General features: G+C 44.1%; 2 protein-coding genes across 2 annotated transcripts; both read left to right on the top strand.

Moving 5' to 3' along the window:
• Positions 1-19,913: 19,913 nt before the first annotated feature.
• On the top strand, positions 19,914-23,530 carry LOC306970057 (olfactory receptor 6X1-like; the record flags this gene model as incomplete). Its single annotated transcript, XM_079565883.1, has 2 exons — positions 19,914-20,388; positions 23,076-23,530. 2 exons carry the CDS (start codon positions 19,914-19,916, stop codon positions 23,528-23,530), a joined length of 930 nt encoding a protein of 309 aa, XP_079422009.1.
• A 25,731-nt stretch (positions 23,531-49,261) lies between these two features.
• LOC306970058 (olfactory receptor 4B13-like) lies at positions 49,262-50,038 on the top strand (the record flags this gene model as incomplete). Its single annotated transcript, XM_079565884.1, has 1 exon — positions 49,262-50,038. The coding sequence occupies one exon, from the start codon at positions 49,262-49,264 to the stop codon at positions 50,036-50,038; it is 777 nt and encodes a 258-aa protein (XP_079422010.1).
• Between the last annotated feature and the right edge of the window lie 22,051 nt (positions 50,039-72,089).

Below are 72,089 nucleotides of genomic sequence, written 5' to 3' on the forward strand. Positions count from 1 at the left end.
CGTTTCACTACGGTTTACTACGGTTCACTACGGTTTACTACGGTTCACTATGGTTCACTACGGTTCACTATGGTTTACCATGGTTTACTATGGTCTACTATGGTTCACTATGGTCCACTATGGTTCACTATGGTTTACTATGGTTCACTATGGTTCACTATGGTTCACTATGGTTTACTATGGTTTACTATGGTTTACTATGGTTTACTATGGTCCAATATGGTTCACTATGGTTCACTATGGTTCACTATGGTTTACTATGGTTTACTATGGTTCACTATGGTCCACTATGGTCCACTATGGTCCACTATGGTTCACTATGGTTCACTATGGTTTACTATGGTTTACTATGGTTTACTATGATTCACTATGGTCCACTATGGTTCACTACGGTTTACTACGGTTCACTACGGTTTACTATGGTTTACTATGGTTCACTATGGTTCACTATGGTTCACTATGGTTTACTATGGGTCACTATGGTTCACTATGGTCCACTATGGTCCACTACGGTTTACTATGGTCCACTATGGTTTACTATGGTTTACTATGGTTCACTATGGTTCACTATGGTTTACTATGGGTCACTATGGTCCACTATGGTTCACTACGGTTTACTATGGTCCACTATGGTTCACTATGGTTCACTATGGTTCACTATGGTCCACTATGGTCCACTATGGTCCACTATGGTTTACTATGGTTCACTATGGTCCACTATGGTTCACTATGGTTCACTATGGTTTACTATGGTTCACTATGGTTCACTATGGTTCACTATGGTTCACTATGGTTTACTATGGTTTACTATGGTTCACTATGGTTCACTATGGTTTACTATGGTCCACTATGGTCCACTATGGTCCACTATGGTTTACTATGGTTTACTATGGTTTACTATGGTCCACTATGGTTTACTATGGTTTACTATGGTTTACTATAGTTTACTATGGTTTACTATGGTTCACTATGGTTTACTATGGTTCACTATGGTCCACTATGGTTTACTATGGTTCACTATGGTTCACTATGGTTCACTATGGTCGACTATGGTTCACTATGGTTTACTATGGTTCTCTATAGTTCACTATGGTTCACTATGGTTCACTATGGTTTACTATGGTTTACTATGGTTCACTATGGTTCACTATGGTTCACTATAGTTTACTATGGTTCACTATTGTTCAATATGGTTCACTATGGTTTCCTATGGTTTACTATGGATCACTATGGTTTACTATGGTTTACTATGGTTTACTATGGTTCACTATGGTTTATTATGGTTCACTATGGTCCACTATGGTTTACTATGGTCCACTATGGTCCACTATGGTTTACTATGGTCCACTATGGTTTACTATGGTCCACTATGGTTTACTATGGTTTACTATGGTTTACTATGGTTTACTATAGTTTACTATGGTTTACTATGGTTCACTATGGTTTACTATGGTTCACTATGGTCCACTATGGTTTACTATGGTTCACTATGGTTCACTATAGTTCACTATGGTCGACTATGGTTCACTATGGTTTACTATGGTTCTCTATGGTTCACTATGGTTCACTATGGTTCACTATGGTTCACTATGGTTTACTATGGTTCACTATGGTTCACTATGGTTCACTATAGTTTACTATGGTTCACTATTGTTCACTATGGTTCACTATGGTTCACTATGGTTTACTATGGTTTACTATGGATCACTATGGTTTACTATGGTTCACTATGGTTTACTACGGTTTACTACGGTCCACTATGGTTTACTATGGTTTACTATGGTTCACTATGGTTCACTATGGTCCACTATGGTTCACTATGGTTTACTATGGTTCACTATGGTTCACTATGGTTCACTATGGCTTACTATGGTTTACTATGGTTTACTACGGTTTACTATGGTCCACTATGGTTCACTATGGTTCACTATGGTTCACTATGGTTTACTATGGTTCACTATGGTCCACTATGGTCCACTATGGTTCACTATGGTTCACTATGGTTCACTATGGTTTACTATGGTTTACTATGGTTTACTATGATTTACTATGGTCCACTATGGTTCACTACGGTTTACTACGGTTCACTACGGTTTACTACGGTTTACTATGGTCCACTATGGTCCACTACGGTTCACTACGGTTTACTATGGTTTACTATGGTTCACTATGGTTCACTATGGTTCACTATGGTTCACTATGGTTCACTATGGTTTACTATGGTTTACTATGGTTCACTATGGTTCACTATGGTTTACTATGGTCCACTATGGTCCACTATGGTCCACTATGGTTTACTATGGTTTACTATGGTTTACTATGGTCCACTATGGTTTACTATGGTTTACTATGGTTTACTATAGTTTACTATGGTTTATTATGGTTCACTATGGTTTACTATGGTTCACTATGGTCCACTATGGTTTACTATGGTTTACTATGGTTCACTATGGTTCACTATGGTTCACTATGGTCGACTATGGTTCACTATGGTTTACTATGGTTCTCTATAGTTCACTATGGTTCACTATGGTTCACTATGGTTTACTATGGTTTACTATGGTTCACTATGGTTCACTATGGTTCACTATAGTTTACTATGGTTCACTATTGTTCACTATGGTTCACTATGGTTCACTATGGTTTACTATGGTTTACTATGGATCACTATGGTTTACTATGGTTTACTATGGTTTACTATGGTTCACTATGGTTTATTATGGTTCACTATGGTCCACTATGGTTTACTATGGTCCACTATGGTCCACTATGGTTTACTATGGTCCACTATGGTTTACTATGGTCCACTATGGTTTACTATGGTTTACTATGGTTTACTATAGTTTACTATGGTTTCCTATGGTTCACTATGGTTTACTATGGTTCACTATGGTCCACTATGGTTTACTATGGTTCACTACGGTTCACTATGGTTCACTATGGTCGACTATGGTTCACTATGGTTTACTATGGTTCTCTATGGTTCACTATGGTTCACTATGGTTCACTATGATTCACTATGGTTTACTATGGTTTACTATGGTTCACTATGGTTCACTATGGTTCACTATAGTTTACTATGGTTCACTATTGTTCACTATGGTTCACTATGGTTCACTATGGTTTACTATGGTTTACTATGGATCACTATGGTTTACTATGGTTTACTATGGTTTACTATGGTTCACTATGGTTTATTATGGTTCACTATGGTCCATTATGGTTTACTATGGTCCACTATGGTCCACTATGGTTTACTATGGTCCACTATGGTTTACTATGGTTCACTATGGTTCACTTTGGTTCACTATGGTTCACTATGGTTCACTATGGTTCACTACGGTCCACTATGGTTTACTATGGTTTACTATGGTTCACTATGGTTCACTATGGTTTACTATGATTTACTATGGTTCACTATGGTTCACTATTGTCCACTATGGTTTACTATGGTTTACTATGGTTCACTATGGTTTACTATGGTTCACTATGGTTTACTATGGTTCACTACGGTTTACTACGGTCCACTATGGTTTACTATGGTTTACTATGGTTCACTATGGTTCACTATGGTTTACTATGGTTCACTACGTTTCACTACGGTTTACTACGGTTCACTACGGTTTACTACGGTTCACTACGGTTCACTACGGTTCACTACGGTTTACTACGGTTTACTATGGTCTACTATGGTTCACTATGGTCCACTATGGTTCACTATGGTTTACTATGGTTCACTATGGTCCACTATGGTTCACTATGGTTTACTATGGTTCACTATGGTTCACTATGGTTCACTATGGTTTACTATGGTTTACTATGGTTTACTATGGTCCACTATGGTTCACTATGGTTCACTATGGTTTACTATGGTTTACTATGGTTCACTATGGTCCACTATGGTCCACTATGGTTCACTATGGTTCACTATGGTTCACTATGGTTTACTATGGTTTACTATGATTGACTATGGTCCACTATGGTTCACTACGGTTTACTACGGTTCACTACGGTTTACTATGGTTTACTATGGTTCACTATGGTTTACTATGGGTCACTATGGTTCACTATGGTCCACTATGGTTTACTATGGTCCACTATGGTTTACTATGGTTTACTATGGTTCACTATGGTTCACTATGGTTTACTATGGGTCACTATGGTCCACTATGGTTCACTATGGTTCACTATGGTTTACTATGGGTCACTATGGTCCACTATGGTTCACTACGGTTTACTATGGTCCACTATGGTTTACTATGGTTCACTATGGTCCACTATGGTTTACTATGGTTCACTATGGTTTACTATGGTTCACTATGGTTCATTATGGTTCACTATAGTTCACTATGGTCCACTATGGTCCACTACGGTTTACTATGGTCCACTATGGTTTACTATGGTTTACTATGGTTTACTATAGTTTACTATGGTTTACTATGGTTCACTATGGTTTACTATGGGTCACTATGGTCCACTATGGTTCACTACGGTTTACTATGGTCCACTTTGGTTTACTATGGTTCACTATGGTTCACTATGGTTCACTATGGTCCACTATGGTCCACTATGGTCCACTATGGTTCACTATGGTTCACTATGGTTTACTATGGTTCACTATGGTTTACTATGGTTTGCTATGGTTCACTATGGTCCACTATGGTTCACTATGGTCCACTATGGTTCACTATGGTCCACTATGGTTTACTATGGTTCACTATGGTCCACTATGGTTCACTATGGTTCACTATGGTTTACTATGGTTCACTATGGTTCACTATGGTTCACTATGGTTCACTATGGTTTACTATGGTTTACTATGGTTCACTATGGTTCACTATGGTTTACTATGGTCCACTATGGTCCACTATGGTTTACTATGGTTCACTATGGTTTACTATGGTTTATTATGGTCCACTATGGTTCACTATGGTCCACTATGGTTTACTATGGTTCACTAGGGTTCACTATGGTCCACTTTGGTTTACTATGGTCCACTATGGTCCACTATGGTTTACTATGGTTTACTATGGTTTACTATGGTCCACTATGGTTTACTATGGTTTACTATGGTTCACTATGGTTCACTATGGTCCACTATGGTTTACTATGGTTTACTATAGTTTACTATGGTTTACTATGGTTCACTATGGTTTACTATGGTTCACTATGGTCCACTATGGTTTACTATGGTTCACTATGGTTCACTATGGTTCACTATGGTCCACTATGGTCCACTATGGTTCACTATGGTTCACTATGGTCCACTATGGTCCACTATGGTCCACTATGGTTCACTCTGGTCGACTATGGTTCACTATGGTTTACTATGGTTCTCTATGGTTCAATATGGTTCACTATAGTTTACTATGGTTCACTATTGTTCACTATGGTTCACTATGGTTCACTATGGTTTACTATGGTTTACTATGGCTTACTATGGTTTACTATGGTTCACTATGGTTCAATATGGTTCACTATAGTTTACTATGGTTCACTATTGTTCACTATGGTTCACTATGGTTCACTATGGTTTACTATGGTTTACTATGGTTCACTATGGTTTACTATGGTTTACTATGGTTCACTATGGTTTATTATGGTTCACTATGGTCGACTATGGTTTACTATGGTCCACTATGGTCCACTATGGTTTACTATGGTCCACTATGGTTTACTATGGTTTACTATGGTTCACTATGGTTTACTATGGTTTACTATGGTCGACTATGGTTTACTATGGTCCACTATGGTCCACTATGGTTTACTATGGTCCACTATGGTTTACTATGGTTTACTATGGTTCACTATGGTTTACTATGGTTTACTATGGTCGACTATGGTTTACTATGGTTCACTATTGTTCACTATGGTTTACTATGGTTCACTACGGTTTACTACGGTCCACTATGGTTTACTATGGTTTACTATGGTTCACTATGGTTCACTATGGTTTACTATGGTTCACTACGTTTCACTACGGTTTACTACGGTTCACTACGGTTTACTACGGTTCACTACGGTTCACTACGGTTCACTACGGTTTACTACGGTTTACTATGGTCTACTATGGTTCACTATGGTCCACTATGGTTCACTATGGTTTACTATGGTTCACTATGGTCCACTATGGTTCACTATGGTTTACTATGGTTCACTATGGTTCACTATGGTTCACTATGGTTTACTATGGTTTACTATGGTTTACTATGGTTTACTATGGTCCACTATGGTTCACTATGGTTCACTATGGTTTACTATGGTTTACTATGGTTCACTATGGTCCACTATGGTCCACTATGGTTCACTATGGTTCACTATGGTTCACTATGGTTTACTATGGTTTACTATGATTGACTATGGTCCACTATGGTTCACTACGGTTTACTACGGTTCACTACGGTTTACTATGGTTTACTATGGTTCACTATGGTTTACTATGGGTCACTATGGTTCACTATGGTCCACTATGGTTTACTATGGTCCACTATGGTTTACTATGGTTTACTATGGTTCACTATGGTTCACTATGGTTTACTATGGGTCACTATGGTCCACTATGGTTCACTATGGTTCACTATGGTTTACTATGGGTCACTATGGTCCACTATGGTTCACTACGGTTTACTATGGTCCACTATGGTTTACTATGGTTCACTATGGTCCACTATGGTTTACTATGGTTCACTATGGTTTACTATGGTTCACTATGGTTCATTATGGTTCACTATAGTTCACTATGGTCCACTATGGTCCACTACGGTTTACTATGGTCCACTATGGTTTACTATGGTTTACTATGGTTTACTATAGTTTACTATGGTTTACTATGGTTCACTATGGTTTACTATGGGTCACTATGGTCCACTATGGTTCACTACGGTTTACTATGGTCCACTATGGTTTACTATGGTTCACTATGGTTCACTATGGTTCACTATGGTCCACTATGGTCCACTATGGTCCACTATGGTTCACTATGGTTCACTATGGTTTACTATGGTTCACTATGGTTTACTATGGTTTGCTATGGTTCACTATGGTCCACTATGGTTCACTATGGTCCACTATGGTTCACTATGGTCCACTATGGTTTACTATGGTTCACTATGGTCCACTATGGTTCACTATGGTTCACTATGGTTTACTATGGTTCACTATGGTTCACTATGGTTCACTATGGTTCACTATGGTTTACTATGGTTTACTATGGTTCACTATGGTTCACTATGGTTTACTATGGTCCACTATGGTCCACTATGGTTTACTATGGTTCACTATGGTTTACTATGGTTTATTATGGTCCACTATGGTTCACTATGGTCCACTATGGTTTACTATGGTTCACTAGGGTTCACTATGGTCCACTTTGGTTTACTATGGTCCACTATGGTCCACTATGGTTTACTATGGTTTACTATGGTTTACTATGGTCCACTATGGTTTACTATGGTTTACTATGGTTCACTATGGTTCACTATGGTCCACTATGGTTTACTATGGTTTACTATAGTTTACTATGGTTTACTATGGTTCACTATGGTTTACTATGGTTCACTATGGTCCACTATGGTTTACTATGGTTCACTATGGTTCACTATGGTTCACTATGGTCCACTATGGTCCACTATGGTTCACTATGGTTCACTATGGTCCACTATGGTCCACTATGGTCCACTATGGTTCACTCTGGTCGACTATGGTTCACTATGGTTTACTATGGTTCTCTATGGTTCAATATGGTTCACTATAGTTTACTATGGTTCACTATTGTTCACTATGGTTCACTATGGTTCACTATGGTTTACTATGGTTTACTATGGCTTACTATGGTTTACTATGGTTCACTATGGTTCAATATGGTTCACTATAGTTTACTATGGTTCACTATTGTTCACTATGGTTCACTATGGTTCACTATGGTTTACTATGGTTTACTATGGTTCACTATGGTTTACTATGGTTTACTATGGTTCACTATGGTTTATTATGGTTCACTATGGTCGACTATGGTTTACTATGGTCCACTATGGTCCACTATGGTTTACTATGGTCCACTATGGTTTACTATGGTTTACTATGGTTCACTATGGTTTACTATGGTTTACTATGGTCGACTATGGTTTACTATGGTCCACTATGGTCCACTATGGTTTACTATGGTCCACTATGGTTTACTATGGTTTACTATGGTTCACTATGGTTTACTATGGTTTACTATGGTCGACTATGGTTTACTATGGTTCACTATTGTTCACTATGGTTCACTATGGTTCACTATGGTTTACTATGGTTTACTATGGTTCACTATGGTTTACTATGGTTTACTATGGTTCACTATGGTTTATTATGGTTCACTATGGTCCACTATGGTTTACTATGGTCCACTATGGTCCACTATGGTTTACTATGGTCCACTATGGTTTACTATGGTCCACTATGGTCCACTATGGTTTACTATGGTCCACTATGGTTTACTATGGTTCACTATGGTTCACTATGGTTCACTATGGTCCACTATGGTTTACTATGGTTCACTACGGTCCACCGCGAAGGCAGAGTTTCCTCTGCCTCTGCGTGTAGTAGGCCTCGTGGTGTTCGCTCCGGTAACTCGCGGGATCTGCGTAGCAGTGGGTGCTGGATCCGCCTCGCTCCGCTCGCGCTTCGGGGTCGCTCTCGTGGACAATCACAGGTCCCGATCTCTCCCTGCCCACAAAGTGACACAGCCAGCGCACAGCGCCACGTACCCGCCAGCCCACCGCCTAAGGCAGTTGAACACCACTAGCGATCCACAATATACACAACACTTACTGCGAAGGCAGAGTTTCCTCTGCCTCTGCGTGTAGCAGGCCTCGTGGTGTTCGCTCCGGCGGCTCGCGGGGTCCGCTGTGTACTAGAGGGGCTCCTATCCAGGGGCGTATGCGTCCGTCGTCCCACTTGGCACTCCCGTCCTCCTCCTGTCGTCTCCTCACTTTCCTCTTATACAAGAGTCCTGATTGGTTGATTGCAGACGGTAAGTGATTGGACAAGTGACAGGGCAGGGGTTGGTCGGGGCAACAAGCTAAAACATGCACTCTAAAAATATCATGCAAAAGGATAAAAACACTCTAAAAACATGCAATTAAAATACACAGCAGTAACAAAGAAAATCAAAAGCCCCTTGCGCCCCATCACAATTTGATCTGTAAAACAAATATGTGACGGCGGCGCAGTTGGTAGAGCGGGTCGTCTCATAAGCGGAAGGACGTGGGTTCGTATCCCAGCTCCCACAAATGCACACTGTCGTTGTATCCTTGGGCAAGACACTTCACCCTACTTGCCTCCAGTGTCTGTGTACATTGGTGTATGAATGAGAGACTGGATGGGTGATTGGTTCCTTACTGTAAAGCGCTTCATAAGCTGAGCATTACTGGATCTGATTTCATGATTTTCAAACATGCAATATTTTTGTGGTTTGTGGCTCAGGGCGGTTCTGAAAGAAAACCACCCAAAGAGCATTGGATTGTGGCGCTCCTATCACAAATGGAACAGTATTTGACTTAATCTGCTCCAAAAGCCTGAGTTATGCCAGATCTGTCCACTTTAACCTTCGTAAAGTTTGTCTTTACATAACTTCAGTTATGCAGCAATAACAGGATTATTAGAGCTCATTAGAGGATAATTAGAGTCTAGAGACCCCGCTCTGGGACTGAACCAGGACCACAACAGGTCCAGAGGGATCTGAGGGACGAGAGTGTATCAATAACAAAAACAAGTGTAACAGAAGAGCTAACGGCACGGCCCACAGGAGCAGAGGCTCCAGGTCTGAGCACAGAGGTGAAAGAAACAATGTTGAGAAATCCATCGGAAACTTTGGCCGTACATTGCTGACATTACTATAGTTTTCTGTTTGGAAAAGGGTCCTGTGCATTTGAGCCATCCTTCAGTATTAAAAATAAGTGAGTAATACACGTATATAAAGTTTTCAGATCTCAAGTCCAAGGATCCTCCTGAGACCTGAACATTTTCCTCAAAGTGGGGCCAAAACTTTGTGGTTCAACTAAGTGCCAAAACTGGAATGAAGTCTGTTCAACTGAAGAAAACCTAAAAAAAAACCTAAAAATACATGATACCACTAAAAACATGTACAATAGGTCAGGAAGAATGAGAGTGTGAGTGGGGGGACGACAGATGGAAATGAGCTCAAGGCTACAATCATGCACTGTCCCGACCACATAAACCAATAGAATAAACATACAATGATATATAATAGCCTATATTTATTATTAAAATATAATAAAATGATGAGTAACTATCCTCATCATTTTATTATATTGCACAGCCAACCTGACTAAGTCTATATGATTATAGCTTTAATATGGGCCTTTGAATAAGAGGTTTTCACCCTGTAGAAACCCATAACATAATAACTCGATAACGTAATAAGTTATTACGAGAAAATCGTTTGACAACGTAATAACTGCAGCCAATAATGTAATACAACATTAATCACGTTATTTGATGTATCAACACAATGTGGCTACTTTTTCATGTCTTCTTTTGGGTTTGTGCACTTTGCTAACAAGGAAAACACATGAGAAAATATTATTTTATATTTACTCAGACCGGTGAATGACACGTTGTGACGAGGGACACCAGCTCAGAGAGGCCATTTTTGGAAGGTCTCCTGCAGGGACCACTGTGACCGGACACAGCAGACACACACCTCTTCCCTGTTGCTGATTTGACGAGTGGTCCATCCATGGTACTGCAGATTAAAAAAAAAAATCCGGCTGTTTTTTGACTGGCATTAACCAACGGCGGGACAGCGCATGTTAATGATCACACATGCATATAAAGATGCCACAACGGTACCATCCGTCTCCCCCACTCACACTCTCAAACACACACTCATTCATCATGGTCCATTGTACATATTTTTAGTTTAGTTTATTTGTCAGGGACAATGTACAAAATGCATTAATGTTAAGAAAGATGCTTTGTACCAGATTTAGAAAATTTAGCAAAATGAGCAGGTTCTCATTGTATTAAAAAATGACATTATAAATAACTGTCAGTAGTACAAATACATGCAATATTAGCTGAACAGTAATCATTTAAAACTAATCACAGTCTAAGATCTATACAACATAGTAACAAAATGTTTGAGACAATATTCCACGTCTAAACTTTAACGGAACAGGCCACGGTTTTTCCATACTGAGATATGTTCTTACCTGAGCTTAGACGAGTTGATGCGTACCTGTCTGGTCAGTCACATAAAAAAACAAACATGTTGTTAGCATTAGCCTCTCCTCCTCTCCTCTATGGGGCCAAACGGGGGTGAAGTTAGAAGCGACCAAGCTCTTCCACGTTTTCCCTCTTTAAGGTTACATGACAAGATCCAAGTATAGTTACACAAAATGAAACGTGGATTTCTAGGTGGATAAAAAGGGTGCTATATTGTAAGGTGAAGTAATACCTTAGAAGCACTTCAACTTCACTGCGCAGGCATCCAAGTGCTCTTTTCTGTGTAACTATACTTGGATCATGTAACTACTCACGTAACCTTAAAGAGGGAAAACGTGGAAGAGCTTGGTGGTTTGGGTCCATAGAGGAGAGGAGGCTGATGCTGTGTTTACGTGACTGAGCGCACGTGTTCAGACCAAACAGGCTCAGGTAAGAACATGTCTCAGTATGCAAAAACGGTGGCCCAGTCCTTTATGTGCACTGATGCTGACACAGCTGGTTATTGAGGATGTATTAAGTCTCCAGAGAAATTATTCAGATCTACAGACAACTTCAGACTGTCAGGGAGTTTATTCCATTGTTTATTGGTTTTATATTAAAAAGGCTGTCTGTGCAAAGGCAGAGGATCTTTTCGGGATGGCACAGTTTCTAACAGGCCTGCAGTTGCTTGTTTTATTTTTGCTTCCATATTTGTAAATTGGGGTTATGACCGTTCCCTGTATGAGCAGCAGGAGCTTGGTTCATTGCCGGCAGTAAGTCAGACCTGTTCCCGGTGCGTGTTGGTCTCCTCAGGGCTGCCCTTTGTCACCGGTTCTGTTCATTACTTTTATGGACAGAATTTCTAGGAGCAGCCAGGGGCCGGAGGGTGTCCGGTTTGGGAGCCTCAGGGCCTCATCTCTGCTGTTTGCGGATGATGTTGTTCTGATGGCTTCAACAAACCAGGACCTTCAGCTGCTCTGGGGCGGTTTGCAGCCGAGTGTGTAGCGGCCGGGATGAGAATCAGCACCTCCAAATCTGAGGCCATGGTTCTCCACCGGAAAAAGGTGGTTTCCCCTCTTCAGGTCGGTGGGGAGTCCTTACCTCAAGTGGAGGAGTTCAAGTATCTCGGGGTTCACGAGTGAGGGGCGGATGGAGCGTGAGATGGACAGACAGATCGGTGCGGCGTCAGCAGTGATGCGGTCGCTGTATCGGTCTGTCGTGGTGAAGAGGGAGCTGAGTCGGGGCAAAGCTCTCGATTTACCGATCGATCTACGTTCCCACTCTCACCTATGGTCATGAGATTTGGGTAATGACAGAAAGGACGAGATCGCGAATACAAGCGGCCGAAATGAGTTTCCTCCGTAGGGTGGCTGGGCGCACCCTTCGAGATCGGGTGAGGAGCTCAGTTACCCGGGAGGAGCTCGGAGTAGAGTCACTGCTTCTTCACGTCGAAAGGAGCAGCTGAGGTGGCTCGGGCATCTGTTCCGGGCAGTGTTGTTTTTGGCAGCCCTTTTAGTTTTAGTCTTAGTCTTTTGGACGAAAATGCATTTAGGTTTAGTCACATTTTAGTCATTTCAAAATGTGATCGTTTTAGTCACGTTTTAGTCAGACGAAAATTAAAAAGGTTTTTGTCAAGTTTTCGTCTGTTTCATTATAAGAAGTTAAAATTAATTTCGATAAGCCTTGGAAATTGGGATAAATAATAGCTTTCTATTGGCTTTCAATAGCTTTTGACAAACAGATAGATGACACAACGTTAGGCACTGGCAGAAGTGGTAGGCCTAACTGTGAACAGTACTTTTCCCAAAAGCGCCCGCTCTCCTCGTCCTCTGATCGTCGCTTCGAGATTTATTTATTTTTACCAACAGCACCGTCTGCACATACATAGCCGACCTCAACGTGCTTTCTGCGTTCATACGCTACGGTATTGAAAACTGTCCTGAGAAACAATAAAGTCCCTGTGACCTGGACGTCAGACGCTCCGAGGAGGATGTAGGCGAGCAGTGACCGCACGCCACGGGGAGAGAGAGAGAGAAAGAGGCGCCGCTGCATCATGAGCAGCACGGCCCGGGTCATCATGAGCAGCACGGCCCGGGCGCATCATGAGCAGCACGCCGACGCTGCCCGGGCGCATCATGAGCAGCACGCCGCCGCTGCCCGGCGCATCATGAGCAGCACGCCGCCGCTGCCCGGCGCATCATGAGCAGCACGCCGCCGCTGCCCGGGCGCATCATGAGCAGCACGCCGCCGCTGCCCGGCGCATCATGAGCAGCACGCCGCCGCTCTGGGTCACGTTTACCGTGTGTTCTCTGGGTTAGCCTGGCATGAGCCAGACTGATCCTCCATGTTAAGAGATACATGGGGATACAGTCTGGAATTGTGCGATTTGAATCTCGCAGTCTCCGGCAAAACCAGGCAAAGCCAATCACAGCGCGGGAGGTGGGAATTAATGGTACTTCATCTTCAGCGCTAGGATGGCGGCCGCGACACAGCGATCTTTTACCAGTGCCCTTTCTTCTGTTTTAAATGAGCTGGACTTGTCCTTAAAGCCACAGCAGAAGCTGCTCTGAGGACTTTGACCGGAACATTTACTCCACTGCACGTGTGGATACAAACAATCATGGCGGAGAACGTGAACGTAAAGCGTAAGTCGCTTTGTGTTTGATTGGTTCTCTCGTTCAAACTGTGATCATTAGCCCCGCCTCCAGTCTCGATTTGGAAATTGCATCCTATTACCACAATTCCAGACTGTCTTTATATGTATTTATTAATACATAAAGTCAGTCTGGCTTTATGCCAGGCTAGAGACGGGTGTAGTACATGTCCTTAATAGAGGGGACAGGGCTCCACAGATCTTCTCCGCTGCTCTCACGATGCACTGGAGGCTCCTTCAGCAGGAGGCAGTGCTGGTGCCGTGCCACAGTGATGGAGCTGGTCAGGATGCTCTCTATAGTCCCTCTGTAGAAGAACCTCACAGTGATGGTCAGGATGCTCTCTATAGTCCCTCTGTAGAAGAACCACACAGTGATGGAGCTGGTCAGGATGCTCTCTATAGTCCCTCTGTAGAAGAACCTCACAGTGATGGAGCTGGTCAGGATGCTCTCCATAGTCCCTCTGTAGAAGAACCACACAGTGATGGTCAGGATGCTCTCTATAGTCCCTCTGTAGAAGAACCTCACAGTGATGGAGCTGGTCAGGATGCTCTCTATAGTCCCTCTGTAGAAGAACCTCACAGTGATGGAGCTGGTCAGGATGCTCTCTATAGTCCCTCTGTAGAAGTTGCACATAACGGAGGCTGGGACTCTGGCTCCTCTGAAGTTGTGGAGAAAGTAGAGATGCTGATTACTTTTCTTGACCAGTGATGTAGTGTGCATGGTCCAGGAGAGCTTCTCTGTGATGTCCACACCCAGGAACTTAGAGCTGGTCACCCTCTCCACTGCAGCACCGTTGATTGTTAAGGTGCGTGCACACCTAACCGCACGGACTGCGCTGTTGCTTCCATTTGGACACTTGAAAGTCTTGTAATCAGACGCTCATGTGTGTTCACTTCAGGTGGAGCTCCTGCTGTGTGACTCTGTAGGGAAAAACTTAAGAATTAAGATATAAATGAAAACTGTTTCCTGATTCTTTGTTTGTGCTTTAGATACAGTGGAATAGTTTAACTAGCCTACATTTCTCTGACACTTGAGGCAAATCTGGCCTCTTTCCTCTCTCCCTCTCCTGGATATTATTTCAATACATGTGGGTTTGAGTGTGTAGTATCTGTCTGTCCAGCGATCATGTCACGATAAAATCCCCTTTTAAACATGTTTGTAATCCAGTGCCTTGTTAAATGTGCCTGTGTTTTCATAAGTTTATTGAAGCGTATGATTCCTCTGATCCGAATGCCTGGGCTCAGGAAAGGCATTTCAAACCGCAGCTGCTGTGGTTTTTCCGCCTCTTTCAGACGGCGTTTTCGTTTCACTGGTGTCTTTATGATGTGGAAGACCTTGCTTCAAATTCAGATGATCAAAAAATGATTCCAGAATGTGTGTTTTTGCTCCTTCTGCCTCCTCACGCACCTGCCGCCACGCTCATCACCCACACACGTGCGCGCTCTTCCCACTGACAATACACAGGAATCAACCGCACCTGCCGTGTGGAACGTGAAACCCTTTATCATGCTGGACCTGTGCTCTTCGAAGGCCATGGCCAGACTGCTCACTCACTCCTGTAGTTTGACTCGTCTCTGTTGCTGATGAAGCCCACCACTGTTGTGTCGTCTGCAAACTTGATGAAGATGTTTGAGTCGTACTTTGGAGCTCAGTCAAGGGTCACCATGCCTTGCCGCTGACACGTACAGCCTGTGGTCAGAAAGTCCAGCAGCAGTTGCACAGTGATGTGTTGATCCCCGGGTGGAGCAGTTTGTGTATTCGCTGCTGTGGGATTATAGTGTGGAATGCTGAGCTAAAGTCTAAAAGGTTTCCAGGTGAGTGAGGGCTGTGTGAAGCGCAGTGGAGATAGCATCTTCAGTTGAGCGATTGGACCGATGAGCAAACTGGTCTGGGTCCAGGGTGGGAGGAGAACAGACTTGATGTGGTCCATGACGAGCCGCATGAAGCTCAGCCATTCCAAAGTGAAGTATAGGCATTTATATGATATATTGTACCTCTCCCACTATGGAGCACTCATTTTTGTGATAAATATAAGTGTTTTCTGGAGGTATTTTTCAAACACGGAAGACACAACGCTTCGATTCAGTTAACTCCGCCCCCTCTCTCCGCACATACAACTTTACTGTAATATAAATAAACAGCAATAAGTGAAGTTACTTCACAATGCAGTTATACAGAGTTGTCATCTGCAACACAGCTTCATAAATGGCTAACACACAAGCTGAAGGGCCAAAGTCGCCTTCACCTTCTGAGGAGACTGAGGTCCTTCTGAGGAGACTGAGGTCGTTCGGAGTGAGCAGGCCTCTGCTCAGGACTTTTTATGACTCTGTGGTGGCCTCTGCTCTCCACTACGCTGCCATGTGCTGGGCCCCGGGCCGCACAGAGCGGAACAAGAACAGACTGAACAGGCTGGTCAGGAGGGCCAGCTCCGTCCTGGGCTGCCCCCTGGACTCTGTGGAGGAGGTGAGGGACAGGAGGGTGTTAGCCAAGCTCACCTCCATCATGGACAACACCTCCCACCCACTGCACGGGACTGTAGAAGAGCTGAGCAGCTCTCTCAGTGGCAGACTGAGACACCCTCAGTGCAGGACGGAGCGCTACCGCAAAGCCTTCATCCCCACTGCTGTCAGACTGTACAATAAGACTGTGAAGTAACGCCGACTGTAACAAGTGAATTTCTCCTTTGTGAGATGAATAAAGGTTTATCTTATCTTATCTTATCTTATCTTATCTTATCTTAATATGCTAACACACACATGCTAATATGCTAACACACAAGCTAACCCGCGTTTGGATTGACTCACCCTCTGCTCCATCGCTGTTTACATTATGGGACTCGCGTTGGTTATAAAAGTTAATCCACTTTGATTCTGGCGAAGGTTCACCAAACATCCATCAGAGACAGTCACAGAAAAACAATATTTTGGTGAAAGTCGCTGAATCCCGGAGAAAAAAACAGCTGAGTGGCCTCTTCCTGAAAAAGGTTGAATAAACTCCTCGTCCTCGTAGCCAAACGCGCTTCTTTTTCTCCGTCCGTGACATTATCGTTAGGTAAGAATAAAGAACAGGTGTGTCCAAACATGACTGATCTGTTCAGACGCTCAGGGATGTGTTTGTTTTGGCCTCAGCTGACCTGGAAGCACCTCGGGCACATCCTTTTTTATTCTTTTAATTCTTTTTTTTTTATTTTTCTTCTCTTTGTTTTTTCTCTTACGACAGAAATAATGAAAACGCTGTTTTACAAATTAAAATCCGGCCGTAAGCATAGAATTAAGACATTACATAACAGACGTCGAGCACTTCCGTTCCGCTGTGACGACACAACTGAGCAGGTCAGTCGTTCACCAGGAGAGGGCGGAGCCTCAGAGAGCAGGAGGGCGGAGCCTCAGAGAGCAGGATTCAGGAGGATTACTGAGAGCTGCGTGAATGAAGCCACAAACCACTCTGGGGTGTTTTTGATAAGGAAATAGCATAAAAACATGGCTAAAAGCTCCAAAAAGTCGATTTTGCAGGATATAGGACCTGTAAAGCAGGAGGGTGGGGACTTCTTTGGCACTGGAATGATGGTCGTTGCTTTGAGGCACGTTGGGACCACAGCTGCTGCAGAGATGAGTTCAAAATGTCTGTGAAGACTTCAGTGAGTTCATCAGCGCAACCTTTCAGCACACGACCTGGTGTGCTGTCTGGACCCGGTGCTTTGCGTGCGTTGATCCTGCTCAGAGATAATCTCACACTTTCTGGAGATAGCTTCAGCACCTGGTCTTCTGGAGGGGGTGTTGATTTTCCATCAATTTCCATAGATCATCATTTCACCAAGGTAGAGGGATTATGCCATTAGCTTTACCTTTTTTTTTATAATGTTTAAAAACAAGCTGTTAAAACATCTTTATCAAGTCACTAGTAGCTGTATTACTGTCTTTATCATTTACCATTTCAAACCAATTTACCTTTCTTATTTCATGATCAAACATCTCGATACCCTTCCTGGGGATATCGAATAGTGTAGATTTCGGTAGTGTGCTTTTGACAGACACACAAAGGCCCCATCCAGGTGGGAATCGTCTGGATAATTCTGATAACGAATGAGTCCCCGGCATGCTAACTAGTTACTGCAGGTCATTTAACACATTTCGTTTTACCTACTGTCTTGCTAGAGACACTAGAACCTTAAAAGTGTTTGTTGTTCAAACAAGAAGACATAATGAATGTAATAAAAATTGTAATAACTGCGTTGTTTTTACTATGTCAATGTTCTTTTTGTTTTTTATCAGATTTTACTCTTCTGTTGTAGCACTTTGAGGTTTCGTTGAAATGTAAAGTGCAATATAAATAAAATGTATTATTATTATTATTATTATTATTAGTAAAAGGACAAAATAATATATATTAAAACTTTCACAAACTTCTCATTTCCACATCCTCTCCTGTTTCCACTGCGTGAGTCGTCCTGTTGTGTTGTGTTGCTGTTGACAGTGACACACCCTGAGGAATCCTATAAAAGAGAGGGGTGGAGCGGGGCAGTCCGGAGACGAGCGACATTCAAGACCGTATCCATGTCTTCGGAATCTTTGGATCAGCTCCTTAACATGAGAAATTCATACCCCGTCTGTGAGGACACGCATTTTCCTTCATATTTCCATGCACACCACGAACAGCAGGTTAAAGCAGCTGTAGCCTCTTTTCTATGACCTGCCACTGAGAGTCCAAACATCCTGTGCTGTGTGGAGGATTGTCGATGATGCAAAGAGATGATCGAAAGCGTTGGGTGGTAAATCTATGGACTTGATAGCTCCAGTTCTCCAGTTACTGAACATAAACTAAACCCTTTCCTGTCTTTTCCGACTGGTTTGAACATTTTTAACAGATTTCACGAGAGTAATACTGTGATTTCTGAATGTATTTTAGGTGCTTTATTTCCAACATGGTTAACACAATCTGCAAACATTGAAGTCAATATAGTACACAACATAACCACGACCATCAGACTGAGAAAACAAGAACAACTAATTTCCCCTTTCATATTTTAGCCTTGTTTTTTGGTCTGGATTTCGTTTTTTTAAAGTCTTGTTTGTGCTTACGCTTGTTTAAAATTTATGGTTGAAAATGTTTGTAAAAAAAAAAAACGTTTATTTGCACTCTACTCCACTGGATTTTGCACAACCGGGTCAAAGAAACAAGGTCAGCATTGTGTCAAAAAAATGAAAACAAAGACGAGACTTGCGGAAGTAGGTTTGATCACAATCAAATCCAAAGATGATTAAATGTGGGTCCACATGTTCTGAATAAAAGTCATTCTGGCATTAGTTCAACCATTTCTATTTTCTTGCAAATGCTGTAGTAACACTCAGAGGTAAATAGTAAGAAATCATTTTACTCAAGTAGAACTAAATACAAGTGAACCAAGTAGTTTCAATAATACTCCTTGAGTAACTCACGGATTAAGTTTGATTTGTGTAAACGTTTGTGTAGTGGTGATGTATAGGAACAGATTAAAATAACATATATATATACTTTTTTTTTTACAAAGATAGCACTTATGAAGACGTTCTGATTCAAGAAATAGTTTTTAAGATAGTAACATTTTTGGCGATTTACACTTGACGAGAAGCTCTCATTTTACTTGAAAATTCAAAAGTACTGTGTGATATAACTACTCCAACAAAGTACAGTTACTTAAAACCATGTAACTGAGTTCAGAATTTTATTTTTAAATGTGCACTAAATGTTAATACATGAATTGCACATCTAATCCTCAAAACAACACTGACTAAAATCCGTGTGTGTTTATAATATGATATAATGTAATAATGTATGCCTTTTATTACATGTTAGATCATCCTGTGTCTGTATGCACTTCTAAGGTCCGGTAAATATTGGATCCATCTTTCACCTGTGTCGGCGCCATCCCAGCCTCCCACTGCGTTAAACCTTCAGTCAGATCTGTGACTGAAAAGAACTGGGCTTTTTAGGAGCATGACTCTGACCGATAGAAGCGCCGTCTCCATTTGACAGAAGAACGCCGCCTCTGCATTGCTCTGACCAATGGATAACATGACGTGGGACCAGGATGTGTTGCTCCTGGAGGGTCTGAGTGTGGCTCCCCGGTACTCTCTGCCTGTGTTCGCTGCCCTGTTCCTGACCTACGTCTCCATCCTGGTGATGAACGTGGGGCTGGTTCTCCTGATCTTCACAGAGAGGAGCCTTAGGCAGCCCATGTATCTGCTCTTCTGTAACCTGATGCTGAACGATGTCTTTTTGGCGACCGCCACAGTGCCGCACACACTCCTGGACGTCTTTGCCGCCGCCGCGCAGAGGAAGATCTCCTTTGTGTTCTGCGCCCTCCAGGCCTTCTGTGTGAACTTCACCGGCTCCACTGTGCACACCGTCCTCATGGTCATGGCCTTCGACCGCTACGTGGCCATTTGCAACCCGCTGAGATACTTGTCCATCATGAGCACCCGCATGGTGGTGAAGCTGTCCCTGGCAGCCTGGGGGACCACCTTCGTCCTGGTGTCAATTCTGCTTGGTCAGTGCTGCGTCTTGAACTATGTGGATGAGATGTTGCAGACCGGTGAGTTTCCTAAAGGGCCTGTCACAATTGGCACACGGGCACTAGGCAATCGTTTGCGGCCACATAATATGACGGTCGTGCGAACACAATCTTTTGGTGCACGGGCATCTGCACGAGCCACCGCTATTGACCGCATGAAAAGGTGTGAATCGCAGTTGCATTGCTGAATGAACGATAGCTGGTCACTTCCCCGGAGCAGGGCCCGAGCTCAGGGTCTTGCTGAGCTTGGTGCGTAAAAGCAGTGATGCGCTAATGCCTCCAGCCATGTGTGGGGCGGCCAACACCGTACACTGCAGGCCCAGTTTATTTCTTTTCTACAAAAACGACCACTTAGTCACGTCAACTAAACAGGCCCATTTTAATTTTACACCAGTCTCATTTGTTTTAACGCGCTGATGTGTCCAAGTCCAAAAATGAGTTCTAAATATTTGTCCGAGTCCGACTGAACCCGTTGGGTTCTGACGTGTTCGGTCGGACTTCGGTCGGGTTGTGCACACCATCCAAATCAACCGCATCCAGTCGCTCTATTCTGACTGTGACTGCGATTTCTTAAAAGTCTACTTTGCGATCTTTGTGGCTGATGGCAATTTCAATTTTGGCGCTGAACAAATGGGGGACATCGCTGCGGTCAATATGCCAATTGTGACAGGCCCTTTACTCAGAGGTTCTCAACTTTCAGCTGGGACCCAAACGTGTAACACAGGACCATTTTCAGTAGCTCCAACCCTTTTTAAGAACGGAAGTTGTTAAATCCATTTTAAATCCACGCGGCAGGGCAAAAATGTTGAAAGTGAAAGCAATGAAAGTGTTTGTCATGAGGACAATCAGGGCTTGACTGTGGAGCCACAGTACAGACCCGAGCCACTTGACAACTCAACCCTTCAACAACAGTTATACAACAGCAGTGTCACCACTAAAAAGGTTGAGAACCACTGTGTTTGATGATGTGCCACAGCAGCTGCATTTTGGTGTGCTTTGGCCTTGTTTGTTGTTAGCAGCAGAATACACCGCATTCCAAATTATTATGCAAATGACGTTTTTCTCTGATTTTCTAAACTGTCAACTCAAATGAGAGTCAGCATCATTATCAAGTCTTTACCTGGTAGAGGATCATTTAAATGTGGTTGAAAAAAATCTCCCAGTGATAACAGTTTTTTTTTTCAAAAATAATGTAGTAAAAAACTGTATCTACAGTTCCAAATTATTCTGCAACTCATCGTTTCAATACATTTTAAAGCTTGTAATTAACTGAAAATGGTCATTTGTTGTAGCAATAGGAGGTCATATTTACTGAAATCAAAAGCTATTTCAATCAAAAACATCTTAACAGGTCGAGTTATATTTTACCATAGGAGCCCTTGTGTGAAAGCAGTTTCAAAATTCTCAAATCCATTAAACTTGTAAGTTTTTGGACAGTTTCTGCTTGGATTTCTTTGCAGGATGTCAGAATAACCTCCCAGAGCTGCTGTTTGGATGAAAACTGCCTCCCACCCTCATAGAAGTTTTTTTTGTTGAGGCTCCAAAGGTTCTCAATAGGGCTGAGGTCAGGGGAGGAGGGGGTCCACATCATGAGTTTCTCTCCTTTTATGCCCATAGCAGCCAGTGATGCAGAGGTTTTCTTCTGAGCCACTGCAGCCGTTTCGCTGTTCATGAGCTTCAATGAACAGTTTAGGGAGGCCCGGACAGAAGGTTTATGCACAACTGCAGCCTCTGGAGGGTCCTACACCTTCATGTTCGGGAGACTCCAGAGGCACCAGCAGCTTCAAATACCTGTCTGCTGCTTTGTAGCAGCTGTTCTATTCATCGGATGTATTTGTCTGGCTTTAACCGTCCTTATTGTGCCTTTATCTGCACAAACCCGTTTTCATATCTAGACAAAGGCATTCAACTATTTCACACTTTTCATCAGCAGAGAGATCCTTTTTCTTTCTCATATTGCTTGAAAATGATGATCTGCTTAATAATGTGGAATATCCTTTTTCAGTAGTTTTTCCCTTAACTGGACTTAACCTGACAACCATCACAGGCGTGAGACTGATGTCCCTGAGACACAAAACCATCCATGAGTTTCATTGAAAAACTTTTTTTTTAACTTTATGACACTGAAATACAGTTTGAATGATAATAATTTGGAATGCGGTGTAGTAGTAGTAGTAGTAGTAGTAGTAGTAGTAGTAGTTGTGATATAGTAATATTGTTTTTGGTAAACGAGGGGAACCAGAGTAAACCACCAGACATGAGGGGAAGTGATTCCTTGCAAACCCTAAATTATATGTTTACAGTCCTTTTAACAGAATATTTCATAATTTCGTACTTTTTTACTTATTGCTATGGATAACTCAGATTCAACCCTTTCTGTATAATTACTGTGTCTCTAGTGTTGTACCTTTGTACGTTATGCGCGTTTGGTTCTGTCTGTGTGTAAATGTGGGTTGTGTAAACTGAGCTTTATTTAATTCATGTGACTAACGAAGGATATTAGGGATTCGATTTCTTCATAAACGTCATTATGGATTCCTCATGGATGGACCTGATTTGTTTACTTGGCATCAGTGTTGTTGAATAAACTGAGAACGTTGTTAGATAATGAAAACATTTTTTTTTAAAGTAATGGTCATTAACATTGGTATCTCTCCCCTCAGGCCTAACTCTGCGCTTGTCCCGGTGCCGCCGCCACATCCCCAGCCAGTTTTGTGATAACGCGTCGCTGTTTCAGCTCTCCTGTGAGGACCTAACAGTGATCAACATCTTGGGACTGGCCTACACAGTGCTGCTGCTGAGCTCCTCGCTGCTCACCGTGGTGCTGACCTACTTTAAGATCGCCTGTGTGTGCATCCGCAGCCGCAGCCTGGCTCTGAACCGTAAAGCCCTGCACACCTGCGCCTCGCACCTCACCATCTACCTCTACCTGCTCCTGGCCTCCTTCGTCCATGTGGTCCTTCACCGGTACCCACAGCTCTCTGAGCACAAGAAGGTGATGGCTGCAGTGGCCGCGGTCCTGCAGCCTGTGCTCAACACGCTCATCTATGGACTGCAGATCCGACAGATCCGCAGCAGAGTCCAGGCTCTGTGCTGCAGAATCAAACGGGTCCAATGAAACAGAAAGCATCAGGAGCCTTTCACTAAAGCCAAAGACAGTTCAGGCTTAAGACACACACTTTGCTCTGTGAAATTTAAGAATAAAAATGTAACTACTGTTACTATTTTCAAAATGTCATTTACAAATAATATAAAATATCATAACAGAAACAGCAACCTACTTAATATTCATTGAATAATGGAAATGAAAATTAGCATAGGGAGGGATGTAGAGTTGCATTTTTTATACATTGCAATAACAGAAATGTACCTTTTAAACATAAGATGTGTATGTTTGATTGTGTCTAGATTACAAATAATACAAGTTTACACTTCCTGTAGTGAACCAGTCTGCCCCTTGGATTTACAGGAGAGATATATTGAATTGAATATTTTATTTTGAGCCATATAAACAAAACTATAGACAGTGTTCAAGAACAAATACAGATACAAAGGTACATGCTTTCTCTGTCCAAGATCTTTACCTTTAAGGAAAGAACATTTTAACTCGAAAAGGAATGGGAAGAAGACAAACCCCCATTCATATATTTGAATCAGTTCAATAATGTGGTTACTGCACTAACTTGGTAGCTTGTAGTAATGAAACAATGAAGTTACTTACATGTATACATGAAAAGAAACAATGCATGACATTAAGTCAACATTCACAAAATGCTACACTTTATAACAAGTATATAATTATTCATTCCTACACCCAATATATCAGCATGTTAGTATTAAAGTATAAAGTATAGTATTATTAGTATAAAGTCATCATCATCACAACACAGCATTTATATTGTATAACATAAGTGTTTATATATAACATAGCCCATACCTATTCATGAGAAGTATAGTAATAACAGACATATTCATTTAATATGATATTTCATATCAAAGTCACAGGAGTGATGGAACAGTGTTGGCCTGAACTTGTACCACCCACATTTGATCATGTTTTTATGGTATTCACAGGAGAGCGTGGGATAAGTAAGTACACCGCCTGACTGAATATCCTCCAAGAGCTAATCACACACATGTATGCAGACATTTAGAGTCAGGTGTGAGCCAACCTTAAAGCTGCCCTGGGCACTGAGAAACACACACTGGTTAAGAGCTGTCTGATGTGCACCGTGCCTCACTTCAAAGAGCGTCTGCGATCAAGAATTGTTGATTTGAATAAAGGTGTGAAAGGTGACAGAACCATCTGTAAAAGTCTGGATGTTCATAACTCCACGGTTAGAAAAGTGTCTATAAATGGAGACAGTTTGACTTCACTGTTGCCACCTCCACTCACTAGCTTTCTCTGACAACAACAATCCAAGTTGAATGGAAACCAATACAACAGACCTGCCACATTATTCTTTTCTACTGGACAACATCACGCTCATGTTTTTGAATATCGTCTCCACATTTGGACGCCTTCCAGAGAACATAATTGGACATTAGTTTATGTGTGCTGACGGAGAAGACAATGTTTCACGTGGATTCTCCCAGTAATAACTGAGATATTAGCCAAAATTTGAGACCAAAAAATCTGCAGTTAGCCAGTTGCCATAGTTACATTGTGAATGTCCAGTTGCCCTCCATTTCAATTTAAACTATAGGCTCTTCGGAATGTTGCGACATCATGTGTGTCAGTTCCTCCACCTCAGGCTGTTGAGAACGTTCTGATGTCAGTAACACCCAGGGCTTGACCTGAACCAGCCTCTCTGACGATAGAGCTTTGGAACTGACATCACGGCGCAATGCGCTGTGGGCGTGTGGCGCCATTTTCAAAGACCAAAAATATAAACGCAATTTGGCAAACTTGTGAATGCTGCCACCATGCTCAAAAGCAGCGCTAAAGAAAAGGGACTGTATCGAGACCGACTGCGCCCGGAGGCAAAACAACAGTACTTAGAAAAAATAGCCAGCATTGGAAATAATGATCCTTACGAAATGAAGGAATGGGGAAAAGATGCAAATGACTTGCCGCCCTTGACTTTTCCAGACATTTTTTCTTACCTTGTCTGCGGGGTTAGCGCATACACGGCTAACCAATTCAAAAACTACAAGTCTTTGGAGGCACACATGCAGTTTACAAATGGCTGGGTTCAGGATTTGCAGATTTTCAAGCCTCCTCTTTCAGATAAGGTCGTCATTCGCACGAAGTGAGTGAGAATTTATAGTCATGATTTATCTTAAAGCAGTACTAAGTAACTCTTCCCCCTAGAGGCCATAAGCGCAACTGCAGGTGTAGTAGCAAGTTACGATTTTTTAATTTATTAATTGTCTTGGAGAGTAAATACGAGGCTGACAGGAAAGGCGAAGGGAGAGAGGGTTACTGTGCATCCAATTATACAACGGAAATATTTTTTTTCACTCAAACTTGGCTGTAAATACTGTTTAAAGTGACGTTAGCCGCAGTTAGCTTTGCCCGTTAGCCTGTTAGCTTCTTCTTCGTGATTACATTAGTGTGTATTGCTTTCTCCGCACCGGGGGCAGTCAAGTTGCAAACATGGTTTTCTGGCCAGAGACACCAGGGGGAGATGAAAGACCCTCCAATCATCCCATAAACACTTGTATGACCCCCACAGGGACTACGGGGAGGATTTATTAAGGTAAATAAGTTACTTAGTACTGCTTTAAGTCTTATCCCATATTGAATACTGGTGGTAATATGTACGAGTTATTTTAATTCTATAAACACCTCCAGCATTCAGAATGATTAGTGCAAAAATAAATACATAACTATATATGTTTTATGAGTGAGGCTTTGTTTACTAATGTTGCTGCGAGAGCTAGCATGTTGGTGGCTAACGCAAGCTAGCAGAAGTAACGTTGCACATTCTTCTCTTCGGCCCAAAACAACAACTTCGTCCATCACATTTATTTTGAAACATATAACAAAGGGACAAAATGTTCAAAATGGATTCCGTAGTTCTTGATTTTGTAAAACAATGCAGATCTGTTGTCTTGCATTAATTAGTTTGTTCTCCCTCTGTGTCAGTAAAAACATTGTGGGCGATTTCACAGGAAATATTAAAACTCTAAATTTACATAAGATCTGACTCCATAAGATCATTTTAAACACATTTAAACAGTTAAGTTTAAATATTAAAGTATCAAAAAGGTCTCGCCAAGCGTGTTCGTTGATCCCAAGGTCCGAGCAGAAATCACCAGAATTCAGTAGCTTTAGTCAAAGAAGATTTATTCCCTATAACAATTACAATTCTAAACACAGATTCTCCGAGCGCTAAAGCCCTACACTAACACACACACACGGTGCTCGAGCGGGGCAGTCCCGGGAAAAGCACCGTCTAACTGCGCTCTTACAATATATATTATCAAAAATGTGACGTTCACGAAGAGATAGGAGATGAGTTGAGCTTAGGCCAAGGTCACCAAGCCTTTCTCTCAGTAGTTTTCCACTAGAAGTGTCTTCCTGATGCCTTATTTGGAGTAATTATTGTCCACACTGGTGTGGGCACCTGAACGTCTCCATAGATATGAGCAAAAGAATGCAAGAGCGAGAAATGGGGTATTGTTGCAGCAATGTGCGTGTGAAAAGATTGATTTTGAACTGAAACTTTAAAGCACATAGATTAAATTAATCAAAAACATTCAATAGCATTATAAAATATAACATTAGCTAAAAAACATCAATTTCCCACAACATCATTCCGATTTTATATATCATGTATATCATTATATAATCATTCCGATTTTATACATTGATGTACAGACTGTCGTTATATAGTTAATGAATTAATGTAATTAAGTGCTGCGTTGGCCCAGTAATTGTCTGTCTCCCTCATGTGGTGGTTTAATTTTGTGGTGGTGTCACTGGGGAATCAAAGTTCACCCCATCTCCAATCACCCCTGGCTCACTCACTGCCAAATGTTTCTATCTGTTCAATTATAGCTGGGCCTAAGCCCGAGTCCTGCATACTCGAGACACCTCACACTCAGACATCGCCCGGTCCAAGAATACCTTTATGTCTACAAATCAGTTGTTCAAAATAAATAATGAAATTCTGAACAGGATCTATGTGTCACTAAAAATTAGATTTGAATAGAGATTGTTTTTTGTGTGTTTTAGTCTCAGTCACGTTCATGTCTTTGAATTCACCTGGCTTTTGCGTGTTTACAGGTTATGCATTCTCAACGATTGAATGAACCAGCATTGCAGCCATGGGCCATTGTGAGCATTACAGGCACAGTTGAATCTGCCCACTGCACATGTATGGCCGGAGTCGCAGAGAGCAGCACCCATGTCGCTGCGCTTTTGTTTAAAGTGGAAGCCACTGCACGGATCCCAGGCTCAAAGACTGTAACTGATGAGCCAGCTTATTGGGTTTTGCCGGGTAATCTGACCAAGATACAGCCTGAGGTTGGACATAAAATTGACTTCACCTCCTCAGCTGCTCAAAAAAAGGCTCTTGACCACCAAATAGATACGCAGTCCATAAAGCCAGCTAAAAGAAGCCGTCCACAAAAAATACAAATTCCACCTGCTAATTTGGAGGACTTGTCGCCCCTATTAGATACTCTGCTGGAACACAATAATGCAGTGGGTTTGTCGGGACTAGAAAATGATTACACACTATACACTGTGTAACGAATCACCTGTCTCTTCCAAGGCGTGAACGCTACTACGCACTATCAGGCAACGGGCGGATCTGTATACCAGCAGGGGTGAACAACCAATAAACAAACAAATGATTTCGCTTTGGCTCAATTTTATATGTACAGCCACATCCCACCCCAACGCTCGAGCGTAAAACCCGTTGAACACAAAACAACGCACTAAGGCGCGTGAAAACAAAAGGGTATAGTCCAAAATAAGTCCTTAAATACAGGTCCAGACCGGGAAGCCTTGAAACCCACCGCAGGCCCGGTTTCTATGGGACAGAATAAACGCGGTTATAGCAACAGGTAGCCGGCTATGTGGCCATCGGCAGCCAAGTTACTCACAACCCGAGCGGCTGCCCTCCCGTGCACCCCAAGTCGGACCAGACTCTCCCAGCAGCTCCGCGAAGCGTAAATCCACCTCCGTCCTGGATGGTTAGTTCCAAAAAACTCGTATACATCCACGAAAGGTTAGCTCCCGGCAGCGCAACACTGGCAAAGAGTCCCAAGTCGGCGTGTGACGTCACTTTTCTCGCGCGCCCCCGTGCGCGTGACCCGTTACCCAGATATACCGGTAACCCAGGTTAACACAGGAACCCCACCGGCTTGCAACAATACGACAAAAATACAATAAACATAGTCAATGCCTACTGTGACCAGGTTCTAAACATTGAACAACATTCTAGAGGGATTTGGTTCACCCCTGCTGGGTGACTCCCATGTAGGGACCTAGGTGGTCCTTACAGTCCCCCCCCCCCCCCAGCCAGCGGCTTATCGGGACCAAAGAAGGGCTTCATGTCGACCACGTTAATAGTGTCCACCTTCCCCTTATCTGTCATCCAACGAACTTGGTAGTTCACAGGGCCTAATTTCTTCTCTACTCTAGCAGGCCCATTCCATCTAGGCGCAAGTTTAGCAGAGAACTTAACAGAAGCTTTGGACAGCGGGTGCGACCTAACCCAGACCAGACTACCAACGGCAAAGTGTACATCCCTGCGTCGTGCGTTGTAGTATCTGGCTTGTCTAGCTTTGGACGCGCCCACATGTTTTTCAACATCCTCTCGCAACTGTGTATGTATCTGAAGGGTCCGATATGCAGACGCTTGCGGTGTAGGGGCACTGTGCACTAGTCTCTCAAGCGGCCCCTTCAACTCCCTTCCCAGTGTCAGCATGGCCGGTGTGGCACCTGTGGTCTCGTGCACGGCGGTGTTGAGGGCCATTCGGAACTCCGGCAGCCATTTGTCCCAATCCTGGTGGTGGTTTCCAACATAGGAGGCGATCATGTTCTTCAAAGTGCGGTTGACTCTTTCCGTCATGTTGGTCTGGGGGTGATAGGCTGTGGTAAGTTTTTGTGTCACACCCCATGTATCACACATTTGGGCCATCAGATGACTCGTAAACTGGGGTCCCCGATCAGACACCATGAACTTAGGAATTCCCCAGCGCGTAAAGATCTCATTTTTGAGGATCTTGCAGACCTTGGGTGTCTTTGCGTCTTTCATGGCGAATGCTTCAATCCATCTGCTGTAGTAGTCCACCACCACCATGAGTATGGAGTTCCGATCCTTGCTGAGGGGAAATGGACCCATGAAGTCCACCCCAATCATCTCTCCTGGTACCGTCACCTCTGTTGATTGGAGGAGTCCAGCTGGTTTTTCATTTGGACTTTTGTACTGCTGACATGTCCGGCACATGCGGACGTGATTCCAGACGTCTCTTCGGACCGTCGGCCACCAGGCCACCTGAAGAACCTTTAACAACGTCTTCATTCTCCCTAGATGGCCTCCAAAGGGACTATCGTGGTAATATGCCAGGAACTGTGGCACCAGCGCTGCAGGCACTACGAGCTGGTAGTTGTAGCCCCCGTGCTTGGACGGTACCCCCCTGTGCCACACACCCTGCTGGAGTTGACAATGAATACGGCCCGGACTGGGTTGGTCAGCGGAGGGTCCTAGCTCCTGACAAGTTTGGTCCAACTTTTGTGCGTCGGCTATTTCTTGAAGAGAGGTTGGTAGGTCGGCCCAGTAGGTCTTGGGAACAGCTAGGAGGACTTGCCCTCCAAAAGCTGGGGGAGCACGCGACAAAGCATCCGGTACAATATTACAGCAGCCTTTCTTATAGTGCACCCTAAAGGTAAACGCCTGGAGACGCAGGGTCCATCGTGTCAATCGCGACGATGTCTTAGGACAGTTGAACGCCCAGGCCAGAGCACTGTGGTCAGTGTAGACATCGAATGTGGTCCCTTCGAGGAAATGTTTCCACTTTTCAACAGCCCACACCACGGCTAAGCATTCCTTTTCTGCTGTGGAATACCGAACTTCAGCACCTTGGAGAGCTCTGGAGGCAAAAGCTATGGGTCGCTCCTCTCCATCGATGTTCTGCATGAGCACAGCTCCCAGGCCCACGTCACTAGCATCACAGTGAACCTGGAAACCATGATGAAGCCGCGGCTGTGCGAGGACTGGTGGTGAGTGCAATAGGACTTTGAGGTGGTCGAACGCAGCTTGGCAGGCCGAGGACCATTCCCAAGGTACATCTTTCTTTTTTAGATTGTTCAGGGGCGCTGTGATGTCAGCCAGCCTGGGGATGAACTTGTGATACCAGCCGACCATTCCGAGGAACCTCTGTAGGGTTTTCAGGTCGGATGGAGGGGGATAGTCGGTAATAGCCGAGATCTTCGCTGGATCCACCTCGACTCCTTTGCCTGACACAAGATGTCCAAGGAAGGTGAGCTGGCTTTGGAGCAGGTGACATTTTTTCACATTCAGTGTCAGATTTGCTTGGTGGAGCTTGGCAAATACTGCTTCGAGATCACGCAGATGTTGTTCTTGTGTCTTCGAGAATACGATTATGTCATCGATATACACGAAACAGACTTTACCCTTGAGGTCACCCAACACGATCTCCATCAGTCGCTGGAATGTCGCTCCGGCGTTGCGTAGACCAAAAGGCATGACCTTGAATTGGAACAGGCCAAGGTGCGTGGTCACCGCAGTGCGGAGTTTGCTTTCTTCATCCATAGCCACCTGCCAATATCCACTCTGGAGGTCCAGCGAGCTAAAATACTGGGCGCCCTGAAGGGATTCCAATATTTCGTGTATTAGGGGCATCGGATAGGCATCATGCTGCGTTTTAGCGTTTAGGCCTCTATAGTCCACACAGAACCGAGGAGTACCATCCTTCCTTGGTGTGAGGACCACAGGAGAAGCCCAGGGTGAGTTGGATGGTTCGATTACGTCGTTCTTGAGCATCTTCTTTATCTGCTCCTCGATGACGGTTTGTTTCTCCGGAGACACCCTATAAGCTCTCCGCCGCACAGGCATCTCATCTGTTGTTAGTATCTTGTGCTTGATCACCTTAGTGGCCCCAGTGAGCTCAGTCCAAACTGTTGGCCACTTCTGCAGCAGTGGCCGCACCACCTCAGGCTGAGCGTCAAGGAGGGGTGCAACAGGACTGTCAACCCTCGTCACAGCCACATAGAAGTGCACTGACGGTGTCCTGTGACTCCACCGTAGATTCATCCTTGACTTGGGGAGAAACGTGTACTCCTTTCCTCCTGGCATGATGTACTTTCTGATGTGTGGTTTCAGGGTGATCTGAGACATGGTCATAAAGTCAAGTCCGAGTAGCAATGGCATACACAGGTGGTCATCAGCCAGAACGTGGACAGGGAGTGTACCGCGGAACTCGTTTAGGGTGAGGAGTAGGGTGGTTTTTCCAATAGGTTTGTTCTCCTGTCCGTTAGCCATGACGAACTTAGGGATTTCACTCGGAGCCAGAACCTCTCCTTCCTTCCTCACAGCCTTCCACAAGGAGTAGCACATCAGGGAGTAGGTGCATCCTGAATCTAGGACTGCGTCACCTCTGGACCCCCGGACGTTGATTGGCACTACCAGTAGGGTCTGTTCGCCCATGGCTGTGGCGAGGTCCGCCGCAGCATTCCGACCTGGTCCCTGGTCCGATTTCTTTGCAGTCCTTTTCGGTGGATGCGTTTGCTGAACCCGGCTCCAGTAGTCCTTGGTGTTGCTCCAGTCCTTTTCAATGAGAGAGCCCACCTTGACCAACTGCTCCACCGTGCTCACTGTACCTCGTAAACCGCTGGCCAGCCTTGGGTTGCATGCACTGAGGATACGATTCACAATCTCCCCCTCCAACATGTCTGGCCTCCACTTCAAACAGAGGGCACGATGGTCGTATGCAAAATCCCTAAGACATTGGTTTGGGGCCTGAACGTTTGCTCGGAGCTGTTCCTCTATTTCTGATTGATAGTCCGAGGGCAGGAAGGCCTCGAGAAAAGACTTCTTGAACTGTTCCCAGCTATCTATGGTGTTACGTGCTGCGACCCACCAACTCCGTGCCGGACCCTTTAAAACAGCATTGAGAGTACCCAATAGCTCAGCGTCACACAAAGGCCGAAGGGACAGGAAGTTCTCACATTGTTCAATGAAGTCCATAATATCTGCAGAGCTCCGGGATTCACCAAACTGGGGAAATTCCATCCGGATGGGTTGACAGGCCGGTGCCGATGGAGGTATGGAGAATGTCACATCCGCGGGTGTTCTATGTCTGGAAGACGTAGCCTCGACAGGTGTAGAGTAACTGGCAGGTTTCCACGATAGTCGGCTTTTGGCGAGAGTCTGTTTCAGCTCTTCGCTCCACTTTTCATCCCTGCGTCGCAGGCACGCTGTCACCACCCCATCGAACCGTACCAGCTTGGCATCTACATACTCCTTTAACTCTGCCCCCAATCTCTCCATACCCGCTCTCAGACCGTCCTCTCTGCTGAGGGTGCTGTCCACTGCATCCGTAAGCCGGACCCCCAGAGAATCCACTGACTGTTGTAGTGCCTGAAGCTGCTCCATTACAGCCTCCATCTCCTCGGAGTCTCCATCTTCTGCTGTAACCGTGTTTTGGTCTTGCCCAAGGGACTCATCTAAATACATAGACTCTAGTTGGCTGGTGAGTTCTGCAACCACATTCTCGGTTTGCCTAACTGTGACATGGCGGAGAGGGTCCAGTACTGGGCCGGTGCCTTCCCCGTGTTCCACTCCGGTCTCTTCCACGTGTTCCACTCCGGTCTCTTCCACGTCCACCAATGCCCCTTCTGGTACCTGGCCGTCCATTATTCAGTATGAACCCGCCAGACGAATACTGTTGCGTGACTTGTATTCTACTTTTTTTTTTCTTTTTTTTTTTTCCTTTAATATTTTATTGTTTTTAGTGTTCTCATTTATTTATTTTCTTTGGTTTATGTAGCCCTCTACACCCAGGCGCGTGTAACTGTGCGCATACGCAGGTAAAACCCTATGCGTAAAGGGTGCGTAAAATAACCCAAACCGGGCTGTAGTCCAACCCCGGACAATAAGTCTAACTTTATATACGTCGCTGATGACTAGAGCAGCACGAGGAGACGATCCGTTTATAAGTCATCTACGGCTGACCGATGTACGCGAGATAGACAAATCGCTGATATGGTTGTGCGTCAGATCCGCGTTCCCCGTACGGGCCACCACTCTGTAACGAATCACCTGTCTCTTCCAAGGCGTGAACGCTACTACGCACTATCAGGCAACGGGCGGATCTGTATACCAGCAGGGGTGAACAACCAATAAACAAACAAATGATTTCGCTTTGGCTCAATTTTATATGTACAGCCACATCCCACCCCAACGCTCGAGCGTAAAACCCGTTGAACACAAAACAACGCACTAAGGCGCGTGAAAACAAAAGGGTATAGTCCAAAATAAGTCCTTAAATACAGGTCCAGACCGGGAAGCCTTGAAACCCACCGCAGGCCCGGTTTCTATGGGACAGAATAAACGCGGTTATAGCAACAGGTAGCCGGCTATGTGGCCATCGGCAGCCAAGTTACTCACAACCCGAGCGGCTGCCCTCCCGTGCACCCCAAGTCGGACCAGACTCTCCCAGCAGCTCCGCGAAGCGTAAATCCACCTCCGTCCTGGATGGTTAGTTCCAAAAAACTCGTATACATCCACGAAAGGTTAGCTCCCGGCAGCGCAACACTGGCAAAGAGTCCCAAGTCGGCGTGTGACGTCACTTTTCTCGCGCGCCCCCGTGCGCGTGACCCGTTACCCAGATATACCGGTAACCCAGGTTAACACAGGAACCCCACCGGCTTGCAACAATACGACAAAAATACAATAAACATAGTCAATGCCTACTGTGACCAGGTTCTAAACATTGAACAACATTCTAGAGGGATTTGGTTCACCCCTGCTGGGTGACTCCCATGTAGGGACCTAGGTGGTCCTTACAACTGTACTGTCACCTACATTGCCCCAGTCTCTTACATCTCTAAAGAAGAAAAGCACACTGTTCCCTGACCTGACAACTCTACTGCTGTGTTGCGAAAAGCACGTTACTGCTGCTACAGTGACTGGAGAGCAGGCTGAAGCAATTGAGAAGCTCACAAGACTTCAACACAAGACCCCTGACTGGTATAAATGGCGTGCTGGGAGAGTTACAGATTCAGTGTAAAAACACCAGCCTTAAGTGTGGTCAATCGCGTGTGCTACCCCAACAACTCTGTGTCTGTTCCACAAACAAGATGGGGAGTGGAGAAGGAAGGGGACGTACGGAAGGCCTACGCTGAAAAAGTGGCTGCACATCACACCAATTTCCAGGTCCGACAATGTGGCTTCATTGTGAACCCCGGCTTCCCTGAACTTGGAGCATCTCCAGATGGACTCACAATGTGTGACTGTTGTGGGAAGGGGTGCTTGGAGATAAAGTACCCTTTCAAATACAGAATGAGCATTATCCAGGAAGCCTTGGATTCACAAGACAAAGACTTCTGCTTGGAGTCGGCTGCAAATGGACTTCACTTGAAGAAGGCCCACCCTTACTACAAATCATCACTACATGCAGTACAAAATGAACAACAGCAGGTTTCATTTTCCCATGGTTTTACTACCACACTGGGACACATGTTCACCAAAATGCAGCACACTTTGACAGTCTTGTCTAGAAGGGTCATAGCTTCACCCTCACATGGTAGAAGTAGTCTGATTGGTATTGTGGTATGCAGTATTTTGAATTTGTTGCGCAGGCATCCAATAACCCTTTCGCCATGTATTCTTAGGTGAGCAATAGCTCTTGTGTCTTCTGTGTCTTTGACATCAAGTTGACAGAGGCCTTTTGTGAATGAAGGGATCTTAACTTCAGCACACTTCATTCCCACAGCATCTCTGATGTCAAAGCCCCTGCCAGCCAACACTACATCCCTGGTAACAGTTTGTGTGATATGTTTGTCTGAAGCCCGCCCGCCCCATCCATTAGAAATGAATGAGATTGACCCCTGTGGTGTGATCCCGATGAGGTATTTCATGGTATGTGTGCCTTTATAGTGAGAGTATGTTTGTGCACGTGCTTTTAAATTGGATGGTCTTTCAGTACGAATTTCAAAACAGTCAATTATGATAGCTACTCGTTTTCCACTGTCAGGACGGGAAATGCACGGGATACGTTTCAAAATAAAATCGCGAACGCACTTCAGGTTGAATCTCTTTCCTCCCAGAAGTATTAATTAGTACAAAAAATATCACGTAAAATCTATCTCCGCGGTCCGGCCGTTTATAGTTAATACTAACACTCTTAACTTTCGCCTTTCATTCTCTCTCTGTAATGCCTTGCAGTACGGATGCAGTACACTTTTGGGCCACCAGCGTCAAATTGGCGGCGCTGTTTCGCTCCTCCCGCAAAGTTAAGGAAACAAAGTTATTGCCCTTTGTTTTCAGTCACAGAGCGTCGTAGCACATCGACTTCCCAGTTTTCCAGGGCAGAAACAGTGTGAAAATATAAATGAATAAAGCCCAGTGTGCCCTAACCCCACACACTCAGATCATATCAGCTGATGTCTGGACTCTCGCGCCTGCGCAGCCCACATACACAACCCCCTGCGCGCTGCTTTGTGGAGAAGGACTTGTTTTTGGACAATGTTTTGAATGAAGGGGAGCGCGTGGCTCGGTCAGCGCTGTAGGCGGGGCGCATCCACTTTACAGACTCTTTCAATCCTTCAGCGACAGCTCCAGAGTCCGAATGTAAAACGCACTTCAGCGCTTTGTTGTAAAACACAGACTGGCCCGCACCTGTCACTGCCTTTGCCCAATGCTGCTGTCACGAGCCCCTGCAGAGACTGAGAAATGCGCATAGATGGGCGACATGGAGGACTCTCAGAGCGGGGATGAACAGGGAAGGTGGCGTAGACAGAGGAGACGCTGAGCTGACTCCTCCAGCGCCATGAGGATCGTTAATAAGCCTCTATCACTATCAGCTATTCTCAGGGTTTTATTTTATACCCAGACAACACGGGAGCACGAGCGCAGCCTAGAGGGAACCGTGTCTGTCTGCAGAGACGGAGAAAGAGAGAGAGGGATGAGAAGTCGAGGAAATTGTTGTCAAGTTTGGGCTGGTGTCTAATTGGACAGAGAGAAAATAACACTGCGCACGTGAGTGATAAACGTAGTGGTTACACGGTAATGCTGCAGGTTTTCTAGTGGTTATACAGCGTATACCTGCGTTACACGTACACTACACCACTGGTTATACAGCGTATACCTGCGTTACACGTACACTACACCACTGGTTATACAGCGTATACCTGCGTTACACGTACTACACCACTGGTTATACAGCGTATACCTGCGTTACACGTACACTACACCACTGGTTATACAGGTATACCTGCGTTACACGAACACTACACCACTGGTTATACAGCGTATACCTGCGTTACACGTACACTACACCACTGGTTATACAGCGTATACCTGCGTTACACGTACACTACACCACTGGTTATACAGCGTATACCTGCGTTACACGTACACTACACCACTGGTTATACAGCGTATACCTGCGTTACACGTATACTACACCACTGGTTATACAGCGTATACCTGCGTTACACGTACACTACACCACTGGTTATACAGCGTATACCTGCGTTACACGTATACTACACCACTGGTTATACAGCGTATACCTGCGTTACACGTACACTACACCACTGGTTATACAGCGTATACCTGCGTTACACGTACACTACACCACTGGTTATACAGCGTATACCTGCGTTACGCGTACACTACACCACTGGTTATACAGCGTATACCTGCGTTACACGTACACTACACCACTGGTTATACAGCGTATACCTGCGTTACACGTACACTACACCACTGGTTATACAGGTATACCTGCGTTACACGTACACTACACCACTGGTTATACAGCGTATACCTGCGTTACACGTACACTACACCACTGGTTATACAGCGTATACCTGCGTTACACGTACACTACACCACTGGTTATACAGCGTATACCTGCGTTACGCGTACACTACACCACTGGTTATACAGCGTATACCTGCGTTACGCGTACACTACACCACTGGTTATACAGCGTATACCTGCGTTACGCGTACACTACACCACTGGTTATACAGCATATACCTGCGTTACACGTACACTACACCACTGGTTATACAGGTATACCTGCGTTACACGTACACTACACCACTGGTTATACAGCGTATACCTGCGTTACACGTACACTACACCACTGGTTATACAGCGTATACCTGCGTTACACGTACACTACACCACTGGTTATACAGCGTATACCTGCGTTACACGTACACTACACCACTGGTTATACAGCGTATACCTGCGTTACACGTACACTACACCACTGGTTATACAGCGTATACCTGCGTTACACGTACACTACACCACTGGTTATACAGGTATACCTGCGTTACACGTACACTACACCACTGGTTATACAGCGTATACATGCGTTACACGTACACTACACCACTGGTTATACAGCGTATACCTGCGTTACACGTACACTACACCACTGGTTATACAGGTATACCTGCGTTACACGTACACTACACCACTGGTTATACAGCGTATACCTGCGTTACACGTACACTACACCACTGTTTATACAGCGTATACCTGCGTTACATGTACACTACACCACTGGTTATACAGCGTATACCTGTGTTACACGTACACTACACCACTGGTTATACAGCGTATACCTGCGTTACACGTACACTACACCACTGTTTATACAGCGTATACCTGTGTTACACGTACACTACACCACTGGTTATACAGGTATACCTGCGTTACACGTACACTACACCACTGGTTATACAGGTATACCTGCGTTACACGTACACTACACCACTGGTTATACAGCGTATACCTGCGTTACACGTACACTACACCACTGGTTATACAGCGTATACCTGCGTTACACGTACACTACACCACTGGTTATACAGCGTATACCTGCGTTACACGTACACTACACCACTGGTTATACAGCGTATACCTGCGTTACACGTACACTACACCACTGGTTATACAGGTATACCTGCGTTACACGTACACTACACCACTGGTTATACAGCGTATACATGCGTTACACGTACACTACACCACTGGTTATACAGGTATACCTGCGTTACACGTACACTACACCACTGGTTATACAGGTATACCTGCGTTACACGTACACTACACCACTGGTTATACAGCGTATACCTGCGTTACACGTACACTACACCACTGGTTATACAGCGTATACCTGCGTTACACATACACTACACCACTGGTTATACAGCGTATACCTGCGTTACACGTACACTACACCACTGGTTATACAGGTATACCTGCGTTACACATACACTACACCACTGGTTATACAGCGTATACCTGCGTTACACGTACACTACACCACTGGTTATACAGGTATACCTGCGTTACACATACACTACACCACTGGTTATACAGCGTATACCTGCGTTACACGTACACTACACCACTGGTTATACAGGTATACCTGCGTTACACATACACTACACCACTGGTTATACAGCGTATACCTGCGTTACGCGTACACTACACCACTGGTTATACAGCGTATACCTGCGTTACACGTACACTACACCACTGGTTATACAGCGTATACCTGCGTTACACGTACACTACACCACTGGTTATACAGCGTATACCTGCGTTACACATACACTACACCACTGGTTATACAGCGTATACCTGCGTTACGCGTACACTACACCACTGGTTATACAGCATATACCTGCGTTACACGTACACTACACCACTGGTTATACAGGTATACCTGCGTTACACGTACACTACACCACTGGTTATACAGCGTATACCTGCGTTACACGTACACTACACCACTGGTTATACAGGTATACCTGTGTTACACGTACACTACACCACTGGTTATACAGCGTATACCTGCGTTACACGTACACTACACCACTGTTTATACAGCGTATACCTGCGTTACATGTACACTACACCACTGGTTATACAGCGTATACCTGCGTTACACGTACACTACACCACTGGTTATACAGCGTATACCTGCGTTACACGTACACTACACCACTGGTTATACAGCGTATACCTGCGTTACACGTACACTACACCACTGGTTATACAGCGTATACCTGTGTTACACGTACACTACACCACTGGTTATACAGGTATACCTGCGTTACACGTACACTACACCACTGGTTATACAGGTATACCTGCGTTACACGTACACTACACCACTGGTTATACAGCGTATACCTGCGTTACACGTACACTACACCACTGGTTATACAGCGTATACCTGCGTTACACGTACACTACACCACTGGTTATACAGCGTATACCTGCGTTACACGTACACTACACCACTGGTTATACAGCGTATACCTGCGTTACACGTACACTACACCACTGGTTATACAGGTATACCTGCGTTACACGTACACTACACCACTGGTTATACAGCGTATACCTGCGTTACACATACACTACACCACTGGTTATACAGGTATACCTGCGTTACACATACACTACACCACTGGTTATACAGCGTATACCTGCGTTACACGTACACTACACCACTGGTTATACAGGTATACCTGCGTTACACGTACACTACACCACTGGTTATACAGCGTATACCTGCGTTACACATACACTACACCACTGGTTATACAGCGTATACCTGCGTTACACGTACACTACACCACTGGTTATACAGGTATACCTGCGTTACACATACACTACACCACTGGTTATACAGCGTATACCTGCGTTACACGTACACTACACCACTGGTTAGAGTTGTGGCGGTTGAGTCCAACGTAGTTGTGAGTTGCAAAATCAGCAACTCACCGCTACTCTGGACATACGCTGACTCGCCGGCCTCCCTCGAATTAAAAGGCAGGTAAAATCGGCATTTAAACGCACTCATTCCCCCGCCCCCACCCAAAAAAAGTACGCACTTCCCGTCCTGACAGTGGAGGCGTCCTGACAGTGGAGCCTGCAACGGAAGCGACCTCACAGTGGAGGTCTGCAGGCAGCACGTCGTGAAGATGTTGGACAGGAAGATCAAGTCTCAGACGCATGAGTGTAAGTAAAAGCATTTGGAAAGGTGACAGTTTCTTTGCAGCTGGCATGAAATATTTCACATTGTTAAACAAAGAAAGTAAAACGGCAAAACAATGAAGTCCTGTATAATATCTGACTTTTTCTGTGTCATCCTTTACAAAACCTTCATCCAGCTTTGTCTTGTTCAACTCTGACCTGAGCTTTCTGTTCGCCTCTAACAATCGGTTTATTTCTGTTCTGCTCTGTTCACAGAACTCACATTCCATCTTCAGTCTTTTAGCTTGTGGTTCTCTTTCTGGCTGATCTTCATTCTCTAAATTTGCCACTTCAACCGTAGCTTCCATAGGTCCAACAAACCCTCGGCCTTCAGCCTCCATTACATGGTGATAATGGTGTTGGTCCTCAGTGATGTCCATCTCTGCAAGCCCTTCATCTCCAGCCTTTGCTGTGTGGCCTCACCTCCATCTTCTGCTGCTCCAGCCTGTCCCAATCAAATTATAAATTATATTTTGATATACTGCAGGAAATATGATAAATTAAACTCTATGTGTCAATGCAAACCTTTGGAAAGATTATTCAATTATACTACAAATAGCAAATTAGCAATATAATACTTAAAAGTACAGGGGGAGGGAATATGATAATAAAAAAGTAAAACCATAAAATTGTACAATGTTTTGTATTTATTTATTATTTATTTATTTATTGTATTTAAATGATTCTATTTTCCGAAATATTGAAAAGTGAACAATGATTGGGCAAATGGTGATTATTATTATTATTATTATTATTATTATTATTATTATTATTATTATTATGGTTTTAATCTGGACTACTTTACTGCAGCTTTTAGATCAATACATATTTATGCTTTTTGTTGCTTTCGTCGCAATGTCTTTGGAGTGTCCCATGTTTAGTGATGGAGCCCAATCAGGATTGGTTTCAGCCATTTCATATGCAGGTTTACCTGCAAAAATGCAAAAATAATCACTATCTTAATAAACAAACAATGTAGTTCTTAAATAAAAAAGAACATTGTCAATTGGTTGTTCCAATACAATATGATGTTAGCCGTAGCAGTTTGTTATGTGCTGCAATGCTTCTGGTAAATCTCACAAAGCATATTAAGTATAGAGGCTATGCATGTGCTAAATATGAAATAATAAACTTATTACACATATTCAGGTTGCCTCCAATATCTACAGTTAATGTTTAAAGTTGAGCATGCATAATTAGCCATGTGGACATCTTACTGTTCACACATGGACAAAACTAGGACTAGAAAAGACAATTGGCAAAACAACTTTGAGAACTTACCGGAATGAAAATGTCTGGAACACACAAGTAGATATGTAGGGATGTTGGAGAACTGAATATCTGTCCGTCTCATGGCTGCTGTCCAAGCCAGCCGCCTCCTTTTCGTAATTTCTGATGTTTGGGCTCCCTCACGCTGCTTCCAGGTAGGGAAACCATAAAAAGACAGCCCATTCTCCTGTTTGTTTCCTTGACGGTCATACGACCTAACATTACAACCAACTACACAACAAGTCCGAACCATCTTGATGTTGTTTATCTATCTCACAGCTCTTACTCTACAGCTGTTCTGTTCGTGGTGCGCAGCTTTGGCCCTTGCAAATGGCGCCCCTGCTGCGGTAGCCAAGTGACGTCACCTTCCAAAGCTCTATAGTGGCTTTCCAAAGTTACTCACCAACTGATTTCACTAGCCACAGGGCCACATTTGATACATTTCTGACTCATTTTTCAATGTAATCATTTTGTAAGGAAGCATTGAGGCCCTCCCCACAGTGCTTCTGTTGGCCCGGCCCCCACTTTGTCTGGGACAAAGTCCTTTTTTCAGATGTTAACACACAGCTGCTTCATTCCTGTGACACTCAATAATCATTGTTTAAGAATAAGATAAGATAAGATAAACCTTTATTGATCTCACAAAGGAGAAATTCACTTTTTACAGTCGGCGTTCAAGAAGAAGAGTTGATAGAGTGCAGCTGATACAGAGATTATTGCACTTGTTACTTCACAGTCTTATTGCACAGTCTGACAGCAGTGGGGATGAAGGCTTTGCGGTACCGCTCCGTCCTGCACTGAGGGTGTCTCAGTCTGCCACTGAGAGAGCTGCTCAGCTCTTCTACAGTCCCGTGCAGTGGGTGGGAGGTGTTGACCCTCCTGTCCCTCACCTCCTCCACAGAGTCCAGGGGCCCCAGGACGGAGCTGGCCCTCCTGACCAGCTTGTTCAGTCTGTTATTGTCCCGCTTGTGCGGCCCGGGGCCCAGCACACGGCAGCGTAGTGGAGAGCAGAGGCCACCACAGAGTCATAAAAAGTCCTGAGCAGAGGCCTGCTCACTCCGAACGACCTCAGCCTCCTCAGAAGGACCTCAGTCTCCTCAGAAGGACCTCAGTCTCCTCAGAACGACCTCAGCCTCCTCAGAAGGTGGAGGCGACTTTGGCCCTTCTTGTACAGGGAGTTGGTGTTGTGGGACCAGTCCAGTTTATTGTTGAGGTGAACACCCAGGTACTTGAAACTGTCCACCTCCTCAATGTCCTCCCCCTGGATGTTCAGCGGTGTGTGCGGTAGTGGCTTCCTCGTGAAGTCGATCACCATCTCCTTCGTCTTACTGATGTTCAAGCACAGGTGGTTGCGCTAGTTGTGCTAGAGGAAGTCCATATGGTGGGGGCTGGAGACGTGGGTGCAGGGGGGCTGGAGGCAGGTGAAGGTGGTCGGGGGAGGGGGGCAGTGTCCACTGGGCTGGAGACGTGTGAAGAGGAGGGAGTGGGGGGAGAATCAAACCGGTTGAAATGTTGGTTGAATTCATCCGCCCCGCGCTGGTCTCCATCAGCTGTCCCTCTGGCACTCTGTCCAAAACCGGAGATGTTCTTCAGTCCCCTCCACATGTCCCGTGCGTTGCCCTGCGCCAGCTTCTGCTCCAGCTTCTCGCCATAGTCCTTCTTGGCCTTCCTGATCCTCCACTGGAGTTCATGCTGGACTCTCATAAGTCATAAAAGTCATAAAAGGCTAAACTAAGGCTGATCCTCAAATTAAGACGGTGTCATGTAAAATCCAGTTCCGGTGAAAGGCCCAGTGGAGTCAGAGACACAGAGTCTGCGTTTCCGAGGACTCAAAGCTCCTATTCACCTTATTCCGGAGGTTCCCGTGGGCGCCGCCATGAATTGTGCCCGCCCTTTTCTCCTACACTGCGTTTCAAATTATTATGCAAATGACATTTTTCTAAGATTTTCTAAATTGTCAACTCAAATGAGAGTCAGCATCATTTTCAAGTCTTTAACTGGTAGAGGATCATTTAAATGTGGTGGAAAAAATCTCCCAGTGATAACAGTATTTTTTTCAAAAATAAATATAGTTAAAAACTCAAAATCTACTGTTCCAAATTATTATGCAACTCATCGTTTCAATACATTTTAAAGCTTGTAATTAACTGAAAATGGTCATTTGTTGAATTTGTAGCATTAGGAGGTCATATTTACTGAAATCAAAAGTATTAAAAATATTAACAGGTCAAGTTATATTTTACCATAGGAGCCCTTGTGTGAAGCAGCTTCAAAATTCTTAAATCCATTAAACTTGTGAGTTTTTGGTCAGTTTCTGCTTGGATTTCTTTGCAGGATGTTAGAATAGCCTCCCAGAGCTGCTGTTTGGATGAAAACTGCCTCCCACCCTCATGGAAGTTTTTTTTGTTGAGGCTCCAAAGGTTCTCAATAGGGTTGAGGTCAGGGGAGGAGGGGGTCCACATCATGAGTTTCTCTCCTTTCATGCCCATAGCAGCCAGTGATGCAGAGGTTTTCTTTACAGCATGACATGGTGCGTTGTCATGCATGAAGAGGATTTTGTTTGGGAAAACACGGCTCTTCTTTTTGTAGCATAGAAGACAGTGGTCAGTCAGAAACTCCACATATTTTTCAAAGGTCATTTTCACACCTTCAGGGAGCCTAAAAGGGCCTAAAGGGACTGACCAGCTCTCTCCCTTATGATTGTTGACGTCGCAGCCTTGTTGGGACATTGTGGCCATTCACCAAACATCCACTACTCCATCCATCTGACCATCCAGGGCTACACGGCCTCATCAGTGAACAAGACTGTTTGAAAATGAGTCTTCATGTATTTCTGAGCCACTGCAGCCGTTTCTGCTTCAGCTTCAATGAACAGTTTAGGGGAGGCCGGATAGAAGGTTTATGCACAACTGCAGCCTCTGGAGGGTCCTACACCTTCATGTTTGGGGGACTCCAGAGGCACCAGCAGCTTCAAATACCGGTTTGCTGCTTTGTAGCATCTGTTTTCCTAATCTGATGTGTTTGTCTCGCAGAAACCGTCCATATTGTGCCTTTATCTGCACAAAACGGAGTGTGCTCTGAATCATCCACAAATCTCTTATCAGTTCGAGGATTACGCTTAAAGGTCCTGTATCATGCAAAATCGACTTTTTGTTGCTTTTAGCCATGTTGTTCTGCTATTTCCTTATCAAAAACACCCCCAGAGTGGTTTGTGGCTTCATTCACGCAGCTCCCAGTAATCCTCCTGAATCCTGCTCTCTGAGGCTCCGCCCTCTCCTGGTGAACGACTGAGTGTTCAGTTGTGTCGTAACAGCGGAACGGAAGTGCTCGACGTCTGTAATGTAATGTCTTAATTCTATGCTTACGGACGGATTTTAATTTGTAAAACAGCGTTTTCATTATTTCTGTCGTAAGAGAGAAACAAAGAGTAAAAAAAAAAGAAAAAAAAAAAAAAAAAAAGGATGTGCCCGAAGTGCTTCCAGGTCAGCTGTGGCCAAAACAAACACATCGCGTCTGAACAGATCAGTCATGTTTGCGCTGCAGCTGAAGATGGAGCTCGTTACCTACTCTTGACACACCTGTTTTTTATTCTTAACTAACGATAATGTCACGGAGAAAAAGAAGCGCGTTTGGCTACGAGGACGAGGAGTTTATATTCAACCCTTTTCAGGAAGAGGCCACTCAGCTGATTTTTTCTCCTGGATTCAGCGACTATCACCAAAATATTGTTTTTCTGTGACTGTCTCTGATGGATGTTTGGTGAACCTTCACCAGAATCAAAGTGGATTAACTTTTATAACCAACGCGAGTCCCATAATGTAAACAGCGATGGAGCAGAGGGTGAGTCAGTCCAAACGCGGGTTAGCTTGTGTGTTAGCATATTAGCATGTGTGTTAGCCATTTATGAAGCTGTGTTGCAGATGTCAACTCCGTATAACTGCATCGTGAAGTGACTTCACTTATTGTTGTTTATTTATATTACGGTAAAGTTGTATGTGTGGAGAGAGGGGGCGGAGTTAACTGAATCGAAGCGTTGTGTCTTCCGGGTTTGAAAAATACCTCCAGAAAACACTTATATTTATCACAAAAATGAGTGCTCCATAGTGGTAGAGGTACAATATATCATATAAATGCCTATACTTAACTTTGGAATGGCTAAAATAGCATGATATAGCTCCTTTAATCTTTCATGAAATATCGAAGGTTTTCATACCTAGACCAAGGCATTCAACTATTTCACTCTTTTCATCAGCAGAAAGATCCTTTTTCTGTCCCATATTGCTTGAAAATGATGATCTGCTTACTAAAGTGGAACACCCTTTTTCAGTAGTTTTTCCCTTAACTGGGCTTAACCTGAAAACTTTTTTTTTACCTTTCTGACACAAAAATCCAATTTGCATAATAATTTGGAACGCAGTGTATGTGTTAACATGGGACTGGAGAAGTCCACATAAAATCAGTCACTCCACGTAAACAAAGCCGTTTTTCGGCCGCTCTGAGAAACTCTGCAGTGTTGACTTGTTGGTGCAAATGAACATCGGCCATTTTACACAAATCAATCGACTAAACATCAGATTTGAGCGGAGAATATTTTCCCTCGTTCTCCGTTTAAATGAACGGGCTTCGCGCTTGACCGGAAGTGTCTGTACAGCGGAAGTGCCGAGACAACGCAAAAAGTGGCAAAAGTGGGCGGGGCGGAATAAGGTGAATAAAAACAGCCCAGACTGAGCTGAGTTTGCTGAGACCTGGCGACTCAGACTCCAGGTAGCCTTCTCTCCCCTATACTCGTGGGTTAGGTGAAGATGTTTCAGTGCTCATGTTAATATAAATGCTACTGGAAAACCAAAGTGGATTTTCCTGTTGGAGATTTGGCTCCTGCTTTGTTTGTGGTGTTGTTGTTTTTGAGACCAAGTTTGTACTGAAACCGTCAGAAAGGACGCCTGATCCCAAACTCTGCATCTGTGTAGGCGACTTTGTGTTTTTTCTCCTTTTTACAAAGCTGTGCCTGAAACTGTAGATGAAAGGTCATTCTGCCTCATTACGCTGGTCCAGCAGAAGTCTTTATAGATATTAATCAGTGACATAAGGCCCAGACAGGATTTAGGGATAGTTAAAACTACTTTAGTCCTAGTTTACATCTGGTTTAGTCCTGCTTTTGCCCCTTTTTTACGGGTGAAATGTCAAAGGAATTTGCCACTTGATCAATGCCGTGTTGAATGAACCATTTGCTGAATAGAAACTCACACAGAGGCTTGTACTTGAGTGACTTTTTGAAGAAATTGTACTTCTTTGAGTAGTTTAATCATACGGTACTTGTAGTAAAATCATAAGGAAGTACTTGTACTCTTACTTGAGTAAGAATAACTTTTCCATTGTGAGTACATTTTTAAGCAGCAAATGCTTCTTTACAATTGTTTTGTTTTTCTGTATTTCCTTAATTTTCTTGGAGTTTTCTTTGGAAATGTCAGGATTTTTTTTGTTTCACACAATTTATGGACCATTGAAAAGTACTTTATTACTTTTAGTGAAGTAAAATGATTTCAAAGTAATGTTATTCTTACTTGAGTAAATATATCCACCCACCTCTGCACATAATGTAAACAAAACACATTATTGTTTGGCCAGTGTACCTATATTTATTTCATTTCATTGTATTTGCACTCATCTGCCGTTCTCTTATCCCTGTGGAAGTGCTTTATTCCACATCTGCGGGGGAAGACGTGCAGCAGCAGCCTGTGCACGAGGAGATAAGCTGAAGTTCACACAAAATCAACAACTGTCACTTTAGAGTTTGGATGATTTTAGGCTCTTTTCATTTTAATTGGCTCATATTTAAGTCAACGAAAATAACTCGACATTTAAGTGATAGCTAGAGTCTCATAAACAACTTGTAATTTGGTTTTAGTCTCATTTTAGTCAGCAAAAATAATACTTGGATTAAAATGATATTATATAATTAATATTTGAGTTTGTGAAATGAGCAGCAGAGGGGCTTCACTAAAACAAAAGTGCACACATAAAAGTAATGCCAGCAGTAAAAGTGCGCGCTGCTCTGATAAACAATGGTTCCACCGCCTGCCAAAGTCAAGTTGAAGACACAAACAACAACACAGACCAGTGTCAGACCAGTGACAGCCATGACTAAAGGAAATCTTCTCTTCTTGTTTTCATCTCCTACTCGATTCTAGTTGTTGTTTTGTGCAGGAGAATGGCTCATTTCAAAATGTGTCTGAAATATAATCTGTATAGGATTTGAAATCCCTTCACTCTGCTGCTTTACGGCCGGAGTCATCAAAGTGGTCTGTTGCTCATGTTACGAGCTCGTCACACAGGACCGGAACGGACCGGAGCGGTTTGAAGGTGTTTCCACAGCCAAAGTGACCCGCTCCAGTCCCAGACCACTTCAGCCATGGGGTCCTGACCTGGTCCTAACTGTCTGTCTGTCCTGACCTGGAGGCTCTCTGTCCTGACCCGGAGGCTCTGGGTCCTGACCCGGAGGCTCTCTGTCCTCACCCGGAGGCTCTCTGTCCTGACCCGGAGGCTCTCTGTCCTGACTCGGAGGCTCTGGGTCCTGACCCGGAGGTTCTCTGTCCTGACTCGGAGGCTCTGGGTCCTGACCCGGAGGCTCTCTGTCATGACTCGGAGGCTCTGGGTCCTGACCCGGAGGCTCTGGGTCCTGACCCGGAGGCTCTCTGTCCTGACCCGGAGGCTCTCTGTCCTCACCCGGAGGCTCTGGGTCCTGACCCGGAGGCTCTCTGTCCTGACCCGGAGGCTCTCTGTCCTGACCCGGAGGCTCTCTGTCCTGACCCGGAGGCTCTCTGTCCTGACTCGGAGGCTCTGGGTCCTGACCCGGAGGCTCTGGGTCCTGACCCGGAGGCTCTGGGTCCTGACCCGGAGGCTCTCTGTCCTGACCCGGAGGCTCTCTGTCCTGACCCAGAGGCTCTCTGTCCTGACCCGGAGGCTCTGGGTCCTGACCCGGAGGCTCTCTGTCATGACTCGGAGGCTCTGGGTCCTGACCCGGAGGCTCTCTGTCCTGACCCGGAGGCTCTCTGTCCTGACCCGGAGGCTCTGGGTCCTGACCCGGAGGCTCTCTGTCCTGACCCGGAGGCTCTCTGTCCTGACCCGGAGGCTCTCTGTCCTGACTGTTGCAGCTGAATGAGTCTGTGGTGTTTTGCAGGTGGATGGAGCGCTTGGAGCAGAACCACAGTGAGATGGGGCGGTGGCTGCAGTTGGAGGGCTTCCTTCTGTCCCACAGCGACTCATACGCAGCGTTCAGCTGTTTCCTGCTGCTGTATGTGGTGGTGCTGGCAGCTAACGGCAGCCTGGCGCTGGTGGTGGTCTGTCGGCAGAGCCTGCAGACGCCCATGTATCTCCTGTTAGTGCAGATGACTCTGAATGACATGGTGGGCAGCTCGGCAGTGATCCCGCGGGTGTTGGCCGACCTGCTGCGTCCGCCGGAGCTGCGGTCCGTGCACCTGTACGAGTGTGTGGTGCAGGGCTTCCTTGTGCACTTGTGCAGCACAGCGTCTCACACCATCCTCATGATTATGGCCTTCGACCGTTACGTGGCCATCTGTGACCCACTGAAGTACTCCTCCATCATGAGCGGCCGCATGCTGCTGAAGCTAACGCTGTTAGCATGGGGCGGGGCCTTTCTGCTCATATTCATTCTGTTTGTACTGACCATGAAGCTAACGCGCTGCCGCTCCTTTATAACGGGACTGTACTGCTCCAACGCGGCGCTCTTTAGGCTCTCCTGTGAAAACACCATTGTGCAGAACATCCTGGGTCTGCTGTCCACCAGTGTAGTGTTAGCCATGTCCATCGGGATGATTCTGCTGACCTACACACGCATTACTCTGGTGTGTGTGACCAGCCACAGCTCTTCTCTGAACCGCCGCGCGCTGCAGACCTGCTCCACCCACCTGACCGCATACATACTGCTGCTGGCCAGTGGGCTCTCCATCGTGGCCATGCAGAGGTTCTCTGTGACGGTGGAGGTCCGGAAGGTGCTGGCTCTGCTCAAAGACCTGGTTCCTGGGAGTCTGAACCCCATCATCTATGGCCTGCAGTCCAAAGACATCCGCCGCACCTTCCTCTGGCGCCGACACAAGCGCAGTCCTGCAGAGAGACTGCAGTAGAGATGTTTGTTTCTGTGCTCTATCTCACTCTTCATGATCATCGCTTATACAAACTCTCATTGCTTTCCAATAAAAGTCAGCCCCATGTTTCATCCTGCTGCTTTTTGCTTCCACGACAACACAACCTGCTCATGAGGAGGTGCCTTTTGTTAAACAGAAAAAATTTGAATCAAATCAAACTTTATTTAGCGCTTTTCATACAAGATGCAACACAAAGTGCTTTACAATGCTTAAAAATCATTCAAATCATCCCCACCAGCAAATATACCGTAAATAACAGACTGAACAAGGAGAGCACTGGTAAGAAATGCAACCAAGTGCCCCAAGATAACTCTGGAGGAGCTGAGGGCCGTAATGTTGGAAAGACGCCTCACCGTGAGTCTTTTTGTTGACTTTAGGAATAACTAGGAGGCCCCTGCCGGAGGAGCGAAGGGGCCGTGAAGGTTCATTAGGTAAAAGCAGTTCTGAAAGATAAGAAGGACCAAGACCATTAACACATTTAAAAACCATTAAAAGAACTTTAAAATCAATCCTGAAACACACGGGGCCAATGCAGCGATTCTCAAACCGGTGTAATGTGGTCCCGCCTCCTGGTCTTCGTCAGGACACGAGCTGCTGAATTTTGTAAAAGTTGTAAACCTGAGATCCTCTTTTTGGGAAGACCAGAGAACAGGGCATTACAGTAGTCGATACGACTGGTGATAAAAGCATGCATGAGCGTCTCTGTGTTGGCCCGAGAGAGAATGGGGCGACTCTGGCTATGTTCTTTAGATGGTAAAAACCTATCTTTGTGATATTCTTAATGTGTGGAATAAAAGTCAGCTCAGAGTCAAAGATCACACCCAGGTTCTTCACCTGTGAGGAAGGATTAAAGACAGTGACTGTAGTTTGGGTAAAAGTTCATAAAGTGCAGTGTCTCATTCTGACCACATAGAAGCGATACATCCTCCTCTGAACTGCAGTCAGTCCTGTCGACAATTCAAGCTTCACTACGCTTTACAGTCACAAGTCAAAAGTCTCGGCTTGTCTTTCATTTGAACACTATTTCCATTGTGTGATTGTCGTTGATGATGAGTGAACACATGGGACTATGGAGGTCGTATATTTAATACCATTTATTCTTGGCCTTTTCTCCATCAGCTTCATAAGGTTGGTTTTGGATCCAGCACACAGCTTTACTTACCTTTGGAGCTGCATATTTGTTTTTACTTAGCCAACCTTATTTTTTAAATAAAACATAATTCCATATGAATGCCTTCAATGAGAATCTACAATGGACATGGAAAAGAAGAAACAACACATAAAAAAGTCTTTCCATAGTGTAATCATAATCTATTTTAACTCCAAAGCACCACCAAGAACACAAAAAAAACAAATAAACAAAAAGGAAACTTTTGCCAGGGCCAGCTCTTACCTAAAACTAAAAAATATAAAAATAAGTTTCAGCAATATATAAACAACAGATACAAGACAAGTTATATATAATAAAAAGAAGAAAAAGATGCAGTTACGTCCAGTCTGGTCTTCAGTCAATTGTCTTTGCTTCCAAACGAATCTTCAGTGTGGATCCAAAGTTTCAGTTTTTCAGGATCCCCTTCTTAATGAAGAACTAACTAAGGTGTGTACCTTAATGAATCATTTTCGTAGTCCCTCTGGGGGTTATACTAGTGTTAATGAGATGATACATAGCGCCTTTGCTATGCCTGATCCCGTCAGACCTCAGAAGCTAAGCAGGGAAGGTCCTGGCAGGACTTGGATGGGAGACCGTTTGGGAACACCATGAGCCTGGTGAAAGGAGTGAGTGGTTGTGGCTGATGTGCACAGACTTGCACCAGCCAGCTGTGGCTACAATAGGAGCTCAACACCACTGAGTATGGGGTGAATGAATAATGCACGACATTGTAAAACGACTTTGAGCGTCTGGAAAAGCACTATATAAGACTAATGCACGATTATTATCATTATTATAATGATTGGGAGGTCTCAGATCTCCCCCCATCTCCTCGGCTCTGCCCCGGGCCTCATCCTCTACCACCACCAGAGTCCAGACTCCAGGGGAAGGTTCTGTCAATCATTCATCAACACCTTGTATTTCATATGGTTAATTCATTCTAAGTCCTAATCGTGATTCATGTCCAATAAAATGCTCCTGACGCCATTCTGTTTCTGTGAGTCTTTTCAGGTTGATATCTTTTTGGACATTTAGTATCACTTGACCACATATTGCTAATGTCAGAAATTGGCTAGAAAATAGAAAGTACTTGATTACTGTTGCAAATGTTGATAAGATGGCAATTAGCACCATTTTAGCATGGCGTTACATTTTAAGGTGCTGCTCAAAGCTAAAGGGGGCCATAGAGAAGTGACGTAATGGAGAAGCTCCTTATAAAACCCACACACAGTAAAAGCATTCAACAGTAGATTGAAGAAATGATCTTCCAGCACGTTTCCTTCTGAAGGACAGTCTCGGATTTCAACAAGGGGGTCACGATGTCCCAGACTTTCACTACAGTGGACAGATGTTTTCTCCTGTATGAATGAGTTTTAATGTCACAGTTCAGTCACGACAGTGGACACTAGTGTCATACACTGCCCCCCACGGGTCAGCTTTAGGGAAAGGAGCCTCTATGCTTCCTCTTATTTCAACCTGATCCTCATTATTGGGCTCAGACCCCGGTGGAAGATTGAACGAATGTTTTGGAATGCATGGCGTTGATGAATGATAGCCAGGATCTTCCCTGGAGCCTGGACCCTGAAGGTGAAGGTGACCTCACTGACCTCACTGACCTCACTGTGTGTTAATGACCTTACTATGTGTTAATGACCTCACTGTGTGTTAATGACCTCACTGTGTGTTAGTGACCTCACTGTGTGTTAATGACCTCACTGTGTGTTAATGACCTCACTGTGTGTTAGTGACCTCACTGTGTGTTAGTGACCTCACTGTGTGTTAATGACCTCACTGTGTGTTAATGACCTCACTGTGTGTTAATGACCTCACTGTGTGTTAATGACCTCATGTGTGTTAATAACCTCACTGTGTGTTAATGACCTCACTGTGTGTTAGTGACCTCACTGTGTGTTAATGACCTCACTGTGTGTTAGTGACCTCACTGTGTGTTAATGACCTCACTGTGTGTTAATGACCTCACTGTGTGTTAATGACCTCACTGTGTGTTAATGACCTCACTGTGTGTTAGTGACCTCACTGTGTGTTAATGGCTGCAGTAGGAGTGTTATTCGTAGGATATAGTTTTTATGAAACACCTGTTAATAGATGTCACTTCCGCTGTTGTTTCTGGCACTGGGTGAGGATGGTCGGATTGTGCAGACGCAGCTGAAGCTCCAGTTCCTAACTGCATAGGGATCTAACGGTTGAACTTATCACGTGACGAGGGAATAGGGGCTAGGATCAGCACATTGGAGCTATTTTTTGAGAAATTCGTAAGCAGCCGAGGAGACTCTAGCCTGGTTTTAGCCATACCCTATACCAGTGGTTCTCAACCTTTTGGAGCTGCGACCCCCATTATAACAGTAAAAGGGGTTTGTGACCCCCCGCCCGGGTCACACTGTGAGAAATCGGAACATTAGCCTACATGATTCTTCAAAAACAAAGAAATAAACAAATAAAATAATAAAATAAAATATTATAATATACGCTAAAAAAAGTATTTAGGCTATATTTTATCTAAATGATCTGGTGACCCCCAAAATTTGTCTCGCGACCCCCCTGGGGGTCCCAACCCCCAGGTTGAGAACCACTGCCCTATACTCATTGCATTTCATACAAGGGTCGTGACCTTCGCAATTGAGCTCTGTTATCAGGTGGGAGGGGTGAACTCCTTTGAAACGATTGGATCGGATTTTCATTGCCGTTTGGTCGTCATCATGACTGATAATAACTCTATCATAACTCTGTCATAACTCTGTCAAAACTGTATCATAACTCTGTCATAACTCTGTCATAACTCTATCACAACTCTATCATAACTCTATCATAGCTCTATCATAACTCTATCATAACTCTATCATAGCTCTATCATAACTCTATCATAACTCTATCACAACTCTATCATAACTCTATGATAGCTCTGTCATAACTGTATCATAACTGTATCATAACTCTGTCATAACTCTATCACAACTCTATCATAACTCTATCATAACTCTATCATAACTCTATCATAACTCTATCACAACTCTATCATAACTATCATAATTCTATCATAACTCTGTCATAACTCTATCATAACTCTATCATAACTCTGTCATAACTCTATCATAACTCTATCATAACTCTGTCATAACTCTATCACAACTCTATCATAACTCTATCACAACTCTATCATAACTCTATCATAACTCTATCATGACTCTATCATAATTCTATCATAATTCTATCACAACTCTATCATAACTCTATCATAACTCTATCATAGCTCTGTCATAACTCTATCACTGTTAAGGATTGCAGAGGAGGAACCCATAAAGCGGAGACTGAGGCAGGTAAGGTTTACCAATGTATTTCCAAAAAACAAAACAAAAACTGAAGAGGCTGAGGCGACGGGGAGAGGCAGGCAGCAAGTAGAACCAGGACGGAGCAGAGGTAACCCAGAACGAGAACCAACCGACTGAAACGGAATTATCTGGCAGTGTGGAGAGGACTGAGCAGAGTGTTTGTAGGCTGGTTCCTAATCAAGTCCAGGTGTGCCTCATTGCTGCATGTGCCAGCCACGCCCCCGTCAACCACCAGCTCTGCACAGAAGGAAAGAAAAAACACAAAGAGGAGGGGAACAAAACACAAACCATAACAGGGCCCCCCCCTCAAGGGACGCCACCTGGCGGTCTACCAGGCTTAGAGGGATGCAGGGCATAAAAGTCACGAAAGAGCGACGGATCCAAGACGAGGGACCGGGAAACCCATGAGCGGTCCTCAGGGCCGTAACCCTCCCAGTCCACCAGATACTGGAAGCCGCGGCCCCGCCTCCGAACATCCAGCAGCCGCCGCACAGTAAACGCAGGGTGACCGTCGACCACCCGGGGGGGCGGAGGGGGCTCGGCCGGAGGGCTAAGAGGACTCGTCAAAAAAGGCTTCAGCAGGGAGACATGGAAGGCTGGGTGGACATTTAGAGAAGGAGGCAATTTAAGCCTCACCACAGCAGGATTGATAACCCGTTCTATGACGTAAGGGCCAATGTACCTGGGAGAGAGTTTTTTGGATTCAGTTTGTAGGGGAAGGTCACGTGCGGAAAGCCAGACCGTCTGACCAGGCTCATACTCCGGAGCAGGAGAGCGGCGGCGGTCTGCAAGCTGCTGGTTCCTAGCAGCAGTGCGGGAAAGAGCTGCTCTGACTTCATGCTAGATCTTACGAGCACGTTGAAGATGCTGCTGGATGGACGGAACTGCAACTCGAGTCTCCTGGCTGGGAAAGAGGGGAGGTTGAAAACCAATAGCAGCCATGAAAGGAGACATACCAGTAGCAGAGGAAACGAGGGAGTTGTGAGAGTATTCAATCCAAGGGAGATGCAGGGACCAGGAAACCGGATGGTGTGCAGTGACACATCGGAGGGCCGGTTCCAGGTCTTGGTTCGCCCGCTCCGTCTGGCCATTAGTTTGTGGATGGTATCCAGACGATAAACTGGCTGTAGCCCCCACTGCACGACAGAAGGCCTTCCAAACTTGAGAAGTGAACTCGGGGCCTCGGTCTGACACAATATCCTGTGGTATGCCATGGAGTTTGAAGACATGTTGAACCAGCAAATTAGCAGTCTCGAAGGCAGAGGGCAACTTTGGTAATGGGACAAAATGTACACACTTCGAAAATCAATCCACAATGGTCAAGATTACAGAGTTACCTTCAGATGGTGGAAGGCCAGTTACAAAGTCCACAGCGATGTGGGACCAGGGACGGTGTGGAATCGGGAGTGGACGAAGCAGACCAGCAGGAGCACGGTGGGATGCTTTACTGCGGGCACAGACCGAGCAAGCAGAAACAAATCCCTTGATATCAGCGGACATTGTGGGCCACCAGAAGCGCTGCTGGATTAAGGTAAGGGTTCGATGAAATCCAGGATGGCAGGAGACTCTGGAGGAATGGCCCCACTGCAAAACCACAGATCTGGCTGATGGCGGCACAAACAAGCAGCCTGGAGGACATCCTGGAGGTGAGGGATGATTGACAAGGGCCTCCTGGACAGATTTCTCCACCTCCCAACAGACTGCCCCTACCACACAGGTGGGAGGCAAGATATTTTCAGTAGGAGGTTCTTCATTAGGAGGCGCAAACTGGCGGGACAAGGCATCCGGCTTGAGGTTCCTGGACCCCGGACGGTAAGTGAGCGTGAAGTTGAACCGGCCAAGGAATAGTGCCCAGCGAGCCTGGCGGGAATTTAGCCTGCGAGCAGAACGTAGATAGGATAAATTCTTATGATCTGTCCATACCATGAATGGCTGTGCCGAGCCCTCCAACCAGTGCCTCCACTCCTTTAGTGCGACGATGACTGCCAGCAGCTCCCTGTTGCCAACATCATAGTTCCTCTCCGCAGGAGTTAGACGACGGGAGAAGAAGGCGCATGGATACAACTTCTGGTCAGTGGCATTGCGCTGAGAAAGGACGGCTCCAACACCAGAGTCAGAGGCATCCACTTCAATGATGAACTGGGCAGAAGGATCTGGGTGAGACAATACTGGAGCAGAACAAAAAAGGTCCTTTAGTTTCACAAAAGCTGCCTCTGCTTCAGCAGGCCAGTCAAAAGGCACTTTAACAGAAGTAAGTTTGGTAAGAGGTGCCGCAACTTTACTATAGTCACGAATAAAGCGTCTATAGAAGTTTGCAAATCCCAAAAATCTTTGGAGTTGCTTCCTATTGGAAGGGGTTGGCCAATCAGCAACCGCCTGTACCTTGGCTGGGTCCGTCCTGATCTGCCCCTTTTCAATCACAAAACCAAGGAAGCCAACAGAACTCTCATGAAATTCACACTTCTCTGCTTTTACATAAAGTCTGTTTTCGAGAAGGCGTTGTAGAACAAGTCTGACATGTTGTACATGTTCTTGAAGAGAGCGAGAAAAAATCAAAATGTCGTCAATGTATACAAACACAAATCTATTCAACATATCCCGCAACACATCATTAATAAGGGCCTGGAACACAGCTGGAGCATTTGTTAAACCAAATGGCATTACCAGGTACTCAAAGTGTCCGAGTGGGGTGTTGAACGCCGTCTTCCATTCATCTCCCTCCTTTATACGGACTAGATGATAGGCACTCCGAAGGTCAAGTTTGGTAAAAATGGTGGCCTCTTGGAGTGAGCAAAACGCTGAATTAATCAGTGGAAGGGGATACTTGTTTTTGACAGTAATATCATTGAGTCCCCTGTAATCAATGCAAGGGCGAAGTGTACGGTCCTTTTTATCAACAAAAAAGAAACCGGCCCCTACAGGGGATGAGGAGGGGCGAATGAGCCCAGCAGCTAGGGAATCGGTGATATAAGTCTCCATGGCCCCCCTCTCAGGATTGGAAAGATTGTAGAGCTTGCTGGTTGGTAATGGTGCGCCAGGGATCAATTCAATGCTATAATCATAAGGTCTGTGAGGAGGCAATGATGAGGCATTGTCCTTAGAGAACACCTCCTGTAGGTCATGGTACTCAGCTGGCACAAGAGACAAATCTATGGGCTTGGGATTAGTAGGTGTGCATCTGTCAAGAGAGGGAACTGCCGAATGTAGACAGTGGCTGTGACAAAATAGGCTCCAATTAATTATGGATAGCTGTGACCAGTCAATGTGTGGATTATGTAGTTTAAGCCAGGGGAGGCCTAAAACTAGAGGAGTGGAAGGAGAGTTAACAATGTACAAAGAAATGGTCTCGTGATGATTGCCAGATAGGAGTAATGAAACTGGGGTGGTACGATGCGTAACGCTGGCAAGAAGTTTCCCATCAAGAGCATAAACATTCTTGGGCTCAGGAAGGGCATCAGAAGAAATGTTACATTGGGAAACAAACATGGAGTCAATAAAGTTGTCATCTGCTCCTGAATCCACTAAAGAAAGGATTTCTTTGCGTAGGACACAGTACCTTTAAGCTGGATACGTCCGCAGGAGGGATCAGTCGGTGTGTGGCTCACCAGCGCCCCTCCGCTGGCTGCTGAGCCTGCTCTTTTGGCAGAGCAGGGCAGTGATCAACGATGTGTCCAGCTTTACCGCAGTACATGCAGAGCCCAAGGCGAAGGCGACGCTGGCGTTCTTGTTGGCTGAGTCTCATCCTTCCCAACTGCATGGGTTCCTCAGAACTTGGAACAGGAGTTGGAGCAGCTGGTGATGATTCAGTCGGCAGGTGAGTGGCAGGTGCAGGCTGACGAGGTTGATGAGAGTAGAGAGTGGGAGGGGGAATGCTCTTCCTAACTGCTCTCTCCCTACGTCTTTCAGATAGACGATTGTCTAAACGTATGGCTAAGAAAATTAATTCTTCCAATGTAGAAGTCTCATCACGAGCTGCCAGCTGGTCCTTGAGTTCCTCACTTAAACCACTGAAAAACACCCCCTGCAAAGCTTTCTCATCCCACCCGGTCTCTGCAGCTAGAATGCGGAAATCTATAGAGTAGGAGGAAACAGAACCACTACCCTGGCGTAGGGAAAGCAGCCGGCTACTGGCCTCCTTTGTTTGTAACGGGTGGTCAAACACTCTTCTAATCTCATTGGTAAATGTATCCATAGCATTACAAACTGGGGAACTACTATTCACTAAAGCTACGGCCCAGGCAGAAGCCTTACCAGAGAGCAAACTCATAATAAAGGCTACCTTAGCTTTATCAGTGGAGTAAGTTAGCGGCTGTTGGTTGAAGACTAGCATACACTGGTGTAGAAACTGTCCACATAACCCTATTTCACCTGAATATCTGGCGGGAGGGGAATGAAGGGCTCTCGAGGTAGGGCATGTTGATGGTCCGGAGGAGCAGAAGCCGCAACAGGAGCAGGTGGAACTTGAACTGGTGGAGGATTGGCTGCCAGGTGACTAGCGAGTTGGTCAAAACGAGCACTTAACTCAGAAAAATTTGGTTAAGTTGGCGGAGTGAGTCCATAAGTTCTTTTATGGTCCTCTCATGCTGGCCCACACGGGATGCTTGTAGGGCGAGAGCCTGCTTAAATCTTTCAATCTCTGCGGGGTCCATGTTGGCCAGATAATTCTGTTAAGGATTGCAGAGGAGGAACCCCAAAGCGGAGACTGAGGCAGGTAAGGTTTACCAATGTATTTCCAAAAACAAAACAAAAAACTGAAGAGGCTGAGGCGACGGGGAGAGGCAGGCAGCAAGTAGAACCAGGACGGAGCAGAGGTAACCCAGAACGAGAACCAACCGACTGAGACGGAATTATCTGGCAGTGTGGAGAGGACTGAGCAGAGTGTTTGTAGGCTGGTTCCTAATCAAGTCCAGGTGTGCCTCATTGCTGCATGTGCCAGCCACGCCCCCGTCAACCACCAGCTCTGCACAGAAGGAAAGAAAAAACACAAAGAGGAGGGGAACAAAACACAAACCATAACAATCACAACTCTATCATAACTCTATCATAACTCTATCACAACTCTATCATAACTCTGTCATAACTCTATCACAACTCTATCATAACTCTATCACAACTCTATCATAACTCTGTCATAACTCTATCACAACTCTATCATAACTCTATCACAACTCTATCATAACTCTATCACAACTCTATCATAACTCTATCATAACTCTGTCATAACTCTATCACAACTCTATCATAACTCTATCACAACTCTATCATAACTCTATCACAACTCTATCATAACTCTATCATAACTCTATCACAACTCTATCATAACTGTATCATAATTCTATCATAACTGTATCATAACTGTATCATAATTCTATCATAACTCTATCATAGCTCTATCATAGCTCTGTCATAACTGTATCATAACTGTATCATAACTTTATCATAACTCTGTCATAACTGTATCATAACTCTGTCATAACTCTGTCATAACTCTGTCATAATTCTATCATAACTGTATCATAACTCTGTCATAACTCTGTCATAATTCTATCATAACTGTATCATAACTCTGTCATAACTGTATCATAACTCTGTCATAACTGTCATAACTCTGTCATAACTCTGTCATAACTCTGTCATAACTGTATCATAACTCTGTCATAACTGTATCATAACTGTATCATAACTCTGTCATAACTCTTAGGGACATTCCTTGCACATTCCAAGGCTTTTTTTTAAATTTCTGGATATTTTGGAGCTGAGCCAGAACAGATTGAAGAGATTGTGTGTTAGTGACCTCACTGTATGTTAGATTGACATATACATGACATATACCTATACATATACATATTGACATATACATGATATATACCTATACATATACATATTGACATGTACATGACATATACCTATACATATACATATTGACATGTACATGATATATACCTATACATATACAGATTGACATATACATGACATATACATGATATATACCTATACATACACATATTGACATATACATGATATATACCTATACATATACAGATTGACATATACATATACATGATATATACCTATACATATACAGATTGACATATACATGACATATACCTATACATATACAGATTGACATATACATGATATATACCTATACATATACAGATTGACATATACATGACATATACCTATACATATACAGATTGACATATACATGATATATACCTATACATATACAGATTGACATATACATGATATATACCTATACATATACATATTGACATATACATATACATGACATATACCTATACATATACAGATTGACATATACATGACATATACCTATACATATACATATTGACATGTACATGACATATACCTATACATATACATATTGACATATACATGACATATACCTATACATATACAGATTGACATATACATGACATATACCTATACATATACAGATTGACATATACATGACATATACCTATACATATACAGATTGACATATACATGACATATACCTATACATATACAGATTGACATATACATGATATATACCTATACATATACATATTGACATATACATATACATGACATATACCTATACATATACATATTGACATATACATGTTTCCATTGCTGACCCACAGCTCTTTAAAAGTGCACACAAATGCAAAACGCCCCGGCGAGCAGAAAAGGTGGTTACAACTCCCTGTTTTGTAAATTGATTAAAATTTCATCCAAATCTGAGAGGGTCACCTGGGAAGCTGTGAGTGAAACCACACCAAATTCAAATTTTATAATTTTTTAATCAGGAAAAGCTTGACAAATGAATTATTCCCTGGTTTACAACATAAAAATGATATCCTAAACAAATTTGATATAGAGACAGTTTCCAAGAACTATGTACTTATCTTTCCCTAAAGCTAAAGAAACACACTTCAAAATGATGAATAATATTTACCCATCCAAAGAACTACTTTGATAACGTTATAACATACAAGAAAATCTGCAATACTAATGTGGAGACAACTGACCATTTGTTTTTTTTTATTGTGACTCTGTTCAATTATTTTGGAGAGATTTACAAAGTTGGATCATTTTTTTCCTTCAACGCCAGTCATTTCAAGAGACAATATAATGTTTGGTGTGCTAACAGACAACAAAAAAGTAGAACTCTGTATTAATGTGAATTTATGCTAAATTTTGTATACACAAAAGCAAATGTCAAAAATGCCCCCCCACTTTTTCTTTTTTTCAAAATGATTTTAAAATGTACATTCATTCCCTGGAGTGAATGAAAGAACCGAAAGCCATGGAACTGTATTCTTGGTTAAGTGAAATCCCCCTGGACTCAGCCTGACTATGAACCTTATGAACTCAATCTAAGCAATCTAAGTCCACCATTGTTGACATTGGTACAGTTCCAATGTTCCAGGCGTCAGGCTCACTGAAAGCTACGGCCACAAAGTTGCCTACTTGGGCATCCGCAGCCTTTAGGAGTTTGCAGCTGATTTCTTTGTCACTTTGTTCTGAGATCTTCCGTTTACGCCTCGGCATGTCTCCAACACTTTCAAACTTTTTACGTTCTTCATTTTTCTGAGCAGTCCTGTGTTTGCTACGGAGCAAAATTCCATTTCCCCTTGCCTGGATCCAGAGTTGTTGTTGTTCTTGTGCAGGCTTTGAAAGAATCCAGTTCACTAAATCTTTGCTGTTTTGCTTCAGCATTTCAACACTTGAGTGATAATGGAATGAAGCATTTCAATCCAATCCAATCCACTTTATTTGTATAGCACATTTAACCAACTAAATGTTTCCAAAGTGCTGCACATGAGATCCTAAAAACAGATACAATACTTATTAGCTCTACCAGAAAATAAATAAATAAAAATAATAATAATAATTAAAAAACAAATAAATGAACTAAAACCTGCATAAAACAATAAATAGTTCGTAAATGACATTAATAAAAATAAAATAGATAAAACAATAAAATAATTAAAAACATTGAATAAAAAAATAAAATCAACAAGATAAAATAAATAAAAGACACAGGGACCATACAACTCACGCGGTGTTAAAAGCCTGAGAATAAAAATGGGTCTTAAGACGAGATTTAAAACACTCCACTGTGGGGGCCGTTCGAACGTGGAGGGGCAGAGCGTTCCACAGCTTTGGGCCGACAACGGAGAACGCTCTGTCCCCTCTGGTTTTCCGCTTTGTTTTAGGAACCACAAGCTGTAGCCGGGCCTCAGACCTCAGAGCGCGCCGGAGTATAGATTGGGATGAGGTCTACAATATACTGAGGGGCCAGTCCATTCAAAGCTTTAAAAACAAACAACAAAATTTTAAAATCGATTCTAAAACGTACAGGTAGCCAGTGCAAAGAAGCTAAAATAGGGGTGATGTGCTTGCGTTTTCTGGCTCCTGTTAAAAGTCGTGCTGCTGAGTTCTGGACTCACTGCAATCAGGAAAGTGCTTTGAGGCCAATGCCTGAATAAAGGGCATTGCAGTAGTCCAGGCGAGAAGAAATAAAAGCCTGCACGACCTGTTCAAGCAAATTAAAAGATAAAAAAAAACGAAGCTGATAAAAACTTGATTTTAAAACGCCATTGACCTGCTTGTCTAGTTTAAAATCGCTGTCTATGGTGACGCCAAGGCTGGTGACTTTGGGACGCACATAATGCTCTAGGGGTCCCAAGTCAGAGAGGGCATTTCCAAACAGAACAATTTCTGTCTTTCCCTCATTTAATTTTAAGACATTTTGGGATAACCAAGCCTTGACGTCACCTAGACAGTCGAGCAGGGGTGTCAGGGGGCAGTGGCTGTTTTTGGTGATTGGCATATAAATTTGACAGTCGTCCGCATAAAAATGATAGGACATGCCATGTTTATTAAAAATCTCCCTGAGTGGGAGGAGGTACAGGGCAAAAGAATTGGCCCAAGGATTGAACCCTGGGGGACTCCACAGTGCAGGGAAGCAGAGGATGAGGTGGAGTCTCCCAGCCTGACCGAGAAGGACCTCCCACCCAGGTAAGACTGAAACCACTTGAGGGCAGTCCCCCTGACACCCACACAGTTTTCTAGACGAGATAAAAGAGTTGCATGGTCAACCGTGTCAAAAGCAGCCGTCAGATCTAAAAGCACTAAAATGGCAGAGCTACCAGAATCGGTTGTTAAAAACAGGTCATTAAAAACCTTAAGAAGTGCAGACTCTGTGCTGTGAAACGCTTTGTAGCCCGACTGGAACGGATCTAAAGTGCCATTTGCGTCTAAAAACGGTTGCAATTGAGCAAAAACACATTTTTCCAAGATCTTGGATACCAGTGGGAGCTTAGAAATAGGCCGATAATTTGCTAAAACCATAGGGTCAAGGCCAGGTTTTTTAATCAGCGGTTCAACAATAGCTTTTTTACAAAAACTGGGAACAGTTCCAGTAAACAAGCTACAGTTGACTATTTCCCTGACAATGGAGCCAATGGTGTCCCAAACCTCTTTTAAAAAGCGAGGTGGGACTGGGTCCGTGTAACAGGACGAGGGTTTAAGTTTGTCAACTATCCCCGTAAGCACAGATAGTGACACAGGCTCAAACTGATTACAAACAGCCGAGCACTGAGTTGCCACTGAACACAAAGAAATGGGAGACAAACTGGCCCTAAGAGCAACAACTTTTTCCTGAAAAAAGGAGAGGAATTTTCCACAGTTTTCCTCTGTCAACTCCAGTGAAGTGGAGGAAATTGGGTTAAAAACAGAATTAATAGTGTTAAAAAGAACACGTGGCTTGCTGACACTATTCGAAATCAAGTCTGAAAGATATTTAGTTTTTTCAGATTTCACCACGCATTGATAATATCTCCAGCTTTCTTTAAGAATCTGGTAAGAAACCTCCAAATTGTCTTTCTTCCACCTACGCTCCACCTTGCGACACTCACGGTGAGCTGCGCGTGTAATGTCATTGAGCCAAACCTCTTTTTGTGCCCTCGGCCGCTTGGCTTTGAGCGGAGCTATACAATCTAGCACGTCAGAGCAAGCAGAAATAAAAGAGTTCATCAATTGCTCTGTGTCTGTGGATGCAATGGAGTTCATGAGTTCCTGCGTTGTTGCATTAAAGAGAGGGATAAAAGTATTAGCCGTGCTAGGCTTAATAACACGGCCGTGGCGCACGGAAGGCAGCTTCACCTCCATATCCAAATTCACATCAAATAAGACAGGGCTGTGGTCAGAGAACACGGCGTCGCACACGGCAACATTGTCCACAGGAAAACCAAACGACAATACAAGGTCCAGCGTATGCCCATGTACTTGTGTTGGGCCAGTGACATGTTGCGTCAAATTAAAAGCTTCGACCAAGTCCAAAAACTCGCTGGCCATGGGTTTAGACGGACAGCATACGTGCACATTAAAATCTCCGACAGTTAAAATCCTGTAATAACGTGTCAGCACACAAGCAACAAATTCATAGAAGTCTTTGATAAAATCTTTGTTATTCTTCGGTGGTCTGTAAATGACGGCGCACAGTACCAGATCAGCCTGTCGCATCTCGAAACAGCTCAGTTCAAAAGAGGAGAAAGACCACTCCAATATCACCTTGTGATATATGCCGCTCTTTAAAACAGTAGCTATACCTCCGCCACGACCTGTGGTTCTTGGGGTGTTAACACAAGTGCAGTCTGGAGGTAATAGCTCCGAAAAGGCAGTGGACTCACCGGCGTTGATCCAGGTTTTGGTTAAAAACAGTATATCCAACGCGTGCGATGTGAAGAAATCCCGTAGAATGAAAGTCTTGTTCACGATAGATCGCGCATTCACGACCGCGCACCTCGTAGCAGCTGCCACCCTGTTAGCCGCATGAGCTACCCTGCTCAGCGGCCTGAGGTTAGCCGGGGACACACCACCGGATCCCCAGAAAGAAGAGCTGCGAGGGCGCAGAGCGCAGATGTCCTCCCGCTGTCCAATAATGGGCACCAGCCACGCACCAACTGGAGTGACCGTGCGTCGGGATAAATGCCGGCGGAGACGGTCCGTGTAGTCTCCAGAAAGGGAAGAGGACCATACCCCGACTGGATCAAGGGCCAGCCAGGCTTTCAGCTTCACGAGGCAGCCGGCTCGCACTCCTCTGCGTTTACACTTCCTGGGCAGCGGCGCACACACCCTGAGAAGGTTTGCAGGCAGGTCGGCCAGGTAAAAGGAATCTGATTTGTTTGCTTCATAAATCGCACATGATTGCACCGATTCCCTGATATTCAATAATTCCAGACGTTCATACGCCAACAGTGAGTCAATGGTCCTTGTGACAGAGGTCAAAAACACCAAAAAATGAACAAAACTGAGCAGAGCCAAGCGGCGAACCAGACACACCGGCGCCATCTTCAGCTCAAGGCTTTGGGCGCCTACACTGACTAGCGTCAAGGCTACCAAGATGTCTTTCACACGATAAGTCGTCCAGGCGGCTGAACCTGTTCTTTCCGTCAGACAACTGATTTTGAAACGTTCTCACAAAAGCCTCACAAAGCAGCTTCAATGTACTCCGAATTAGTTCTTCCTCGTTTGGGAATAGTAAAGTGAAGACAGCTGGGTGAAGGTCATGGTTGACCATGTCCATGCATTTGTAAGGATTATAACGAAATCTGAACAAACCTCTGACTCAAGCTTTGCTCACACGCTACAGAACAAGAAGACCATGTCACTGATGAGCTGATAGACCATGGTCCACACCATAATCATTCTGAACATAACGAGAAGTACAGATAATATACAAACACATAGACACAAACAACTGACTCACTGATAGGCCTCATCCTCTCTATGTAGAGAAGTGCAAGACTAGGATAAAAGGAGACTGTCAACGGAGGTCTGGACTTCACTTCTTCTCTTTCTCTGAAGTCACCAGCTGGTTAGACTGCTTTGTATCTGGAACAATGGCAATAAAAGCCTTATCTTTGAGACGACTTCTATCTCCAGTGTCTGCTTTGGCTGTATCCAAAAACTGTTCTCGCGTGATACAAAAGAACCAGGTCCTAACACATTCATAACACACATTCTTCTCTACATCAGTTAGAGGCTTGGTATCATGCTGACATCCTTTTAGGAAGTCATTGAGTTCCTGCACTGGTCCATATAGTCTCAAGTAAGGGACTTTGTTGCTTGTTATCAGGGCATGTTATGGACCAGTTACTTTTATGTACATAACAGCCAATGCTTGAGCTAGAGTCATTAGTCTGAGACAGCAGGTCAAGGTAAATGGAAACCAACTTTTGATTAGCCTTTTAATTACTACCCTTCACTTTCAGTTCCAAGAGTTGAATTAGGTCTGCGTTATGGGGGATAATTTGAGCAGCTGTGGCAAATAATGCATTAAAGTGATTGTCCCGGTAGTTGCTGATATGCGACTTTATCCCTTTGTCCTTACAAACCTCCGTCCAAATATCTTTTAGACCCAAATGATCACCAGACAGGCCAAAAGTCTCTGCCACCATGCGAACAACCCGCTCTGCTGCAACTGTTTTTCCTAACTTGAAAAATTGGCCACTAGCATCGCGACCAAATTTTCCATTCGTTTCTAGCTCGGACTGTTGGATCTGAAGCTCTCTGAAATCAAAAAGTACCGTTAAGTTAAGTTTTAATTTACAACTAGGTTATTGTATGTTGATGGTAAATACTTCATATTCCAATTAGGTTTTTTTAATACATTGTATGTACAGTTTTGGAGCCCATATGAGTAGATTATTAGTTAAAAAATTAAGTCTAGTATCTGGGATGATTATGGATGATTGTGGATCTGTGAGGGGACTTTTCTGAAACCGCATCCTCCTTATGATCCATGTTTGAAGTTTTGACCAGGCTAACTTTTGGTACAAGATGCATCGCCTCAGTTCAAGAATCAAGCCATTTGTGAAATGGTTGTTATCTAGCCTTGTATGACTGCCACTAAGAAGAGACTTGAGTGGTAGATTAGTTCTTCGAGAAATTCTCCCAGGTACTCTTGATCCTTGTCAGCCATGAGGAATCAAACATGCTCTAAAAGAAAAAAAGACAACATTTACATACCCAATAATATCTATTTATTAAACCTCAATATTTATTTCATTTTTTACTAGGGTGACTGTTCATATAATATAATATAGTGAACATGTAATCAAAATCTATTCACACAGCGTGAAATCTGTGTGTGGGCACCAAGTTTAGTTCATATATGCAGTAGTACATTTATGTAGTCAATAGGTGTGTTTGAGATGAGCCAGACGGACGCAGTTTTACAGCGACTGCAGACTCCCGGTGCCGGTTAGATTTCTGTTCTTGCTCCAGAGGCTCTGACGTCACGGGCACGTGGGGCACGGAAAGATCTGAGACCCCAACGAGAGCAGCCGACTGGATCAGCCGCTGCATCTCTCCAGAGGAACTGCAGCGGCTCCACGGCCCTGTGCATGATGGGAAAACACCCACCTGTCCTCACGCGCAGGTGATTGGATACGAGTCTGTGTGATCAGAAACGTGCTCCTCCCCCTCCTCTCTCCTCTTTAGATCTGAACAAATAAACTATGACTGAAACTATTACAGTTCTGTATCGCCCCCTAAATAGAGCTCATGTTTGATGCTCTTACAGAACAACTCATGATTTAAAAGGACGTATTTATCTCACAAACTTGAACAAACAAACAAATGGGAAAGTTTCCTCTGATGAAGAATGATGTCTCTGGAGTAAAGGAAACAGAGCAGGAGGTGAATGACTTTTATTTAGGATAAACTTTAAATGAACGTGATATCTGAACGAGACGCTGCGTGATCTGAGGCCGCTCTCGCATGTGGAGCGGTCACATGGGCTTCAGACTTTTTTCTCCGCCCCCGTTGCGCCGGCTACTCTCGCCGATCATCCAGGCGAGCCGCAACGGCATCTTAAACACACCTATTATTTATTGACTAGGTTCAGGAGCAGGACCTCGCCTCAGCCAATCACCTTCTGCATACCAACCACTCCTGCTTTCACCTTGCCACGCCTCTAATTACCCACAAGCCTTATATATACACCAGGCCAAGCCTCTTCATTCATGTTTGCCCGAAACTGTCCACCCCACCCTCCCTCCCTCTACGTCTGTTTTATCTTTCAGCCCTGATTCTTCTGCTTGGAGGGGGTCCTGAAGAGCTGGGTTCAATCGAGACGGAGCCCCCACCCACAGTCTCACCCAGCTCCACTCTGCACATTTAAACATCAAAAAATTCTTCAACTGCAATTTGTTGTGGCGTGGTCCTTGCTAGTGAAGCTAATCATATTTCTTCTTGTTTATAAGTAACTTAATTGGTAATTTCATAGTGGAAAATTAAGCTAAAATTATTCTATTGCATGTGTGTTAATTGGGAAAATTAATAATGTGAATAAGTTTATTGAAAGAGCTCATTTGTATTTCAAAAACTTCGCATTGTGGCTTTATGCAAATAAGTGCGCGCTGCAGTTTTGAACTGACAGAAGTTATCCAAGAGAATCTAGCTACATTACTGGGGCAAGGGCGGTCAGGGCCATAAACAGCCCATTACTATGACTTATTGTCACAGGTAAGGCTGGATACGTGGATATGTTTTTTTTGTGTTGATTTAATAGAGGCTCAACTCAAAGGACCAATCCTGCCGACAACGCCACTTTCTGTCACGGGGCTTTCGCAATGAGTGGCACTAAAGGGGCTTTACCTTGGGGTCCGGGCTTGTGCAATACGCAGGCTTGCAGCCAGATGTTGATCGTGTCTTCCATTTGTGGCCAGTAGAAACTCCTCCGTAGCAGGCCCAGTGACTTCTCCAGCCCTGGATGTCCCATCTGCTCGTGGTACATAGTCCACAGGAGCTGTGCCTGCGATGCTGGAACAATAATCTGGTAGAGAGTCTCTAGTGTTTGCGGATCTTGCACAGTCCTACACACAACCCCATCTCTCAGCTCTAACTTCTTCCAGTGTCTTAGCAGTCTTAGCTGGCTGCCCCAATGCTTGCCTTTCTGCAGCGCTTGGTAGCATACCTCTCTCAATGTGTGTCTTGATCTTGGATAAATCCAGGTCTTCTCCTTGTAGGCTCCTCCATCTTGCCACATCCCATCCCCAGCTGCTGGCCAAGGCGGATGGAGAAATGGCGGTCTCCACTACTCCCACAAGTTGCTCCCGGTCGTCCGGGGCCTGAGTTGGAGGGACAGTAGGGAATCTAGAGAGGACGTCAGCATTAATATTTTCCTTCCCTGGGCGATATCTGATGGAATAGTCAAAGTTGGCCAACTGAGCAACCCACCTTTGTTCAACAGCCCCTAACTTAGCAGTGTGCAGATGTACAAGTGGATTGTTGTCACAAACCAACATCTGTAAAAGGACTACCATGCACCTCTTTAAAAGTGAAATTGGTAAGATCCAGACTACAGTCGGCCTTTTTTTATTCACAAAGCTGTGATCTAAAGTATACATCTTAAATGCTATGTTTATGATGAAGGCTTTCGAAAAACATTGTTAACTTACTGTCAAAATAGTGGAGACTTTCATCCAAAGTATCTCAGCTGCCACGGCAGCTACGATGATGTCTTTTGCATTGAGGGACTCTTCAACACTCAGTCTAATTGACTGGGAAATATCACAGAGCGGGAACAAGATTTAGTGCCGCGGAAATCGAGAGGAAAAAAGTGTTTTTTTCGAGCGCGGTCTACACTACTAAACCAAGATTTTGATGCTGGAAGTGGACTTTATTCATTCATATCTCAAGAACTAATTAGCCTACCAAAGAAATAAAAAACGTGTAGATTCCTTGATTCAAACTGCGTTCAATGATGCTCGTCTTATAAATATCCACCAAATATTGTAACCACTAGATGGCGCTAATTCAGGAGGAGTGCTGAGAACTGCGTGAATGAAGCCACAAACCACTCTGGGGGTGTTTTTGATAAGGAAATAGCATAACAACATGGCTAAAAGCTCTAAAAAGTCGATTTAGCATGATATAGGACCTTTAAATAACGCCCTCTCCCTAGTGGCGGAGCCTTGAGCGCAAAACCTGCGCCACATGCAAGATCACGCGTGTACCATGTTGCGTTTAGAGTTGCGCACGGACAGCGCCAGTCACAAGATCTGGCCCTACGTCTCTGAGCTGGGTTAGGAAGAAAATAGATGGCTGGATGATAAGACATTTAACTATGGATGAACACATGGGATTATGTAGGAAACAAAAAAAGGGTGAACTAACTCCAAATACTTTCTATAATTTAAATTCTTCCACCCTTTATTCTAGGACTTTTCTCCATGAGCTTCTTGTCCTCCTTGTCCCTGAAATGGTTGAACAGGACCGCCGTCCCTGATCAGGGACTGACTCCAGTTCCATTTACTTGCATATTTAGTCAAATTATATTTCGACCAATATAGACATGTGGCACAGAACAGGCACTTCTCCCCAAAACATCTATTCCAGTCATGGATCACCATCACATAAATCAAAACATTAATTAAGTACAGAAAAATAAACAAATATCGAGCATTAAAATTAAGCATTTCTTATCCATATTACATTATTTGTGGTCCAATCATAGGCTGACTGCTTTTTTTTTTGGTCCAAAATAATCAAGTAAAATATAATTTCAACAAAATACTCTTTTGGGAAAAATTGGCTCATTACTATCAATTTTCACGGTCAGAAATTACCTAAAATTACTCCACAAATGAGAAAATCTTCTTGTGAACAAACTTTTAGGACATTCCACTTATGTTCCCTTTTTCCCAATGACTGTTCTCTTCAAAATGAGCCATTTCCCAAAGAAATCCATTGATATTTGAGCTGGCAGTGCTCAGTGCAGGCCAGAAGCACATGTTAGCCACACGTTAGCCACACGTTAGCCACATGTTAGCCACATGTTAGCCACATTAGCATTTAGGCACAAACTTGTCTAAAATGTCCAGAGGGCCATTGATTTCCCAGGTGACAGTGGTACATCTGAGTAGAGGTCCATTGTCTCTGTCCAACAATCTGCCATAGTCCAGATCCACAGTGAAAGAAGGTATGGTGTATGGGGCTCTTTTCTGAGTAAACAAGGCGGCCATTTTGTTTCGGGGGAAGGGTGTGACTGACGCACCTTTGTGCACTGAAATGACCCACTTCATTTTGCTTTGATTTAGTCCATTTCTGGGAGGTTTGTTGTTGCTGCTGCACTTTGTTTGACACATTTGTGAAAATATTTTTGCTTTTATAGCATTTGGCACTTTGGAGATGTTTGTGCACAATGCTAATGAGATGCTAATGCTAATGATGTGCTATAGCACCAAAACATTGAAAAGTTTACAAATCCAACATACTTGGACCTAGACTTCTGAAATTTTGCACACATTCTGAGTACCAGTAAGGTCACAACTGTACTCAATTTGGAGTGTGTGCTATGAAGTCTATTTTCAGGAAAGACATTTCAGTTTATGTGTAATTTTTGATATATAAAAAAGCTATATTTTTTATTAATTTTAGAACTGCAGAACCTTTTTACATGTTTTTTGTCACAATGTCCTTCTAAATTTACATAGAAGCTACTCCAATG

This window comes from Gobius niger (assembly GCF_951799975.1).
Source record: "Gobius niger genome assembly, chromosome: 11".
Classification (NCBI taxonomy): domain Eukaryota; kingdom Metazoa; phylum Chordata; class Actinopteri; order Gobiiformes; family Gobiidae; genus Gobius; species Gobius niger.